General features: G+C 37.5%; 2 protein-coding genes across 2 annotated transcripts; both read right to left on the reverse strand.

The window, feature by feature from the left end:
• Nucleotides 1–13,858: 13,858 nt before the first annotated feature.
• AHG11 (Pentatricopeptide repeat (PPR-like) superfamily protein) lies at nucleotides 13,859–16,161 on the reverse strand. Its single transcript, XM_078995238.1, has one exon. It carries the CDS (start codon nucleotides 15,908–15,910, stop codon nucleotides 14,033–14,035), a length of 1,878 nt encoding a protein of 625 aa, XP_078851364.1. The 5' UTR covers nucleotides 15,911–16,161; the 3' UTR covers nucleotides 13,859–14,032.
• A 17,839-nt stretch (nucleotides 16,162–34,000) lies between these two features.
• On the reverse strand, nucleotides 34,001–35,566 carry LOC145046987 (uncharacterized). The gene is made up of 2 exons (XM_078995242.1): nucleotides 34,841–35,566; nucleotides 34,001–34,720 (listed from the first exon to the last, which is right to left on the reverse strand). The coding sequence occupies exons 1-2, from the start codon at nucleotides 35,259–35,261 to the stop codon at nucleotides 34,203–34,205; spliced, it is 939 nt and encodes a 312-aa protein (XP_078851368.1). The 5' UTR covers nucleotides 35,262–35,566; the 3' UTR covers nucleotides 34,001–34,202.
• Nucleotides 35,567–72,089: the final 36,523 nt, after the last annotated feature.

Consider the following 72,089-nt stretch of genomic DNA (forward strand, 5'->3'; position numbering starts at 1 on the left):
AGCTTGTCGAGTAGGTCTAAGAATGTGAATATAAGGTTTAAATTTTATACCTGAGAGTCGGGGTGTTACAATATTTAAAAAAACATATATTTGTAAAGATTTCAACTATATAGGTGTTTATGAGCAACAGGCGGACATTATCTATATATCTTATAAAGCTAGCATTTTTTCTTGAACCTCATGCATTTGAAACTCCCATGCATTTTTCCTTTCACCACATTCATTTGAAACTCCCATGACTATTCAATTTCTTTCTAATAATAATTATAAGTTGGTTAATAAGGTTAAATAAATATCAAACTTAAAGTGTAACCATATATAAACTAAATTTCAATATTAAAATAATATATTATGAAGTTATGTTTTTTTATTATACTTAATTTATTAGTTTTAATATATTGTTGAATGTAAACAATCATCATTTTAATGATACAATTTTGGAACAATTTGTATAAAATACTTGAATTATTAATTTAAATACGATATTACAGTGTCAACTTAAATATAAATTTTAGTTTAACTTAAACAACCCAAAAAAATATTTTGTAAATAGTTAAAAGTAATAAATTATAGTGTCTTTATAATAAAGATTATAAGTTGGTTAATAAGATTAAACAAATATCAAACCTAAAGCGTAATCTTAAATAAACTAAATTTTAATATTAAAGTAATATATTTACTTCTACTTATAAAGTTATGTCTTTAATTTTTAACATATTATACTTAATTTATTATATTTAAAATATTGTTGTATGCAAACCATTATCAGTTTAAAGCTACGACTTTTGAAGAGCTTGGACAAAATACTTAAATTGTTAATTTAAATATAACATTGTAGTGTCAACTTAAATATAAATTTCAGTTCTACTTAAAACACTAAAGAATATTTTGTATATAGTTAAAATTTATAAATCGTAGTGATAAATGCAAAAACTGAATTGTAATCTCAATTTAACTAAAATATTTCCTAAAGATATTTTTCTAATCGTTAAAATTTTTAAAATAAGTAGCTTAAAATAATTTACAATAATAATAGTTAAAAATAACTCTATATAAATGATTACATTGTTACCTTTAAAATCAAAAAACAATGTTTGATGTTTTAAATAATTATAATGATAGAAATTAAAACATTAAGCAAATAAATTTTAAAAATCAATTAGCAATAACACAACTATAAATAACATTAGACCATGTATTATATTTAATTTTATTCATGTGTAACTCGCGGGTAGCAATCATTCGAACGATTGAGATTATGCAGTTATAATAGATGTATATATTATCATATAATTCAAAATAATCAATATATTATGTTAATTTAGTATACGGATTATTATATCAAATTTAACAACAACATTATTGTTATATTAAAAAAAACATATGTTTTTAAAGACTTCAATTAGATAGGTGTTTCTGCGCAACACGCGGATATTCGCCTAGTATACTTATAAAGGAAGTTTTTTTCTTTTCACCACATTCATTTGAAACCCTCATATATTTTTCCTTTCACCACATTCATTTAAAACTCTCATGACTTTTCAATTTCTTTCTAATAATAATTATAAGTTGTTTAATAAGTTTAAATAAATATCAAACCTAAAGTGTAATCATATAAAAAAATAAATTTTAATATTAAAATAATATATTTACTTCTACTTATAAATTTATGTTTGTTAACTTTTAACATATTATACTTAATTTATTAGTTTTAATATATTGTTGGATGTAAACCATTATCATTTTAAAGATACAATTTTGGAATAATTTGTATAAAATACTTAAATTATTAATTTAAGTATAACATTACAGTGTCAACTTAAATATAAATTTCAGTTTAACCTAAACAACCCAAAAAATATTTTGTAAATATTTAAAAGTGATAAATTGTAGTGTCTTCCTAATAATGATTATAAGTTGGTTAATAAGGTTAAATAAATATCAAACCTAAAGTGTAATTATAAATAAACTAAATTTTAATTATAAAATAATATTTTTACTTCTACTTCTAAAGTTATGTCTTTTACTTTTAAAATATTATATTTAATTTATTAGATTTAAAATGTTGTTGTATGTAAACCATTATCAGTTTAAAACCACAACTTTTGAACAGTTTGGAAAAAATACATAAATTGCTAATTTAAATATAATATTATAGTGTCACCTTAAATTTAATTTTCGTTCCACTGAAAAAACCAATTTTTTTTTCTAAATAGTTAAAAGTGATAAATTGTAGTGAAAAATACAAAAACTAAATTGTAATCTCAATTCGACTAAAATATTTCCTAAAGATATTTTTATAATCGTTAAAAGTTTTCTAATAAGTAGCTTAAAATAGCTTACAATATTAATAATTAAAAATAACTCTATATAAATGATTATATCATTACCTTTAAAATCAAAATACAATGTTTGATGTTTTAAATAATTATAATAACAAAAATTAAAACATTAAGCAAATAAATTTTAAAAAATTAATTAACAATAACAACAACTATAAATAACATTAAACCATATATTATATTTAATTTTATTCATGTGTAACTCGCGGGTAGAAGTCATTTAAATGTTTTTGATTATACACTTATAAAATATGTATATAATATCATATCATTCAAAATAATCAATATATTGTATCAATTTACTATATGAATTATTATATCAAATTTATTAACGACATTATTGTTATATTAAAAAAAACATATATTTGTAAAGATTTCAATTATATAGGTATTTCTGTACAACGTGCGGGCATTCGCCTAGCATACTTATAAAGGAAGTATTTTTCCTTTCACCACATTCATTTGAAACTCTCATTCATTTTTCCTTTCACCACATTTGAAACTCCCATTACTTTTCAATTTCTTTCTAATAATGATAATAATAAGTTTGTAAATAAGGTTAAATAAATATTAAACCTAAAGTTTAATTATATATAAACTAAATTTCAATATTCAAATAATATCTTTACTTCTACTTATAAAGTTATGTTTTTTTTTTATTTACTTTTAACATATTATACTTAATTTATTAGTTTTAATATATTGATGAATGTAAACCATTATCATTTTAAAGATACAATTTTGGAACAATTTGTATAAAATACTTAAATTAGTAATTTAAATATAAAATTAAAGGGTAAACTTAAATATGAATTTTATTTTAACTTAAACAACCAAAAAATATTTTGTAAATAGTTAAAAGTGATATATTGTAGTGTCTTTCTAATAATAATTGTAAGTTGGTTAATAAGGTTAGATAAATATCAAACCTAAAATTTAATCATAAATAAACTAAATTTCAATTTTAAAATAATATTTTTACGTCTACTTATAAAGTTATGTCTTTAAATTTTAACATATTATACTTAATTTATTATATTTAAAATGTTGTTGTATCTAAACCATTATCAGTTTAAAGCTACAATTTTTGAATAGTTTGGACAAAATACTTAATTTGTTAATTTAAATACAACATTACAGTGTCAACTTAAATATAAATTTCAGTTCCACTTAAAAAACCATAGAATATTTTGTAAATAGTTAAAAATGATAAATTGTTGTGATAAATGCTAAAACTAAACTGTAATCTTAATTTAGCTAAAATATTTCCTAAATATATTTTTATAATCATTAAAAGTTTTCAAATAAGTAGCTTAAAATAAGTTACAATAACAATAGTTAAAAATAACTCTATATAAATGATTATATTGTTACCTTTAAAATCAAAAACAATATTTGATGTTTTAAATAATTATAATGATAGAAATTAAAACATTAAGGAAATAAATTTGAAAAAGTTAATTAATAATAACAACAACTATAAATAACATTAAACCATATATCATAATTAATTTTATTCATGTGTAACTCGCAGATAGAAGTCATTCAAATGATTAAGATGATGCAGTTATAATAGATGTAAATATTATCACATAATTCAAAATAATGAATATATTATATCAATTTACTATACGAATTATTATATCAAATTTAACAACAACTTTATTTTTATATATTTTTTTTAAAAAACATACATTTGTAAAGAATTCAAATATATATGTGTTTCTGCTCAATGCGCGAGCATTCACCTAGTGTGTGTGTGTGTGTGTGTATTGGGAATCGTTATCTTATCAATTTTCTTTTAATGTTTAATTTTTTAGTTATTAGAATTATTAATAAAAATGTTAACATTACAAATCCAATTTTCTGATTTTTATTATAAACTTAATAATTTTTTATTATTTTTTTTAAAAATATAGATTTAAATTTTTTTTACAAAATATGACATATTTAAAAAATTGAATTTTTTTTTTGAAAAAAATGTAATTTTTTAAAAAAAATTAAATTTTTTAAAAATTGGTATAAAAAAAACTAGAATATTTAAGAAACAAACTATAGTTTTTTAACCAAAAAGATAACTTTTTATGTGTATATATATATATATATATATATATATATATATATATATATATATATATATATATATATATATATATATATATATATATAGACACACACACACACACACACACACACACATATATATATATATATATATATATATATATATATATATATATATATATATATATATATATATAGATAGATATTTCTTATATTAGAATATTCTTAGGTAATCTTTAAAAAAAAACTCATTTTTATTTACTAATATATAAGCACAATAGTACAAGTATTTTATTTGATACAAAATAAAATATAAAAAAAAAACAAAAAATATTTTCATGTTTTCCTGTTAAAATTTTCATAATTTCTTCAATTTATTATTTTTCACATCTTTAATATTTTCCACAAATTCTTCCAAATCTACAAGATTTAAAAAAAAATTGATTAATGCAAGAACACTCACAAAAATGCATATGTATATATCATGTAAGATTCATATGTAATTATATCATGTAAGATTTACATGTGCTTATATCTTTTAATATTCAAATGTGAAATCCAGAAGAAAATTTTCAAAAATAATTAACAAAGAACAATCACACAAAATGTATATGTGCATATAAACATAATTCATATGTGATTCACTTATGATTTAAATATGAATTACATTTAATTCATATGTGATTAACTTGTGATTTACAAGTGAATCACATGTAACTCATATGTGATATTTACATGTGAATCATATGTAATTCATATGTGATTCACTTGTGATTTATATGTGATTTATATATGAATTATATGTGATATACATGCGAATCATATGTAATTCATATGTGATATTTACATGTGAATCACATGTAATTCTTGTGATTTACATGTAAATCGCAACCCCTTTTATTGAAAGGTATGTTAGGATGGGTGATTACAAAAAGGATTAATTTACTAAAAACTTACATTCATAAAGAAATCATAGAAGTGAACCCGTAGTAAGGAAGTTTCCATTCTTGTTTCAGTTTTGGTGGCTTTCATTTGAACTATTGATGGATTAGTTTCTTACATTTGATAATCGATGTGTTTACTTATAGCCGCCTGCCATATTATACCATTGGCTCTATTGAAGAAAGCCATATTTGTATCTTATATACCCTAGAGTAAACAAAAATTTTGGGGCTCACAAAGCGAAATCCATTGAAAAATCCAAAAAAATGTATACTTTACACTTGTTTTAGTATCTAACAAGTAATAAACACAATCAACTAGACTAAATAGCCAAAACCTAAATGTATACTTTACACTTGTTTTGAGTTTAATTCATCCTCATTTCATTCATTAATCCAACCATGTAACATCCCGTTATTTTCTACTTTGTAAAAGTCAACAAAAGTCAATTCAAGTCAAACCCATCAAATAAAAGTCAAACTTAGTGATTTGTTATTTTAATAAAGTTAAAATTTATATATTTGATACATTTAAACACTTGGTAAAGTATTGTATAAATAAGAAGTGAAAAACCTAGAAGAACCGAGGATTCTCGCATCAACCGAAAACCCTCGGACTGCCCTTCTGTTCGGACCGCAAACCTCTGACCACAAACGGCTTATGACTGCAAACCACTCGAACCGTAAACATGCGAGACTTCGTATAGAAGTCTTATCTTCTCGGGGAAAGCCCTTATCTTCTCGGGAGGTGTTCACAACCGCAAACCCTCGCCTCGGTTTCAGTTCACAGCCGCAAACGAAGCCTCGGTTTGTATTTATAGCTGAGAACTCACATGTATATAAGAGATATGTCCGAAATCTTTCCGCATTCTTACACTTTTGTCAGAAAACTCCAAATTTTCTCTCAACTTCAACCGAAAAATTCCCCCTCTCTCTTATAAGAACATACGAAGCCTCCCCTCTCCTCTCAAGAACACACGAAAATCACTTGTTTCTTCATAAAATCTTACAAGTATTATTCCTTGATCTTGTTATCACTTCAAAAACACCTTCCAATCAACATATATTGGGCCGAAAACACCAAATTACACTAGTTTTCATGAAGAACACGAAAAACAACCATACACTATTCTAAGTATTATTATAAGTCTTTTTACAATAATTAAGTGTTGTTTAACCCTTTAAACTTCATCAGATTATCTAATTTATACTTAATTTTATATTAATATAAATTAAGATTCAGTTTTATTGTGGATTCTAGCTTGAGAAATTTATGCGATTACACCGTATCTACAACTAGAAACTCATAAAAAGTGAGTTCATACCCCTTCATTTTAAATATTATTCACTGTTCGGGGGGGGGGGGGGGGGGATACAACTCTAACACCGTAATATTATGTTTACATTAAATGGTTTCTAAATATTTCTAAAATGACATTAAGTCACTAAACACTTTTATATATTGTCAAACCTCTTTTAAATGTTTTATAAATTCTTTTAACTTATATTTTGCCAAATCATATTTATATATGTATATTTATATAAATAAGATTTCAAGGACTTAGGACTAATAACTCACTTTATTTCCTTTTCCTTTTTTGGATGTGGGCTTAGGGTAAAATTATTTGTCCGAAGGTCGTTTAAATTTTAATTATATATATATATATATATATATATATATATATATATATATATATATATATATATATATATATAGTGTATGTGTGTGTGTATATATATATATGAATATAAAAGTTACTTCAATCAGTTTCATTACCCTTTATAACATGTCAAGCAAAGGGGTACATTCATGAATACTCATACTCGACAGAACATACATATTAATTATAATAGGTATAATTTATGATACAAGAACTCTATTTTACTAGTCAAGTATACAAGGTTAAACTATTTTACTAAGACAAGGATACAATTCAAAGCTAAACACATATGTACAATTTACTCTACATTTCAAGTATACTAAACAAGGAACATACTATCAGTCATTTATTTCCGGATGACTGGGATTTCATTATTATATATATATATATATATATATATATATATATATATATATATATATATATATATATATATATATATATATATGAATATAAAAGTTACTTCAATCAGTTTCATTACCCTTAGTAACATGCCCAACAAAGGGGTACATTCATGAATACTCATACTCAACAGAACATACATATAAATTATAATATGTATAATTTATGATACAAGAACTCTATTTTACTAGTCAAGTATACAAGGTTACAGTATTTTACTAAGACAAGGATACAATTCAAAGCTAAACACATATGTACAAATTACTCTACATTTCAAGTATACTAAACAAGGAACATACTATCAGTCATTTATTTCTGGATGACTGGGATTTCATTATTATACACATAAGCGTCAATATGGTTTTTGTGAGACAATATTCAATTGCTTATTCATCTAGGCAATACTATTAAATTCCTGATATTATAACCAGAATATCAAGACAGAGAGCGAGACAATTGTGTATAGATCTATACGGGATTGACAATCCCATACTCAAACTATTCGCTACAGTTGGGTTGGTATGCATATGAGTGACAAATGTCGTTAACAGTTTTGGCGCCTATAAAGCGTCATTTCGGGCCATCTAGTCACAACATGGTTATAATAACTCACAAAAAGATATGAACAAATACGACTAGTGTATAACTAATTAACCTAAAGAGTACAAATACACAGTAGTGGTTTTACAATGATACAATTTACATTATTACATTACAACTTACAATTATAGTTGGTGGAGCCAAACACACTCACATTTACAGGGTTTTCAAATAGTACAATTACATAATTTGGAAAACATAAACAATACAGTAACCGGTTTTCTTATAGTTATATTGTGAAATAAAACCATGTTATGCTATTTCGTAGTACAACAACACTTACACAAAACGGTTTTATGGTATTAAAACTACTTTTCAGTTACATCAGAAAGTATTGGATTTTCTGGAACAATAAACATACTCTCTATTTCAAGGATCATATAGCAAACTTTTAAACATAAATAATTATGCACTCACTCAACTTAAATGTTGATACTCTCTTTTCAAAACACTTGTATTCTCAGGGAACCAGTAGACAGGTACATCCCCGAGATTTTTTAGGAGACGGAGCAGTGTAGAGTCATATCTTTTATCTTTTGTTGTATATAACTTTTTGGTATCAATATACAATGATTGAACACATATGTAAAAACTTATACTTTATTAATGCAATGGTTGTTGTACTTGATTACTATAATGCATGTGATGTGATACTTAACATGACATCATCCACCCCCGGACGTTTCTGCCACTCCATTTTGGGGGTGTGACAAACCAACAATCAAGTTCCTTTCAACTTATGTAATGTCATCCCCACTGAATACTAGCAAAATGAGTTTTTAAGTCCTTTATGAAGGAATTAATCAATAAATTTATTAAATAAACATACCCTAAGGCTAGGGCTAGTTCCTGATTCCTAGTGGATAAACTATTCGAGTGTGGATAGGTAGAGAGTGTATCTACATTGATACATGAATCTAAGGAATTCTACCCCCTACAATATAGTGTGGATAGTTATGTTTTGTTTAACCTGTCAATATCATATGATCTGATTCTAGTCTTGTTCATTAGTTTTATGAGATTTTTTTGTTTAAATTGTTTTAGGATGTTTGATCAAAGTCGGTTTTAATCCAAAACGGTTGGATAACCGAATCAAATTCCATCATATTGAAAATGGTTTACTTTCTTACGACTTAGACTTCACTAACAAATCAAGAGAGCCTAATTAGCATAATCTCAACTGATTCAATAAACTCAAGTAAAAGCATGATATCGATAAGTGGATGATGACCAACCACATGAGGAAGAACTCGACATTGATTCTTCATCCGTCAACGACAGACTCGATGAGGGAGAGATTAGATCACTGAAGGAACGATAAATTAGTTCGAATCTAGATGGAATTATAGAGGCGTCGAGGTCGTGGATGAAAAATCGATCAGAGACGAGAGATCCATGAAAAAATAGATTAGATCGATCGATTTAGAAGTAGAAAAATCGACAGATCCTAACCCTTGCAACTTATGTAATTGAAATTGATGAAACGATTCTAGAATTATGAGAGGAAATTTCAGAAACATGGAGATCTCAAAAAACATCGAATAGAATGGAGGATTGGAGGCGATTCATCGGAGGTGAGTCTTCAAACGTTGGATCGTTGGTTTGAGAGAAAGCGAGAGATAGATAACGAGAGGAGAGAGAAGGAAGTTTAGTTTATTAGATATTAAATTTATAATATGATTTGATTATATTTTTGTTTCCTATAATACCCTTGGCTGATTTAGTTAACATTTTCAATCTTTCATTATAGTTTTATGTATTAAATTTTAATATGGAGATCTATAAGTAGTTGGTAAAATATTCTTATATATGGTTTGTGGTGCAAAATTGAATTAATAAAACTCCATAAAAATACATGCAAGGCTTAGCATAAACTTTAATAGAGGACCTGAGAAAGATGGTAGAAAGATTTGATTGCATTTTATTAAAACTAAGTAGTTTTTTTTATGGTTTTATATCTAATATTAGGTACATAATAATCACATAGTCCTCAATCCCTATATATATATATATATATATATATATATATATATATATATATATATATATATATATATATATATATATATATGTATGTGCTTGTTTTTTTCAAGAAGGAGAAGAAGCAAATGACTTGGTAACATGTGCATTTTCAATATGGCGATGCATCAAATGCTCTAAACCAGTATGCTGGTGGTACTGCCCATGGATTTTTCCCAAAGTCGTTCGACTCTGTCTACCCTATGGGTAACGTAGCTAAGTTTTGCTCACATTTAGTTCATTTTTGTTTTTTTATATCCAAATACTACTATTGAACTTGTTTGGATTGTTTACATTACATTCTTATGATTGATTGGTGTAGATTTTAGCGGGTTTCCGACGTCACTGACAATTTCAGTCGTCTTCTTTGATGAGTCCTCGGTCAATATGATTTTCTGGTGAATTCTTGGCACCTCAAAACACATACACCCAAACACATACCCACTCCAATAAGTCTGTTCTATACACACACTTGAATGTTTGTTCATCTGGTGTCCATTTTCAGATCTATTCTATATGAACCCGATTTTTCAGATCTGCTAACAAACACAAACACCCACACATTCACTATTTTTCAAAGATGTTCACACATACACCTTCATAACTTCCAGATATGTGTTATGTTGTTGATGTTTAGAATCAGAATCTTGGTTTGTTCTTACACACACAATGCCCATATCTTCTCACAAACCCATTCGAGAATGTATATCTGTATGTGGACATGTTCATAAGTGTGTGTTAAAGAACAAACTCAATTGTTTGTTTGTGTGTGAGTGTGTTCTAATGTGTCAAAAACTCGTTGGAAAAATCATATTGGCAAGAGACGTGCTGGAAAAGACGATTGAAGCTACCAGAAACGCCAAAAATAGGCTAAAACCTATTACAACCGGTCATAAAAACGTTATATGAATGATTCAAACAAGTTCAATAGTATATATGAACAAAAAAACAAAATGAATTAAATTTAAATAAATAATTAACCTAATTTATAAATTCTAGGAGTAAGAAATAGAACTCATAAAAAGTTCAAATTTGTTTTAATAATGGCATTTTTTTTTTATATTTAGCAAAAAAACGACCAAAAACGTTTATGATCTATCGAAAAACTTTTACATAACAAATTATATTATCAAGTACAATAATATAATGCGATTTACATAATTTTTTTATTCCATATTTAAAATAATTTAATGATAGAGATCATACAAGAAACAATTCCACAATCCATAATGACCCATTGCGCTTTTGAAATAGTCCCGAGCTTGTGCGTTTGAGAGTGACTAATGAATGCTACCACTTTTCATATGATTCCCACGCATTCGTGACTACTTTGACTCTAACTTTCAATCTCTGCTAATTATTATTTGATAATATTATCTAGAAATTGAAAGTATTTATTTGGATAGAAGTATTAGTAAAAATAATTGTAAGTTTTTGAAAAAATGATATAAATATAAGCATAATTACATTTCTTACGATTTTTTAAATTTGTATGAACTGTTCATAATTTTTTTTATTAAGATGGTCTTTTACAGTTTTATTTTTTTGTGCAGTTATATAAAAAGATTATTTTACATATTTAAAATTTATATAAATTAAAATAGAGAGCCTAGTCCACCACCAAACTAACCCTCCATCGCCCCACCCCACTCGCTACTTCTCCTTTCTTCTGATTGCCCCTCTCTATTGTCACCACCGGCTTCCTTTTTTCCGATGACCATTTATTTCCTTTCCGGTGACCGTTTCTTCTTTCCATTTGTTTGTTTGTTTTTTGTAGTGGAGATACTTTTAAAATTCACCAGCTGCCTAATTAAAGATAAGTTTGATTATTTGTGTAAAAGATAATTCCTATTAACAAATATACCTCCTTAAATAACATAAAGCATCGTATATTTTGTTGAATCTGGGCATGTTGCTTGGTTAGAGTGCTACCACTGACCTAGTAAGGAATCCAACATCCAACGTTTTTCATGAGGGATTCTCATAATGTTCTATTTTACCTTTTGGAAATCCTAGAATAATACGATTTTATACAAATACAAATGAAGTTTAAAACAACTTTAAAACGAGGCATATTGCATGTAAAAATAATGTGTTCTTAGGGTCTAGAGATAAGTGTCATATATTTCTTTTTTTGCTCATCTCAATTCTAACTTTATCACAACCCATATTTTTGGTACAATTTATATGCATATATCATACAAGTAAAAAAATAAAAATAAAAAATAAAAAGTGAAAGCAACATGTTAGCCAACTCACACAACCTTCACCTAAAGAGGTACCGCAAAGAAAGGAATGGTGTTCCTAGAATTTTAAAATCAACATTTTAATTTTACAATCAATAAAGCAACTGCTTCACTAAAATAGTTATTCACTTTTAGTATCCACATTCGTTGTCTAATTATAAAATCGTAGAACAAGTTTTTATAACGTAAATGTATAAATACCTTTCAGGAAATAAAAGTTGAATAAAATTACGTTCCCTCTTCATCTAAAAACCTAGCTCCAAACATTAACTTTGGATTAATCTTGTTCTTTCTTTTTGTCAAAATATAATAGATATTGTAGACAAGAAGAGGACAGGTGGTCAAATTTCTATAAGTGTATGTTGGTTGGATAATTTTTTTTAAATGTATTATTAATGAATTGGTCATAATTCAAAGTGCTTGACTATATGCACTTTTACTAGTAACGTTGAGCACACTTTCGTGGGTTCATACTTGAACTAGTCCAGATCATCGCGTTTGAGAGTGTGACTACTGACTAATGAACGCGACCCCCTTTTCATACGATTCCACGTATTCATTGACTACTTTGACTCTATGCAATTTTTCCTTTTGTATAAACACATTTTTTATACATATGTACTCATGAAACTACGTAGACCATATTAAAAAACAATTTCCAAGTGAATTCATTACAAAAAAATTTAAAAAAAAAAATCTTTGAAAAATCAAAAAGATGATATTTGTTTAAAAACTTTTACCTAATGTGGCTATTCTGTCTGTTTTAACTTTTAATTACTACAATTAATCAATATAATATTTAACGTTAAAAACAACCTTTTGTGATTCAATTGCTTCATCATTTCATTAACATTAAAAGCAATCTTGTTGTCATTGATTTTCTTACGTACGATAAACTAGTAGTTGAGCAAACACGTACGATTGGAGAGATGGAAGTGGAAGTAGTTGTTAATTAAGGCATTAATGGCATTTGCTTATAAGGTAAGTTGGCTTCCCTTGTTTAGAATGGTGTTGGCGCTTTTAAGTTATATTTTTATCTCCTTTAAAGGAAACAAGATGATATCTTCTTTCTAAATTAGCAACGGTTTAGTACTTTCATGCAACCAAAATAGTATTATTTTTTCTATTATTATTATTTTTAGAGAAGTTGGGCAGATGAGCCATTTCGGGCAAAAAAGGTTTTTTGGAGGGACAAAAAATTTATTGTACTAGCAACATATTGGAAAAGAGAAACACATTGTAAAACAGAAATAGCAATAACTGGAAATTGTGTAACTAACAAACTCTAAATTTGGATTTCTCGTTTTAGTATTGAAAACAGATTATTATAATTTATTTAAATTTTCGACTACAAATCTACAATCAATGAATCAAAGATCATAAGTCGATACCATGTGATGTGAAGCCATAAGCTCCATTACAATTTTCTTTTATATCGTACAAAATAGCCACTAACGTAAAGATTATGTTTTTTTTTTACATAATATGATGTTAGAAACATTTCAATTAAATTGGGTTTTTCTTTTATTCTGGTTAGTTATCAGTCTTACTGGATTTATCATCAATTTCCAGAGTCATCGGTTTGGGTAAGTAATGTGTTTTTCTAATATATGTATAGGAATAACCGAGTAAAGGTGATGCTCTAAGATGCAACAACTACCCATGTATAAAGTTACTTAGGTGCTATTTCTTTTTTCTAAACAAAAATTCATAAAAAAAATGTAAGGATTTTTCTTAATGTTAGTAAACCTTAGCAATCACATGTCCATGTTAGTAGAATATTCTTTTTTCATATGAAGCAATAACATCTCCAACATTGAATTTATACTCACCCATTCAGGATGCAACCTATCTCCTCCTCCCGATGCAAACCCCCAAACTTCACCACCACCCTCAATCACACTACTAAACCCAACTTCTTTCCTTGTGTTTTTACTTCTCATCATCTCCTTCACTTCCTCAACATCAACCCATCTCTTCTCACTAGCATACAAATTCCTCAATGTAATATAATTCCCATCATTCCAATACTCCTTCCCATGTGTTTTCCTCAAAATCCTCTCACCCCTTTCAGCATCCTTCACATAACCACAAGCAGACAAAAACGAACTCAATATAATCTCATTAACTTCAAATGGCATATCATCCATTAACTTCTCAGCTTCATCTAAACACCCTGCTCTCCCCAAAAGATCAATCACACAACCAAAATGCTCGATTGTTTGAGCAACTCCAAATTCTTCCATTCTTTTGAACCATTTCATTCCCTCTTCCACCATGCCACTATGGTTACAAGCTGATAAAACACAAATCATGGTTACCTCATTCGGCTTCACTCCATTTTTACACATTTCAAGAAACACATCCAATGCTTCTTTACCAAACCCATTAACAGCAAACCCATGGATCAATGCATTCCATGTGGCAGTTTCTTTAACATTCCATGACTCAAACACTTCTCTTGCTTTTGTAAACTCCCCACATTTTGCGTACATATCGATTAAAGCAGTGCAAATGTTACTTCCTTTTTTCATCTTCTTCCTCATCACAAACTCATGAACACGCTTACCCAAATCCAAAGCTCCCAGATCTGCAATTGCAGGAAGAACACTCACAATTGTGATGTTATCTGGTTCAAGTGAGGGTTCTGATTGTAATTCTTGAAATAATTTCAAAGCCTTGTTTGGTTGTTTATTTTGGTGATACCCTTTAATCATTGCATTCCAAGAAACTAGATTTTTGTGAGGCATGGTGTTGAAAAGTGTCCTAGCTGTATCTACATCACCATGATTACAAAACCCATCAATCATACTAGTCCATGAGACAACGTCTTTTTCCAACATCTCATTGAACAAATTACTAGCTTGTGTCATGTCTCCTACCTTGACATAGGCATTAATCATTGCATTGAATGCGGGTGTGTCCTTCTTAGGCATTTGGTTGAAAAAAATCCTTGCATTATCTATCTCACCACACTTTGCATACCCACCGACTAATGTAGTCCAAGAAACTTGACTTCTTTCAGGCATTTCATCGAACAGTTTCTGTGCACAGTTCATCTGTCCTAGTTTTGCGTACATGTCAACTAATGATGTAGCTACAAACATGTTATGTACAAAACCTTCTTTAACAACATGGTTGTGAACTTGTTGGCTTCTCTGGGCATCCGAAGTTAAAGTGCACAGCTTTGCCAATGTCAAGAACGTATAACCATCAGGTTTAAAAGTACCGTTTCTCCTTAACTCCATGTACAATCTAAAACATTCATCATACTGGTGAATACCGAGATGAGCTCTCATCATGGTGTTGCTGATAAAGGTGTCGTGTTCATCAGGCATATGATCGAACAGTTTGCGGGCATGTCGTATGAGATTGGTTGCATCTTCAGATGAGGTGGTAAATCGTTTAGCAGCTATAGAGGAACAGGTGGCCATGAATTTGGTAAGAATGTTTTTGTTCTTGTAAAGAGAGTTTCTAAGCATGAACGCGTGGATTTGGAGGAGGCGAGCTTTGGTGGTGGTGGTGTATTCGAGGAGATGGATACATGTTCGTTCCTTTGAGCTCCAAAGACCTCCTAATTTGTTCTTATCATCACCCGTCATCAACTTCAGTGAACGATCTTCGCAAACTAGCATTACAGTTCAGATTTGATTAAATGCATAAACACATTTTCACTGTGTTATTTTTTGTCCTTGGGCAGACACATCCACCTGTACAAAAACCATGTCACATTGATTTCTCCCACCAAGAGTCAAGAACACCAACCTACGGGAATGCGAAATCATCATCAATTAGAACTTTGGAAGCAAAGTTTTTGTTTTTTGCATTTAAATGAAAAACAAAAAAAATAAAATCGTTGAGGCATTTCATTTCATATGCATATCTAACATCAAAGATGTTTAAAAGAGAAATCATATATGGGATTTTGGATTTTAAAAAGTCAAATAAAATTTAATAAAAACAAGCAATACCTACCTGAATCGGGCCAAGGCCCATGTTGACCTCCCATTGGGCTGGGCTGGCTGTTGTGATACACTCCAATCAACGTTCTTCCAACATTATTTTTCAAGAACTTACTCATTAATAATTTTTCTGTTTGATAATATGTAATGTAATATGTTACCAGGCATCTATCTCCATGTACTGTGTAAAAATGATGTTTCTCAACAACCAATGATCCGAATGCAAAAGACCAAAACCGGTCTAACTCTTCCAAAACCCAAAAAACAATCGGTTCAACCCATTTTTGTTTAGAATCAGTTGACATGTATGTTGAATATAGAACTCATCAAGTACTTGAACATAGAAGATGTTCAAAAAGTTCCTCATGTCGGTCTATTGGAGTCGACAAATGACTTGTTTGTAGCAACTTCTTAGAATTTTCCCTTTCAATTTCATTATCTTTTGATATGTTTGGTTTACTGGCATATTGATATGACTCAATATTATATTTAATACAAGTTATCAACGAATAATGATCAGTTTAAGATATTTATGATTAAATATAACTGAAAGTTTGAAACTATACTAGTATTTCTATCAAGTATTTCTATGAGTATTGAATGCTTTTTGTTATCTAGAATCATATTTAACAATATCAAATGAGCACTTATATTTAATTCGGCAATAATTTCATAAAAAAAAGGTAGAATAATACGTTGGCAAAACATTTTTCTTTTTAGTTTTCATAAATACTATAAAAGTTATATATGTTTTCGACATCTTATAACTTTTACTTGATCAAAGAATCAATCTTGTGAAATCTCTTGCTGATATGGAAAGAATTGATAATATGGATTTTGCACAAAAAATCAAAATTAAGTGGGGAGCCGATGAAAACACTTATTTTTTCCATTCGATGCTTAAACGAAAAAGATGAAAACTAGATGTTTCGAGGGTAATGGTTGATGTGGTTGGCTGCCCCGTAACATGTAAAAAAGACGTTTTTGGATTTTTATACAGACAAATTCAAGAGTTTTGTAGGCGCTAAGTTAGTGCAGCCAAATCCGAATATGAAGAAGCTTGAGCCGAATCAAAGGGAGGGGTTATCCTCAAGATTTACTATGGAGGATAAAAGATGTGTTATGGTCGTGTGGTAATGGTCGGGCGTCGGGACCGAACGGGCTCACTTTTCAGTTCATTAAACGTTTTTGGGAGCTAATAAAAAAAGATGTGTGTAGTTTGTTGACGAATTTTATTCATCTTCGGTCATCCATTTTGGTTGTAATTCATCTTTTTTCACACTTATACCGAAAAAAGATAACCCTATCTATATTAAAGATTATATACCGATTAATCTAATGGGTGTGCAATACAAAATTATTGCAAAACTTTTAGCTAATCGGTTAAGGGTGGTGATTGATGGCATTATTAGACCGGAACAGTCTGCGTTTGTTAAAGGTAGACAAATATTGGATGACCCTCTCATGGTAAATGAAATTATAGACTGGTATAAGAAAAAAAAAGTTGATGATTTTTAAAGTAGATCTAGAAAAGGCGTATGATTCAGTGAGTTGGGAGTACCTTTTAAATTTTTTGGAGTTTATGGGATTTGATAATAAGTGGATTGGTTGGATAAGTGCGTGTTTGAATTCTTCTCGTGCTTTGGTGTTGGTTAATGGTAGCCCTACTATGGAGTTTAATCTTCAAAGAGGTCTTCGAAAAGGTGACCCTTTATCCTTTTTCTTATTTATCATAGCTATGGAAGGGTTACATGTTGCCATCGAAGACGTGGTTGTGCATGGCTTCTTTCGTGGTGCCCTAGTTGGAGAAGATGGGTTAGTTTTGTCTCATATTTTTATGCAGATGATGCTCTTTTTTTCGGAGAATAGGATGAGGAAAATATCAATAACTTGGTTAGAATTCTAAACTGCTTTTATCTGGTGTCTGGGTTTAAGATTAACTTACAAAAGTCTAATCCTTTTGGGATTGGAGTGTCTATTGCTAAAGTGGAAAACCTTATGGTTGGTATTGGTTTCTCTGTAGAAAAATTACCTTTTTTGTACCTTGGGTTGCCTATAGGTTCAAAAATGGGGAGGGTGGAAGGATGGAAAATGGTGGTTGAAATTTTTAAAAAAAGACTTGAAAATTGGAAAGTTAAAATGCTTCGATTGGCGGCCGATTGATTTTGATTAAATCGGTGCTTGGGAGTTTGAGTATTTACTTTATGTCGTTGTTTAAAGTTCCAGATACGATGTGTAATACCTTGGAAATGTTACAAGCTCGATTCTTTTGGGGAGGGGATGAGATAGAAAGGAAAATACGTTGGATTAAATGGGATACAACTCTAACATCTTTGGACAAAGGGGGATATGAGATTGGGAGCTTGAAAGCTTTCAATCTATCGTTGCTTCAAAAATGGAAGTGGCGATTTCTAATAGATAATGGAGCCATATGGGTTAAGGTGATTAAAAGTATACATGGGCCGTTTGGGGGGTTTGGTTGTTTTGATGAAAAACCGAGAGTGGGAGGAGTTTGGTCAAGTTTAGTGTGGTTGTTTGATAAGCTAAATACTAAACATGTCTTACCCCATGCTTTTATGCGAAAAAAAGATTAATGGTGGTGTCTTGACTTGGTTTTGGAAAGATATTTGGGTTCGAGATACAAAGCTTATGGACCAGTTTCCTAGGTTGTATGTTTTGGTAGTTAATAAAGATTGTGTTATCGCTGATAGATGTCAAGATGGTAATTGGGAGTGGTCTTGGATTAGACAAATAAATGGTGGTCATACAACTGATCAGTTGTTGTTGTGTGGCTTACTTAAAAATGCTAATATCGGTAATGGTAGTGATTCTTGGAGTTGGGATCTTGATACTGAGGGAAAATTCATGGTCAAGAGTGCTCGGATTCATATTGATGAGGTTATTACTCACCCGAGGAATATACCAACTCGATGAAATAGATATGCTCCTATAAAGGTTAATGTTTTGATTTGGCGTGTCCTTTTAAATAAAATCCCCACTAGGTTGAATCTTAGTTAAAGAGGTATTGAGGTTCATTCTTTGTTATGCCCTACTTGTCATCAATGTGTGAAGATACAAATCATGTGTTTCTCTTATGTGAGGTTGCTGCCAGGATTTGGTCTCGCATTGAATTATGGCTTAATGTTACTTTACCTATGTTGATCACTGTTGCTGAGTTATTGGCATGAACAGATACAGTGAATATTGCGGTTGCGAAGAGGAAGTTTTTGGAGGTGATTATATTGACCGCTATTTGGATGCTTTGGACTTATCGAAATAATCAAATATTTCAATCGTCCAAAATTAAAAGTAGCATTTTTGAAAAAATTGCAATGTATTCTTTTGATTGGTTTTCGAATAGGAATTCTAAAAGTAGACTCAATTGGACAATGTGGTTACAGAACCCATTGTTTTGTAATGTTTTGTAATTTTTCTCCCTCTATTTTCTTGCTGGTTTTTTTAAATAAAGTTCATCTTTTAGTTGTTCAAAAAAAAAAATACAATAGTTTATCTACAGTTTTTAAAACATTGGAAAAGACCATGTTCAATTCTGACAGTAACATATTTTTATTGGTGTATTTCTAGCAGCAATTCTAAATTTAGTATTGGATGGGGTGATTAGCTAATTAAGAATCTTAATGGAAATTGTATTAACTCGGTTTTTGTTTTTAACTAGTTTCTAGATACTCATTTTATAATATATTGATGTTAAAAAAATATTTATAGAACTAAATCTCTTACCTCTCATCTTTAACTTGAATCGATTGATTCAGTTCAATTAAATCCAAAATCTTGACTTGGTTTTCAACCAAAGTTTGAGTTCGTTAATTTGGTTAATTTGGTTGGTGTAGGACGATTTATGTAAACAAAACATCATCAACCACAATTTATTGTGAGGCTATCCTATAATGTTGGACAATATCAATATCCAATAACATAGATTTGAGTTTTAGGAAAATTGGTCTCATGAATTCAAATTAAATTCCAGATTCTTCCAAATTAATAATGATAACTCGAATTGGGATAATTGCTATTTGCCTGAGCCTCCTTCTGGTGTGCTCGCTCTTCATCAACAAAGTCGACGGGGCTTTTGAACTCAAAGATGATTATTTAGCCAAGGCTGAAAACATGACAGACGGCAAGAGAACAAAGGGTCGTAAATTAAGGATCCGCAAGTTGACAATGAAACAAGTAAATTTGCATTGAAGAAGACATTGTTCAAATTTTAAATCTTGGGCAAGAGATTGGACAAAATCTATATAATTAGGCTTCTCCAAACCAACGATGTGTTTCATTGTATATGTAAATACTTAGATTATTTAAGATCTAAAAGGAAGTGTATTGATGTAAATATTTTGTTTGTTAAATGATCAGGAGAGAAATATAGATTAATGGTTTTTTGAAGGAGAACATTCGACTCATATTTTGTTTATTGAATACTGAGATAATGAATTATAAAAGTAAGAGACTTGGTTATATATACACATTTAGTCATGTAAGATTTCTTTTTGCATGCTCTTACCTTAAGGGCGTGTTTGGGACAGAGATTTTGGAAGCGATTGAGAGATTCTAGCTTTTACCTTTTGACAAAACGTTTTAGTTTAAACAAAAAGCTCCATTTGGTAGTACAAGCATTTAACTTTTAGTTTAAATAAAACGCTCCAAATCTAAAACTTACTTCGTGTAGCTTTTAATAAAACGCTACTGAGCTTTTGAAATCAATTTCCATAATTACCTTAAAAAATATATTTATATATTTATTTATTTTTAATCCATTGTCCTTTTATGTAATTTATATATTTCAAAAGCTTCCAGCTACTTTTATCAAACACTCGTATAACAAATAAAACTTACAACTTCCCGCTATCCGCTTCCAGCTAACAGTTACTTTTGCCAAACATGTCCTTAAACTTGTTTATATTTGTCGCTGATTGTTAGCGAGTGATATAACGATGAATTTGCGACAACACAAATTACTTATGGAACCTTTGGATTTCGTCGCTAATTACAGTCAATAATCGGTCGCTGATTAGCTCATGGAATCCATCGATTTTATTGTTGATTTGTTGCTGGTGACTTTTATATAAATAGTTTTTCCTATCAAAATTTACAAAATGAAATTCCATTTTTATACTAAACTAAATTTAAATTCAACTACTAAATTAAATATTAATATTCAACTATCAAAATAAAGATTCATATTTCGATTTCAAAGAATCGAAACATTACAAAAATCAAGTGTCTATGTCTAAATCGATTTCAAACTATCTGAACCAAATCACGAAAATTAAGTGTCAAAAGTCTAATTAGTTGTGTAGAATACTTCCTTAGGTGAGTTTTAGGATGCCCTTATACATCTTGGTCGTTTCTTGATTTGGGGCCTCAATTTCTTCACGTACGAATTCTGCCCTAAACTTGTCATTTACTTCCCCATGAATACGATAAAAAATAACCTACAAAGCAACAATAATTATGTTTACCTCAATGAACGAAACTACCAAGTTCAAGAAATCGAAAAAAAATAAAACTCTTTTGTACAAAACAACCAGGTCATAGAAATCGAAGGAAACTAGGGCTTACCTGAGTGAATCTCTGGTGTTAGGGGTTGCGCATCTAACCTTGTATTTTAGTCTCATGATGTTACTGGTGGAGCTGGTTAGATTGGGGACGAGAGTAGTCGATGACTGAGAATGCTTTTGGGATGATGGCCTTAATTTAAGAGAGAGAATAATATGTCAATTTGAGAGGGAACAAGGTACTTTTGTGTGGAATAGGGAGGAATGAAGAGCTAAGGATGGAAATGAATACCAGCGGCCGTTATTAGGGCTTTATTTTGGAGAATCTATTAGGAAGAGATTAATCCCTCTTTAATTTTTCGCACATCATTCACTATTCCCTCACCTACTCTTAATTAGTTTTCGATAAATGTAAGTTCTGTCGTTATTCCCTCTTTAATTTGCCGCCTTATTAGTTATGGATTATTTCGTCGCTGAACTCCAGTTTCTAGTAATGATATACATGACATGTGTTTCGTTTGGGTTTTGTGTGTATTCATGTTCAAATGATTCAAGAACTTCAGCTTCATATTTTTGTGGGTTTTGATCTTAATGTAACATCCAAATGTTGAGATACTTCTAAACTTAACCCTGTAATTTTGATTATGTTGGATTTTGGCCCCTAAGTTCTCGAAAGAGTGCAAAAGGGCCCTAGTGGCATTTTCGTAAATTTGGTCTTGGGGGAGTATGCCATGCATATGCAGGTACACTGAGCATACTAGGGTGCACCCTAGTACGTTAGGTGTACATATAGTACGCATGGCATACTGTGTAACACTCCAATTCAGATATTCCTTTGCTTAACCTCAAGTATTTCATTTTTGGCAAAAATGGTCATTCCGTATGCTGGGCATACATTTGGGTACGCTTAGCGTATGCGTGTGTGAGCATCGAATGGCTAAGGCTCGTACGCTGGGTGTACGAGCAGGTACGCGGGAAGTACGTGGCAGATGGCTAAAAACCTAGTTTTTTGACTTGTACCCTATTTAAACAACCTTATATCATTTGGACCAAACCCTAATCAGCCTCCATAGCCTCATTTCGTCCTTAAACCGTATTTTTGCAAGAACTTGTGAGTTTTGAGCTTAAAGATGTATTTGGTGACTTTTCTAAAGTGTGTTCAAGAAGAGGAAGGCAGTGACCAATCTTTGGATGTTAGTGAGCTTCTAGATCCTATATCTAGTTCATCTTGAGGAACTTCTGGAGGTAAAAAGTTGAAACCTTGCCATCTCTTTTGCTAGTTTGAGTTAGGGTTTTGTTATGAAGTCCATTTTTGGTTCTTAGACCCTCTTTTGTGAGTTGTGCAACTCCAGAGACTAGGATTGTTAGATTTAAGCTCCTTGAGCATGCTTGATGCATAAAGTTGCCATCTTGAAGGTTGTATTAAGACCATGCATTAGTCTAAGGTCTCAAATGTGGTCTTAATGGGAGAAATGAAGTATTGGGGACCCATGTGGCATGCAAGGGCATAAAGTTGCCAACTTTATGCCCTAAGACATCTTAATAGACTCATATCTGAAGTTGGATGTTGAAATCTTAAGCATTAAGCACTTAATAGACTTTTGTGAATGTGCTAGGTGTATGCTGGGCATAAGGTTGCATATGCAACGCATACGGTCAAAAGGTCGAGTACGCTAAGTATACTGATGTGGTACATTAGGCATACGCACCACAAGAGAGTTGGGCTTCGTTGGGCTTGCAAGCTTATTGGGCCCTATTTAGCCTTGGGCCTGGTCTCATTCAAAGTTTTTGAACTTTTGTTCTAGTTGGGGCATTAATGTCATGATTGTGCCTTATTAGCCCATATGCCCATTGTAGTTTGGACTTTGATCTTGGGCCCATTAACGTAGGTTAGATATTTGGGCTTTAATGGTGGGTATTAATTAAGATGTTGGGCCTTTGTCTAAGTTATGACTCAATTCTAATTAGGGTGTTTTGTATATTTGTTCAGTTTGAGATTTTAGGTTAGTATTCGAGCAGCTTATGTGTTCAGTAGATTGGGGTTAGTCTTCTCACTATACCAATGGGTCGAAGGCACCAATGTCGGCCCATTACTTGATGTGAAATCTCTATAATTAATTATGCAATGGTTTGTTATTTGGTGTGTATTGATTTATTTGAAGACCATGGGGGAGCCCATGGCAACTAGTAAGATCATGAGGGGGAGCCCATGGTACTTAGGTGTAAGACCATGGGGGTAGCCCATGGCAACCCGATTAAAGATCATGGAGGGAGTCCATGTCAGTTTTCTTGTAACACCCTATTTCTGGATTATTTTATGATATAGGGTCCTTGGGCCTTAATCCGAGTATGAGAAGATTTTGAGGTGTTGAAAGAGAAAGGTTATTCCCTTTTGGGATGTGGGTGAGGCAGGTTGTGTGATAAAAGAGTCGGTTTGTGCTTTAGAACCCGAATGTATTGTTAAGGCGCTGGTTCGGGCTTTTCATGAATTTTGGATCTGAGTTCGAGTGGGATTCAGGAGTAATAAAGTTGATAGAAGTGTAGGGCTTCTCGTTAGCTTTCCGTAGATATAAGGATCGTCGGAAATGGACTTATAACGAAGAAGTTATGGCCTTCAGAAGTTTTATGGTTTCAGGCTTAGCCGAGTACGTTGGGCATAATTTAGAGTACACTGAGCGTACTCAGTACGTTGGGCGTAATTTAAGAGTACGCTGTGCGTATTGACCTGGGAGGGTCGTGAATTTTCTTCAGAGTACGTTGGGCGTACGCCAAACAGACCTGAACGCTATTTTAGGGTCTTAGACCCTATTTAAGGTCCTTAACTCATAACCTAACCCTAATACCTTCAGCCTCCATCCCTCTAAACCTTAGAAATCGACCCTAAGCCTCCATTTGAGTGATTCTTGATCATTTGGTGATTTAGTGAGTTTTTGGTGCTTATTGTGGAAGAAGGAGTTTCTTTAGGAAGCATTACTTGGCTTGGAGCTTGTGGATCCAAGCCCTAATCATGTTGATCTAGCTCCAGAAAGCATAAAGTTTGAATCTTGGTGGTTTTCTCATATGGATCTAGTGGGGTGATGACTTGTTGTGTTTGGCTTTTGAAGAAGAAGGAGCTTTGAAAGAGAATGGCTTGAGCACCTAGCTTTTGAATCTATGTTCTTCTCTTGTTGGGGCATCCTACAGAGGTATCAAGTTTTAAACTTGCTTATTATTGTGCTAGTTTTTGTTTTGGGTCCATTTTAGGTTTTTTTGGTCCCAAAGCTTGAAGATTTATGAGTGGCTAAGCTCCACAAACTAATATATGTCCCTTTAAGTGTTTTTAGTGGAAAGGATTCATAAAAATGAGTCTTTGGATGTTGGAATCAAACCATGCATGAGATATGAAAATTTTGAGTAGTAGTGAGTGAGAGTTTTGTGTTTGGGACTTGATCAGCCATGCAAAGGCTTAAAGTCACGAGCTTTATTGAGTATGAGCCCTTATGGAATCCAGATCTAAGAGTATAACTATGGTCTTAACTGATTAAGACCAAAAGAGTTGAAAAAGTAAATCTGGGCGTACGCTGAGCGTAAATCTAGTACGCCCCGCGTACTAGGTTGGTGTCCCCGATCAGGATTCGTGTGCGATGGAGTACGCTGAGCGTACCAAGGGAGGTACGCCCCACGTAACCCCACTATGGACTTTTTGGGCTAAGTCTTATATTGGGCCTTAAGTGTTGGGCCTGGAGTTTGGGCTTGTTGTGCTTGAGATTTGGACCAGAGGAATATGTATATGTGCCTTGGGCCCTTGAGTTGGGCTTGCCTCTTGGACTTGAGAGTTGGGCCCCGGTAGAGTCCATTTATTATTGGGCCTTGATGGGCCCAATGGGTTTTTGGGTTATTTATGGACTAGTTAGTTGACTACCTTTAGACCTAGAGAATGAGGGTTGGGACTTAGATCCTTATTTGAGATCATTGTAGATATGGCTCAGAGGTAGAGGCTAATGCGCAACGACGACATTTGTAGGAGCCGTTCGTCATTCGAGGTGAGTCTTGTCACTATACGTTACCTAGAGTGGTATTTATGTGGACCGGAGGGTCTTATGTGCAATGTATGATATTATGTGAATTTATGTGCTATGTGATATTTGTATGTTATATGATTGTATAGACCGGACCGGAGGGTCCAACGATACAGATCGGACCAGAGGGTCCAACGATTCAGATCGGGCCAGAAGGCCCAACGAGCTATGACCGGGCTAGAGGGTCCAACGAGCTATGGGACTGGAGGGTCCCGCTAAGACACATCGACCGGAAGGTCGAACTGTAGCCTTGAGTGGCGTATGTGTTGTATGCGGTATTTTGGGGAACTCACTAAGCTTTGTACTTACCATGTTATGTGTTATGCGTTTCAGGTTTCTCTCAGGATCGCGGGAAGGCACTGGCTTGATTGTACACACCAGTGAAAGAGTTATGCTTTCAAGGATCCTGGATTTGTAATCAAACAAACATGGAGTTGTGTTTGTAAATTAAATAAATGAGGTTTTTATAAATGTGTCATGAGAATTATATGATTTTAAATGAAATTTTTGTTTTGAAAATTTACGTTGTTACATTTATGTGTATATGTGCATGGCATTATATGATTATGTGATTTGTGTATTTTAGGAAACTCACTAAGCGTGTGCTTACAGTTTTGTTGGGTGTTTCAGGTACTTTTGGTTCTAAGGGCAAGGGCCCAGCTTGATGGTGCAACGTGCACTCTCCAGTATTTCTGCACTAGTTGTTTTGGATACTCTAATCTTTTGGAGTGTATCTCATATTTAAACCCCATTATAACCTCCTTTCCCCTCACCTCATCAGCCTACATCCTCTTAGATCGTTTTGCAACCCTAATTCACCTTGTAAAGCCATTCCAAGCTAAATAGTGTGTGTGTGTTTTGTGCCTTGAAGAAGAGGGAAGGAAGTGGAGCTCATCTTGGAGGAGTAAAACAGTTTGGATCTAGGATTTCTACGTTATTTGAAACCTTTTGAAGGTATAAATCTTGCAACTTTACCTTTCCATCATATAGATCTAGAAGTAGATGTTTTAATGATGCTTTTGGTCCCAAAATGTTAGATATTGAGCATGACATGTTCTTGACCCATTAACCTGTCCTTTCAGACCCTAGGAGGGGTCTCAAGTCATAAAAATTAAGTCCCAATGGTTGGTTTTGTCTCATGCATGTTATAGAGAGTTATAAAGCATTAAGATGTTGGGTTTTTATGGATTAAGCACTTATTAAGCATGCAAGGTCATAAAGTTGAAAACTTTATGACTCCTAATGACATTTTGACCTTGGATCGGCATTTGGACGTATTAAGTCGTTATAAAAGCATTTTATGGGAAGAAAATGAAGTTTGGGAATTACGAATTGCGTACCTGGGAGTACGCCCAATATACGCAGTTAACAACTTGACATTGGTCAACGAATGAGTACGCCCAGTGTACCTCAAGAGTACGCCCCATGTACGCTCACTGGGTTAACCCGGTTTGGGTTGACTCAGTTGACTTATGGATTTTTGGCCAGTTTAACCTTGGAATCTGATTCTTGTTGACCCTGTTGACTTTTGACCAAGTTTGACTTAGGTCGAACTTGAGGGTTTGGGTTGGTGATTGAGATTTTATATGGTTTTGATGTTAGTGGATCCATAGGAGCAAGCATTATAGTAGGGATTGGATCACGGTATTTTCGGGTTTCTTCATTTTGGGTGAGTTTTGCCTCATTATTTCGTGGGTCGAAGGCACCAATGTCGGCCCATTAGTTTTCGATTACCTATTGGTAGAGGTATGTCATAGGGATTGTGTATAGTCACGTAGGATTGACTAACGACTCTTGATCTAGTCCCTCTTACCTGTTCCTTGTTTAGATGTGGTTCTAGGGTAGGATCATCTGTCTGGGTGGCTATCTCACCTCTAATTATACACAATCATGCATTTCTTAAATTATCACTATTTGGTATGTAATTGTGCTGTAGTGATCAGTTAGATCTGTATTTCAGTATCGAGTATGTCGATAGGATGTGGTGATCTGCTAGACTTGTATTTTGGTAGTGAGTATATTGTTATGTTGCACTGATTTGTTAGATCAGTATCTTGGTATATAGGATGTTGCTATGCTACAATGTACTGTTGTACTTGCATGTTATCTATACTTACTGGTTATCATTTGGTGGAGTGCGCTAGGGATTGTTTGGTTATGACTCTAGAGTAGGATCATCTTAGGGTGGCTATCTCACCTCTGGCTACTTATCGTTACGCATTTTACGGATGGTTAGCTGGTAGTGGGACTGTATGTTGTGAGAGGGCTAGTAGGCCGGAGTGAGATGTATGATTGTTGTTTGCTTGTTTTATGTGCCTGATTGATCCTTGTTTGTTATATGTCGACATATGGTTGTGGTGGGTTGAGACGGTCCTGCTTTGTGTTATAGGCCAAGATACTCTGTATGGTCCGACTGTAAGCTGAAGGTACGAAGACTCAGGAGGTGTAGTTAGGTTTAGGCGGTAGGCCAACAAACCCTGGTGTAACATCCCGATGTTCAGGTACTTCTAAATTCACCCGTATAATTCTATTTCATGTCAATTGGTCAAGTGGTAGCACCCTTTGGTATAATTGAAGATTAGACATGGTGTGTTGGAGGCAACAACACGACGTATCTGGATATGAGAAGGCGCGGGTTTCATTTTGGGCAACACAACGTGTTTCCTCTTGGAACATGGCGTGTTCACGGCTAGAAAGAAACCCTAATCTTCTGGGTTTTTCTACCTATTTAAAGGAATTTAAAGGCTAGGGTTTGTTCACACTCACCCCCCATCAGCTCCTTAATCCCTTAAGGAAACCCTAATCATTTTCTCTCCCATTTGTGAAGCTAGTTTGGTGTTTTGAATCTAAATAAGGAAGAAAGTGGAAGAAGGAAGCAAAGATCCAGCAAACAAGCCCTTCAGGAGACAGGTCGCAAGTCTAACCTTATCTCCCTCGGGACATCTGCTGGTGCGGAATGCATTGGAGACATCTGCCAACCATCTGGTACTAGCAATGGGTTCTCGAGCTCCCTCGTAATCGGGAGCTTCACATGCCCTAAACTCTCTGAACGTAAGCGTGCGCGACCCCATCATGGTCGCCACCTCAGTGCGAAATGCAGCTAACCTCTCATCCATAAGCTCCAAAACACCCTCCTTGATCGAACTGAAGATCACATAAGTCTGCTACGAGTAATCTATTAGGAGATAAACTCTCTCGTCTGCTCATCCAAGTGCTTAACTCCGGAGTCTGAATCTGATCCCTCCCCGGCACCCGAATTGCCGACTGCTGGTTTGGGGCGCAAAACCACCATTCTGAAAAACACAAAATGAAAAATGCCAGAATACTAATATAACTCGAGGGATCTTGCACACTACAAGTTCCCTGGTCTTATCTCAGCCTTCCTTGATTCGAGTACGGATCCTCTGCTTTCAGTAGTACGGGCCCATACTACCTTCCACATCTATCCGTACTTTCCTCAAGAACTGTCTTAACTCTACCAAGTCCCTTCTACTGCTATTGCTCTATGTTACTCTCATCCTAGGCTTGCCCTAGGGTAATCACCAACCCCCTCTCTGCCATCAGCTACATAAGATGTCCCTGCTTTCTTCCCCTAACTAGCTCGTGAATACTATTACATATTACTCAAACTAGATAATTCTTCGAATGAGAGATCCTACCCTATAATGGTTGGACTCAAACAAGAGCTACGAAATAGAGCTAGACCTAACCTTCTAAAATTATTTAATCCTCGCAATATGTAACATAACATATTCATCTACTAGTTAGTAACATATAGCTAAGACTCCTAAAAGCACAAAGAAAGCAACATTCGAGCATAGCGTACACATAAACAAGCATCTACTACTCCAGCTATCATACTGAAAATTCTGTACTAGCATGCAGTTCTCATAAAGCTAAAACACATATAGCAGGCACATAAGGCATCCTTCCTAGATCCTTAGTCCTAATCTAGCATCCTGCTCTAATAAAGTTGATAATTATAACATAGAATAAACTTGTATAGGTAATTTGGGAGTACTTACTTGAGCTCGATTGATTTCATGCACCACACCTTTTTCTCTTTTCAAAGTTCTTTTCTTTCTAAAAGTTCTTTTTTTCTTTTTTCTAAAACTCTTTTCTTTTGCAAAAATTGATTTTCCTTTTGAAAATTTCTATACCAATTCCTTAGTTTGAGTTCAGACACACCCAAAAGCATGCCTGGATCCCTCAAACCAAGGCTCTGATACCAACTTGTAACATCCCAAAAATCCAAGCCAAAAATTTCGTTTTCAAAATCATTTATCAAACATAAATCTCATTGCCATAGGATAAAATTGTAAAACAAGTATCTCAAAACTCATAATATCTGATAACAAATAACAATCTCATAATAAAATCAGAGTAAACTCCCAGGCTGATCAATGGTGGTGTATGCAATGCCATCATCTCTAACCCTTCCCTTTACTAGCTGAAGTGCCTGAAACCAAAACTGGAACTGTAAGCACGAAGCTTAATGAGCTCCCCCAAACTACCACATACTATACAAGCATAAAATGCAAATAACATAACCCTGGGACTCTTCCCAACTGCATCGGGACGAATCACGACATTGGCTTACTCGACATCGGATTCCTGTCCGGTATCGGGCTCACCCTGGCATCGGGCTCACCCCGACACATACGCAACATAATATATATCATTAAAACAATAACAAAATCATATAATCTGCATCAGGATTGCCCCGACATCAGATTGAAGTCCGTAACAATAACACAAAACATATAAACTAACATATATCGGGCTTGCCCCGGAATACATGATACATGACATAATGACTAACACACATTGGGCTTTCCCCGACATCGGACCGGAGTCCAGAACACATAACACATAAACATCCATGAATCACGAGGACATCAAGCATACATAACTACTTCTCGGGACTGCCCCGACATCGGACCGAAGTCCGGAATAACTAAGCATATAAACTATATCGAGCTAACCCCGACATATTCTACTACTTAAACAGGTCCGCATTGGTGCGTTAGACCCGTTCCTACTGGAGGAAAACTCACCTCATAAAGTTGATTGTAAAATCTCGTGGCAAGGAATATCTGGTAACCGCCTCGACGTCCCTCCGATTATCAAAACACAATAATACATAGTCAATATCCGTAACTCCTTCCTAGATTAAAATGACAATTTTACCCTTAATCAAAGTCAACGCTCTTGTCAAGGTCCAGTCAAGGTCAATCCCAGTCAAGTCAACTTGTGGTCCTCTCAGTCAACTCGTCGAGTTCTCCTACCGACTCGTCGAGTTCTGCCTGAAATGATCATCGGGACATTTCGACTCTACTCGTCGAGTCCTTTAGCTTCCTGGTTCGAATCTTGTTTAACTCATTGAGTTACCTACTTCCTCTCACCGATTCAACTTTCAACTCACTAATAGGGGAAATTTGGGTTCGCGACCCGACTTGTCGAGTCCTTTACATGTCATCATCATACAGTTGATCTTAAACGATTTTAATGCATCCAAATCATAGATATGGACTTCTAGAGCTTGCATAACATGTAAAGTTGTCAACTTTACGTGCATGCATTGAGATATGAAGCTAAAACATCAAAATAGGCTAGAAATGGAGATCTAAGGTTTGGGATAGGGCCTTGGCTGAATAGAGCTGGCTACCTTGAGCTCCTAGAGCTCAAAGGTGTCCAAATCTGAAGTCCATAACCCCATGAGAGTTCTAATGTCGGGGTTATCCTTGAAATGACCCAAAAGTGACAAAAAAAAAGCATAGATGAAGATCTAATAAGAGAATGATCAAGTTTGAGACTTGATTACCAGAAGGTGTAGCAAAAGAGGTGTGGCTTCTAGATCTTTTTCTTCTCCTTTGAACCTTCTACATTCTTCTTCTTCTACAAGCTCCAAAATGCACAAATTTACTTCAAATTGGCAAGGAATCACTCAAGCTCACTAATAGAGGCTTAGGGTTTCGAAGAAGGCGCTCTAGAGGTGATGGAGGCCGGGGTGGGGGCTATAATGATGTTTAAATAGGGTACAAACCCTAAAGATTAGGGTTTCATCCAGCCTAGTTGAATCACCGAGTCGGGAATATTGACTCGTCAAGTCGCCTTCAAATCTCCACGTGCTGTCCCGCATCTACCTGACGAGTTAGGGCTACTGACTCGTCGAGTAACCCTTATAAAATGGAAAGTAAAATAATTAAAATTACATACCAGGAACGGGGCGTTACATCGTTTAAGTCAGAAGTCTTTATAAAACAAACCATTGAGAAAGACCAAGTAATACGTATGTTATGCGTGGTGCAACTAGAAGTGGTTATAAGTGTTTTTTTTTAAAACAAACAACCCTTACTTGAAGTCTAAATATGATAAACTTGAATGCAAAATGAAAATGATATTGAGAGTAAAGAAATAAATAAAGTTTGAAATGCTATGAGGATGAAGGAAACTTATGATATGTTTGGATGTTGCTAAATTTTTTGATATCATCTTCACCCATAATATAAAGCGTTCAATAGTCATACAAACACTAAAAAACAATGGGAGTCCTAACCTAAAACACTCATGTACACCCCCACCCCCACCCTCACCACGACTACAATGTTAAACAAGTCTTATGGTTTAGTGGTTACCGCAAGTGGGAGGTAGGGGAGAGGGTGGTTACAGATCATGTGAGGTAGGGGAGAGATAGTTTACCGAAAATTGGACGTAAGTTGTTACCAATCGTGGGAGGTGGAGGAAGGGGGAAAACATGACTTTGATAATGGTACAATACAATACAATTTGAAACAATAACTTTGATAATGGTACAAGTACAGTACAAGTTGAAACCATAAATGAATGTTATAGTAACAATAAATATCGATAGTAGGAATTGTAGAGGATGGATATTGATCATGCTAGGTGAGTAGGGTTGTAAACGAGTTAACATTCGACGAATCGTTCGTGAACAGTTCATAGAGAAGTTTGTTTTTTGTTTATTTATTTAATAAATGAAAAAACATGAACAAAAATTCTCGTTCGTTCAATTAAACGAACGAACATGAACGATGATCTTATTTGTTAATTTATGTTTGTTTATGTTTATTTAAATTCATTTATGTTCAATTTTGTTTAATTACATTATTATATTATATGCTCGTTTATGTTCATATATGTTAAGTTGAGTTTGTTTATCTTTGTTCGTTTATTTCATTTAGCATTTCATTAACATGTATGAACGAACATGAACAAGATAATATGTTAAATGAACAAACATTAACAAAAAAAACTCATTCATTTATTTGTTCGTGTTCGTTCGTTTATTCAGCTAACTTAAACGAACAAATATCAACAAGCTGTTGTTCGTGTTCTTTCGGTTCACTTACAACTTTGAGGTTAGGAAAATCACTCTATACTAAAATGAGAGATGTGGGAAGTGAATGGTTACCGGGAGTTGTGTATATTGGGAGGAGGGTATCATCAATTTCTTTTTAATGGTGTGTACAATGTTTATTTAATTGTACCACTTATAATTTAAAATTTAATTAATATATCTTATATAATAGTATAATATATATGTACTATAATGCATACAATTCTAGAGGATATGCTACACGTAATCTTATCACTTTTTTTAAAATCACACTAATATCTTCAGTGGATCCGCTATTAAACACCGTGTACTCAAGACACGAAACATGTGATTACCACCTTATAGAGAAATAATACATGGATTTAGCATAGGCTGATAATTATATTACCAACTATTTATACTTATCTTAAACATAAATATAAATAAAGAAAACAATTAGATATAGAAGATTATAGAAGATGATATACGGTAATATGATCTTAGAGATATTAGAGGTGGCCTATAGGCTACAGCCCTACACAGCCTGGCGACTGCATTTTACCACGTATCAACGGCTATTGGACCCCTGATTGGGTCACGTGTAATAAATCGCCCTTTCGCTCTCTAGTCTCTTCCTTATTTTCACATGCATTAAACAAGCTACAAAGTACAAACCACATCAACACAACACAACAATTTATCTGTCTTTCAGATATGTTTTGTCACAACTCTTCTAATGTGATGCAATTTTTATGTATTATATATGCATTTGCTAGTATACGCTAAGATAATATATTATTAAAAACCTTTTATTGAAATTGAAAAATATTAACAAAAACCAACAAGTAAATTCCATGGAAAAAAGTCTAAATATAAAAAAAGAACGCAAAACGGATAAAAAGTTACAAGATAAACATGAAAATGTCACATTGTCACGTCAACGACAATAAAAAAATATAAAATAAAACATTATCCAAATTTGTCTACAATTATGACTCTGTCCATTATCTATGATTATTTACGATTACGCCCTCGGATTTACATCGTAATTACTATGACATGCCATTGAGCATCAACATCTTCAGATTACCAACAACATGCATTTTCTCAACCTCCTTCCTGCAATAACCACTACCAACAATGGCCGTCGCCGGTGAATACTCAAAACCTAGAAAACTCTGCCCGTTAAACTCGCCGTCGCCGTACGCCGCTACCGTTGTTGACCTCGTCGAAATGGCGTTCGTTGTTCGTTTATAGGATCCGAACCATTTCGACTGCATGTACCCGTTTTTCCTCCATGGTGAAATCATCATGTCTCTCGTTTTCAAAGAAGCTCTCATCGCAGCGCACATTAGTCTTATCATCTTCTTTAGTTCGTTCGGTTTGATTACTGTGATTTTAGGTATTATTTCCAGCAGAGATTGGTAGGTTTTAGTCGGTCGCGCGATTGTGAATTCGGATCCGAGTGATAATTCGACAATGTAACGGTTGCCGGAAAACAGAACGTCAATGTATTCATATTCTCCGGCGGGATGGCGTCCGGTTTTCTCCCATCTGGACTTACATAGACCTGTAACAGTAGATAATAATTAAAGATCAAAACTAACGAAAAATGGTACAATTCGATTGTTATTCAATTCGTAACTGCAAATTTAAAAAGAATGTATGAACTATATGAAGTGATTCTCACCAGTATCAAACCCTCGCTGTCGAAGTAGAGTCATCAGATGCCTCTTAAAACCCTCGGATGAAGTAATTTTCAAATTCCGGCAAACTGTTTCTACCTCGGAACGAATCGCACGCTTTGCTAGGTCATCTTCGTCATCACCGATCAGATCGATCAGCATTTCCTTCGTCTCCGAATCTGTACCATAAAAACCCTCCACCTCCTGATACTCCGTCTCCTCCATACGATCTCTAACCTTAATTTCACAGCACGATTTACCTCGATCATCGGTTTCTGCCTCGAAGAACGAGTCAACTAGATCTGAAAGGTCCGTCACGGAGTTCTGATCGGAATGCTCACTTCCGCTGCTCTGGCACAACCGTGCCCTAGCAACGTCGTCGAATGCAGCTGTTATCCTTTTAAACCTCATCGGAATCTTTGCCATTTTCAATCTTTACAACTTACAAGTAGAAGCTCTTTAAATTTCTTGTTATCGTGTAACACCAAAGACGGAGGTGCACGTACATATATGTAGCAGAGGGAAGGAGGAAGACGACGAAATGTGAGGAGGAAACTTGGGAATGTGTATTAACGGCGTTAAAATGTGGTTGTGAATGGGGTCTTGTTTTGTTTTGTGGTTCAGGATAAATGATTAGGTATTTGGTTAACGGAAGTGAGAAGAGATGAGACGGCGATTTTGGAGAGTACAAGTGTCAGCAGTGTGGAAGGATTGCTAACACCTCGTGCTATTCACGGTGTATCACGTGGCAGTGATGCCCCCTACACACGGTGGTGGTGCTTTATCCTATTCTCCGCTTCTATCCGCCACCGAAATATTTTGTCATTGGTAAATATTGGATACAATTATTATATGATTTATAGATTTATAGATTATAAAAGATGATAAAGATTTTATATATATATATATATATATATATATATATATATATATATATATATATATATATATATATATTTTAAGTGCATTGAATAAATTGAGAATAAACTTTGGCATATTCGATTCAATATTATCTGTTTTTTTAGCTCGTTTTCTTGACAAGGTGATCATCATGAGACGTGTAGGTTTCGTTTGTTACCGAGATAAGATATTAGACTATATTTACTCAGAAAATATCAAATTCATTTTTTCTTTCAATTACATACATAGTGGTGTGGTGTGCCACCCTCGTAAGTGTCAACTTGGTTCGGAGACCGGAACACATTAGCGCAATAGTTGCTCTAAGTCGACATGGCTCGGCCGAAAAACTAAAACGTCCTGCAGTTAACACAGGATCATGTGTCGTCTTTTCTCATTTGAAAAAACACATCCTACCTTATAAGAAAGAAGTGCTAAAACTATAAATATCATCATCGTCAACAAACAATTTGGCTCTCTCATACTCACTTTCAACACTCTTTTGAGTTTATATCGACTAACTTGGACATGAGTAGGTAATTCCTAGTTGTCAAAAACATCAAATAATTTTCAACTTGAAGAATTCATATTTTTAATGAACCAAAACATTATTAACAAACTTTTACAAATGAAAACCCGTTACAGTAACACTCAACTCTTAAATGATTACAAGAATCATAAAAAGAAATCCTAAAATATAGAACAATGTAAAACCCTAAACGAGAGCAACTAGACAGTTTCTCTGGAGCTAAATGTGAGAGTTATGAGCCAAATGAAGCGAACGAACATATTAAATACACCGAGTCACAAATATGATACATTGATCAGATAGATTCGCAAGCCACACCAACCTGCTTAACTACTTACAAAACAAACCCTACACAATACAAAGATTGACAAATTAAATATATCCAAAAGACAAATAACATCAACAAGAAACAAATGTTAAGTTTGCCATTTAAAAAATAGTTATATTTTTAACACTTCCACTCAAACTTAACATGCAATAAAATTATTTTTCAGAAAAAACATCTAAAAGACCAAGTCTATTAGACAAAAAATCGTGTTGTAGAAAAACCAACGAGTTAGTTAAAATGTCTGGCATTTTGATTACAAGAATCAACTTTAACAACATTCAAAATACCGTTTTCATTTTTCTTTCTAACAAAGTAAACATCAACTTCAAAATGTTTTGTTTTTTCATGAGATACAAGATTAAGAGCTAACTTAATAGCTGACTCATTGTCACGAAAAACATATATAAGAATTAAACTTTTAAAACCAATATCATTTAAAATGTTCAAAACCCACAAAATTTCATAAGTGATATCCCTAAAGCACGATATTTAGATTCAATAGATGATCCAGATGATCTGGACACAATGCTTTGTTTCTTACTTTTCTAAGAAACAAGAGATCCACCATAATAAACCAAATACTCAGTCACAGATCTCCTAGTATTGAGACATTTAGCCCAATCAACATCCGCATAATCAACAATATCAAAAGTATTTGTCTTTGACATAAAGACACATTTTCCAAGAAAACATTTCAAATATTGTAAAACTCTGAAAGCAATGTTCAGATGAGATTTTCGTGGCTTATGCATATGTCGACTCAATAACTGAACATCATATATATATATATATATATATATATATATATATATATATATATATATATATATATTAGAGGTGGTAAAAATTGACACGATACGAAACCCGACACGAAATAAACGGGTTTGGGTAAGATATTTCAATCCGTTTAAACAAACGGGTTGACACGACACGACACGAAAGTTAAATGGGTAAGATTAGGGTTGAGAATTTCAACTCGAATATGACTCGAAAATGACCCGTTTATTTATATACATGTTTTTTGAATTATTTAAATAATCTAGAAAGATACAAAACCAAAACCATAAGCAAAATAAAACCTTTGAATTGAATTGTTTTATAATGTTGAAATGACTTAGCCATCTAGATCAAGACTTCATTTCAGTTTTTCCATTCTCTCCCAAACTATCAAGTCTCTTTCACCAGTCTTACATCCTCACAACCTTGTCATCCGCCTCCCCGATTCCTACTCTTTTAATTTTGTCATCTGAACTTGCTATGACTTATTCTGCATCCAAACTATAGCACCTGGTTCCTGGTATGTATTCTTGATTATTAACTCTCCTTATGTATTTCATTTTAACCTTGGACTCGGAGAGTTGAAGGACTAACTCACCGAGTAGAAGCAGGTCTAGTCACGGGGTTATCTCTGGCTACTCGGCGAGTAGGGTCGTGGGACTCGGCGAGTAGACCCTATCTGGACTGAAACCTTAACCCGGGTGTTTGCACCCTATTTAAACGATCTAACCCAGCCTCCATTTCCCCTAGCACTCCCAGAGGTCTATAGAACGAAACCCTAGCCCTTTGTATCCTTGTGGGTGATCTTTTAGCATTTTGAAGGTGGTTTGGAGCTTGGGAGAAGAAGGAGAAGGTTGAGGAGTGCAAGAAGAGAAGAAGATCCGGAATCTAATATGTGAGGGGCTTCTATTCAGGTAGAAAAGTTCCTACCTTGATCTTTAGTTCATTGAATCCCCTTCTTGTCCCTAAAAAGAGGTTTTAAGCCTTAAGAACCTAAATCTCTATCTGTTTATGGTTAATGTTCTGCAAGGACTTCGGATTTGGACCTTTAGGACATCCTAGTAGCATAAAGTCTCTGTGGTTGAGGTGATTGAGGTCCCTATTGAGTGTAAGACCTCTTAAAGAGCTTGGAATTGCATGTTTGAACTCATTGGGCCATGCATGCACGTAAAGTTTGCAACTTTACGTGGTAAACATGCCCTAGGACCATAGATCTGTGGTTTTGAAGCATTGCATGTCTCAGATCTGGCCTATTTGGGAAATGGGTCGAGGAACTCGGCGAGTCCCAAAGTGGTACTCGACGAGTTCTATGAATATGGTCTTAGACTCGGCGAGTTGGACGAACAACTCGGCGAGTCCTATGAAGATTGCCTGGAGCTCGCCGAGTTGTTCTTCAAACTTGGCTAGTCGGTACTCGAGTCGGCCCCATAGTCCCGAGTGGTGAGTCAAGGGTGACTCAGTGAGTGGGTAGAGGGACTTGGCGAGTGGGACCGGATTAGTAAGGGAAGGACTCGGCGAGTTGCTCGCGGACTCGGCGAGTCCAGTCAACTGGAAGTTGACTTTGACTTGGATTTCGACCTGGTCGAGGGTAAAAGGGTCATTTTACCCTAAGAACATCTAGCAATGTTTGACTGATCGTTTTGTGGGAATTATAGCCGGAGGACGTCCGGAGTAGCAGCAGTAGACAGTCAGTTTCCGATCAGTTCAGCAGCTACTTTGAGATGAGTTACCTTCCAGTAGCAGTGGGTCTAAGGCCGCAATGTCGGCCCACCAGTAGGAAATGTGTGATTAAATGATTGTCTTTGTGATATTCATCTAGGGTTGCTACTACCTGTGTTATGTTTATGTGTTAGTGACAGTAGGGGGAGATAGTCCCCCAGAATACCGGTCGATAGGGCCGAAGGGGCGGTCATGCCCAGCCATGCTAGATAGACTATGTGATATATGTGTTATGTGGTAGTAGTAGGGGTGAAATAGTCCCCAGTATCCGGTCGAGAGGACCGAAGGGGAGGCCAGCACCCAGATATGCTAGGTAGTATCCGGTCGAGAGGACCGAAGGGGAGGCCAGCACCTAGATATGCTAGGCAGTATCTGGTCGAGAGGACCGAAGGGGAGGCCAACACCCAGATATGCTAGGCAGTATCCGGTTGAGAGGACCGAAGGGGTAGGTCAGGCACCCAAATATGCCTGACAATTTATGTATGTTATGTGATTATATGGTATGTGGTACAGTGGGGGAACTCACTAAGCTTCGTGCTTACGGTTTTTAGTTTTGGTTTCAGGTACCTCTTCAGCTAAGGGAAAGGAGCCGGTGTGGTAGCAGCATATCACACACACACACACTCTTGTTTCCACAGTTATGAGTTTATTCTGGGATTGATACTCTGATATTTGGGTTGTTTACATGTTGTGGATTTCAAATTTGGGTTTAGATGTGAAATGGTTTAATTAAACAATGTTTTAATTATTAGTGTTTTCTAAGTAAAGTTTTAAAAAAGAAATTTCTGGAAGTGAAAATTGGGTCGTTACAAGTTGGTATCAGAGCCCTGGTTTGAGGGATTCGGACACACCTTCGGGGTGTTTGAACTTAAATCGAGGGATTAAAAGATTTTGGAAAGAGAAAATGTTTTCTAAAAGGCTAAGTAAAGGGGTTTTAAGAAAGAACAAAGTGTGTGATGTGCGCGACCGGCCGAGCTCAAGTAAGTATTCCCCAATGTACCCATACAAGTTTATTTATGTTTATCAGTTTCTGTAGAACAGCATGCTAGAATAGGAATAAGGATCTAGGAGTGATGCCTTATGTGCCTGCTTTATGTGCTTCAGTATATGAAAGAGTTGCATGCTAGAGTTGAGTAGACAGCAGTAGGGTAGCCTGTTTAGGTTATTCCTGATAGTACGAGTTTAGCATTGTATGCTAGTTCATTTCTCTCTACGAGGATAGAGTTGCTTGAGATTGTTTTCCTTATTTCCAAATGTTGTTTGCTTTGTGCTATGTGGGCTTTGAAGTGATGGGAGTTAACTGTTAGGTGAATACGTTAAAGTCACATGTGATCAGGGTTGAATAATCTCAGAGTGTTGGATTTGACTCTAGTGCGTAGCTCTTGTTTGAGTCATAACCGTTGTAGAGATGATTCCCTTACTCGAAGGATTATCTGAGCCTCATCACATGTGATTGTATTTAGGTAACAGTTAATTGGCATCACCAAGAGGCCTTCAGCAGCTGATGACTGGGTTGGGTAGAGTCAGAGGTTTCCTAGGGTAAGCCTAGGATAAAGAGTAGCAGTGATCAGCAGTAGTGGAAGGGACCTGGTTGAGTCGAGGCGGTCTTTGGGGAAGGTATGGATAGATGTGGAAGGTAGTATGGGCCCGTACTACTGAAACCAAAGGATCCGTACCCGAACCGATGAAGGCTAAGATAAGACCAGGGAACTTGTAGTGGGTGGGATCCCTCCAGGGGTATCAGTATTGCTAACAGTTGTTATTTCTTTGTATTTCAGAATGGCGGTACTACGCCCGAGGCCAGCAGTTGGCAGTTCAGGAGAGGGATCGGGTTCGGCATCAGGTTCCGAGCCAGGTGATGAGAGGCTGTGCGAGTTCATCGCGTCTGAGATCACCAGAGGTATCCTTGAGTCGACCCCCATTATCTTCGGGTCGATCTAGGAGGGGATATTGGAGATGATGGAGGATCGCCTCCGGGCATTCAGGAGTGACATGGCATCTGGTCAGTTGGGATCTCGCACACTGTCCTTCAAGGACTTTCGGGGCAGTGGTGCACCAGACTTTCATGGGGCGAAGGACCCCATAGCTGCCAGACGATGGATTGCAGACATCGAGTCTGCACAGTTGACTAGGTTCTGCCCCGAGGGGTCGAAGGTGAGGTATGCAGCAGGGTGCTTACGAGACCAAGCTCGAGACTGGTGGGAGTCATTGGGTGACTCGTTGGGAGCCTCAACGATCGAGGCTATGACTTGGTCAGATTTTGCGACCAGATTCAGGGCAGAGTTTGCGCCAGCTGTCGAGCTTCAGCAGCTAGCCAGGGAGTTTTTGGACATGAGACAGACGACGGAGACTATGGTGGAGATTACCACCAAGTTCCGGGAGAGGGCACTATTGGTGCCCCAATATGCGGGCGACGAGGACATGAGGAGGACCCGCTATCATGATATGCTCTAGGCTGATATCCGGGAGCACGTTAGTTTTTCATCTTGCCCTACCTTGGACTCCATGATTGCTAGTGTAACGACCCAAAATTTAAGACAAAAAATTTCTTTTAATAAAACATTACTTTAAGCAAAGTCATCATTCCAAAACATAATCTGAGTATAAGTTTTCAAAACACATGTTCATTATCAGAGTAAACATTCCCAAGTTGTCTAATCTATGGTGTATGCCATGCGATCACCCCGAGCTCTTCCCTCCGCTACCGGAAGTACCTGAAACCAAAACTGAAAACCGTAAGCACGAAGCTTAGTGAGTTCCCCAACCTACCACATACAATCCATAACCACATATTGCACATATTGGGCCACGCCCGCTATCTTGGGCCTCGCTCCCTACCTCGGGCCTCGCCCGCTACAACGGCCCTGCCGCTCCAGGCCCCGCCTGGCTTCGAGCCCTGCTCGGATACACATCTGTTTTACTTAGGCCTCGCCTGTTACAGAGCCTCGCCCGCCAACAAATAATAACACATAAACATATCACAACACATAACTAAACACATACAACTGGTTCTGTCCTAAGGCCTCGCCTATCCTGGGCCTCACCCATGTCCTGCTACTGATGAGTCATGGAACCCCGTCCATGCTCCTAATGGTAGTGAGATACGGGCCCAGCCCACTCTCACTCTTTTTCTAGCTTGGGCCTCGCCCCTGTTCTGCTACTCATGAGATATGGAACCCCATCCACACTCTGCTATTGGTGAGATACGGGACCTCGCCCACACTTACCTCCCTACCAGGAACATACATGTATCACACAGAAAACAAGTATAAACTATCATATAAACAAATCCTTGGGCACACGCCCGCTATTACTGGACCTCGTCCTGAATATCATACTAGCATACTGTGCCTAGGGCTAACCCCCGGGTCTTCTACTCACAACTACATGGGCCGGCATTGTGGCCTTAGACCCATTCACACAAAAGGGAAACTCACCTGCACTGGCTGAACTTGCTGATGATCTCACTAGCTACTGCCCGGCAACTCACTGAACTCCTGCTCCTCTTGCTCCCCGAACTACCAATATCAAAGCAACACTGAGCCTAACTGACCCCCGAAAGACAACCAAATCAACTCTAGTCAAAGTCAACCTTCCAGGTCAACCCTACTCGCCAAGTCACCCTACTGACTCGCCGAGTTCAAATGTTCAGATTCCTTCCATTCGCGTCTCGACTCGCCGAGTTAGTCCATGACTCGCCGAGTCTACCGATTTCTGAGTCCTGACCTGTCCAATTCACCGAGTCTCCACCCGACTCACTAATTTGAGTCTTAACTCAAAGGGTTTGGGTTTCGCAACCTGACTCGCCGAGTCCAAGAACAGACTCGCCGAGTACAAGGCAATCTTCATCTGACTTGACGAGTTGTTCATCCCACTCGTCGAGTTGCTCCTCACCTTCATGCTACTCGCCGAGTCCATTCAAATCCCTTTACATGCAGAGGGCTTTTGAGTCATGCAGGGGTTCCAACTCGTAGATCCATACTCCCAAAGCTCAATCCTCACGTAAAGTTGCAAACTTTACGTATAACTAAAGAGATCTAGGCTCAAAACACTCTAGGGCTAGGTTTTGGTACAAAAGGGCTTCACCAACTCCTCATCTTTTGATGCTTTATGACATATTAGACCATCCCAATACTAGATCTGAAGTGGCAACAACATATCTAGGCCCCAAACTCGAATTGGGTCTCAAACAACCATAAAACCCCCAAATCTTATAACAAAAGTAGATCTAGATGTAAAGGAGGGAAGATAGCAGCTTGTTACCTCCAAGATGAACACAACTGAAGTATATCTCGGATCTACACCTCCTCCTTTGAAGCAACCTTCTTGATCTTCAAGTTCCTTTCCAAAGTTTCCTTCCTCCAAGCTATTTCTCTCAAATGATGGAAGCTCATACGAAATCAAGGGTTTACTGGTTCTCTAGGATAATATGGGGGTTGAGGGAGGGACATAACACCCTTTAAATAGGATGCAACTCCTGGGATTAGGGTTTTCCTGGTTCAGACCAAACTCACCGAGTCACCTTGGCCTACTCGCCGAGTCAGTCACTTACTCCTTGACCCGGATCCCGCTCGGACTCGCCGAGTTCCTCCTTGGACTCGCCGAGTCGCCCCTTAAAAGTAGGGTTTTCTTTCCTTTCTTGGCCTTCCAAACTTTGGGTGTTACAACTCTCCCCCACTTAAACTAAACTTCATCCTCGAAGTTTGCTATGCTCCACTGCCTGCGATCTGCCTCCGATACCCCACCAATTATTCTAACACCAGCTGCCTACCATCGATGGCCTTCCGTTCAGTCATTCAGACTAACGTCAACCCTTGCGGATAATAATCTCAGGTCAACCCTGACCCAGAACATCCTGGAAGCAAACCCTACCTAACCGACAGTCCTTCTGATACTCTCCGAATACTGCACTGACCCCATAGGGGTTCACCCCTTCTTTCCTTGCGCGATTTCCTTGCCTTCCCAAGGCAATGCTCCATAACCATATATCCCCTCTGCCACTGTGAAGACCCTGTCCTCACCCAATCTATTACTCCCGCTACTCCCAGTACGGGTCATTGTCGCCAGTATCCACTGGGCATTCCTTCTACTATCATTTGGTGTCGAGCACCCCCGCGATCAACTAACTGAATTCCACCAAATGTTGCATACTCGCACTGCTACTGATTGGAAAATCTATTATTCCTTATCACGCTTCGGGATGAACTGAGACCACCCTGGTCCGTACCATCCTATCAATATCTGGATTACCGGCCCCCACCGATTGCTGAGCCAACACAATTACTAATCGCTCCCAGCGACTTTCGAAGAGACTTCGACCACCTGAAAATTGCTCAATCTATCCTGCCATACAAGCACTACAATTCCCACGGATCCCCGATCCCCTATCCAGACACTAAGATCCCTACTAGGTCCCACCTGCTGCTAAAACTCACGTGCCTCGCCCACGGGTCTCACCCAACCATACTATTGAGCAACCCTGCTCTCAGGTCTCACCTATACTACTATTCTCATACGGACCTCAAGATCTTCATTCCGACTCACACGAGTCCTACAGACGACCCTTCAACCTGAATCCGAACCACATACTCACCATCACCATTTACACGCACGGACTGATGGGGAGTTTCTCAAACTCCCAACCCTGAACTACCCAATGCATCAAATGTTGAACTACCTCTTTTCCTTCTCAGAAATCATGTACTCGCTCTGGATTACGTGCTCTTATCCTGGTACATTCGGAGGATTCTCCCCCACTCCGATCCTGCTTACACCTCGCTGCTCAATGAATAGAAATCCCAATCCTTGCTACCATTCCATAATCAATCTGTTGAGGAATCCCACGCTTATCATAGCTAGGAATCTAACCAGTCCATTTCTAAAACTTATACGGCTCCGAACTAGCGAGACATACCGAGTCCCTCCAAGGCATGCTACAGTTACTGCACCCTAAGTAACCTTCTTCGATAGAACCCATCCCTTAACTACTAACCAAATATCCAAGGTATGCAGATGACATATAACTCGATCACAATCAAACCGCTCAAAATGAAATGCTCATACCGGTAATGATGCAGAAACCATAACAATATAACATCATGCACAAACAAAAGAACTGAAAACGGAAATCGCATACCTGCAACGTCCGGCACTGCTCGCGTCTCCAAGGTAGCCATCTGAAAAGCCCTGCCTCCTACCGCAAGCGCCTCTGCACGGCCCTGACGGCCGTCTGTGATCCTCAAGGTTGCAGGGGCAGGTGTCATCACCCGTCCTGCTGAAAACAAACTAGGGCACTGGGCCTTCTTGTGGCCCCGCTGATTGCAGTGAACACATATCAAGTCTGATCTCTGAGTGATGGTAACAGTACAATCCCAGCTAAAATGACCAGTCCGACCGCACCTGAAGCAGCCAGACTCACCACCACTACCACTCCTGCACGCACCCCCGTGCGCCCTACCACACTTTCCGCATCGACTGCGGTCCTGATAATCCCTCGATCTCGAATCCGATCCCTTGGGCCTTTTGCCCGAACTCGCGGCTACCTGAACCTCATCCGGCTTCCTCTTCCGGATCTGCTCCAAATCAATTTCCCTCTCCCTGGCCCGAGAAATCATATCTTCCAGCGTCTTACAACCGGACCTGCTCACGAACTCCCTGATGTCAGCCCTCAGCATCTCGTGATATCGGGCCTTCTTCATTTCCTCATCCGCAACATACTGCGGTACGAGAAGAGCCCTCTCCCCGAACTTGGCGGTGATCTCCGCCACAGTCTCAGTAGTCTGCGTCAAATCCTTAAACTCCCGGGCTAGTTGCTGCACCTCAATAATCGGCGAAAACTCCGCCCTGAACCTAGCTGAGAAATCGCTCCAAGTCATCGCATCCAACGCGACATCATCACCGAAAGCATGACCAATCTCTTCCCACCAATCCCTCGCTCTGTCTTTCAGAGGACAGGACGTGAGTCTGACCTTGTCCTCCTCAGGACACCGGCTCGTACGGAACGCGTTGGCAACATCATCCAACCATCTGCTGCTAGTGATGGGGTCCCTAGCCCCATGATAATCTGGTGCCCCGCAAGCCCTAAACTCCCGAAATGTCAAGGTACACGCTCCCATCAATGCCATCATCTCAGTACGGTTGGCTCCCAGCCTCTCATCCAAAATCTCCAATATACCCTCCTTGATCGTGCCAAAGATCACAGGAGTCTGAGCTAGAATACTGCACGTAACCTCATCTGATATCAACTCTCTCATCCACTCCTCGAGCTGCTCGGCCATTGAACCCGAGCCTGATCCCTCTCTGGCGCCTGATCCGCCCACTGGTCTCTCTCGCAATGTCACCATACTGAAACGTATAACATAACCATTATCAGAATACTCCTCACTGCTGCGAGACCAAACATACTCACTACCAGGTTCCTGGTCTTGTCTCGGCCTTTCCCGAATCGAGTACGGATCCTCTGCTTTCAGTAGTACGGGCCCATACTACCTTCCACATCTATTCGTACTTTCCTCGAGAACTGCTTCGACTCTACCAGGTCCCTTTTCTACTACTACTGCTCCCATCACTACCTCATCCTAGGCTTACCCTAGGGAAACCTCTGACTCAACTCAAACCAGCCCTCAGCTGCTGAAGGTCTCCTTGTGATGCCAATTAGCCATCACCTGGATACCATCACATGTGACGAGGCTCAGATAATCCTTTGTCACACCCCCAAACCAAGGATGGCGGAAACGTCTGGGGTGGAGGACTTCATGTACAGTATCACAACAACGTGTATAATAGTGCTCAAAGTAAAAACAACCACCATAAATATAATTGCAAAAGTTACACCAAAGTATATGTTTACATGTTTCAAAAGCAATTACATTATGATGACAAAATAAATTGTTGACGGTTTAGCGTCCCATCCTCAAAGCGATGAAGTTTTCCTGTTTCACTGATTTCCTGAGAATACAAGTAGTTTTAAAAAGAGTGTCAACACAAAGGTTGGTGAGTTCATAAGAGTTTTGTTTGAAGTAGAAACCGTTTTTCCTTGTAAAATCGATTTAGTTTGATTTCCAGAAAATCCAATATTTTCTTAGTTAAGTATGAATAGAAATAATCCTACATGATGCTGTAATGAACCCTAGAGTAATCCGTAGAGTTCCTCTATAATCGTCCAACATATAAAGTTATATAAGGCTTAACTTAGATAAAACGTTGAATATAGTGGGTCTGCCCTAGGTCCACAACCCAACGAGGAACAGGAGATGAGGCGGGCACCACCAATTCTAGGCCAATCAAGACTAAATTCTTATATGACTCAACATATACGCTCAGCGACTATAGTTGAAGTCTAACAATTTTAGAGGAAGTGTAGTTTTAATATCATAATAGCTTTGTATAGAGACCCGGCACTTTGTATTTGTACCCATAGAGATAAAAGGTGATTTTAAATCGACATAAAACTCATTTAGGTTTTAAAAATAAAATCCCGTAAACTTATGGATTGTTCCCTATGTGAGCCGTTATAATCATACTATGACTATGTGAACCTGCCACGACGTTCTCAGTGTCGCGAAAAATGAAATGACATTTGTCACCCGTAGACCTGCAGGTCCAACTGTAGCTAGCAGCAAGGTGTGGGGTGTCAATCCCAATATAGATCTATATACAAGTATCACGTTCTCCCTCAAGGAGATTCTGATTATAACTACCAGGAATTATATCCCGCACTCGGACGTACGGGGAGATAGAGAGATAGGGATCGAAAAATAGAGAAACTCACAATATAGGATAACAAGTTTACGTTAATTGTGTGTGAATATAAATATTTCTTGTATGAATGTACCTTTCTTGTACGAGTGCGTAGAGTGATGTATCATAAACTATACCTATTATAGTTTATCTAAAATGTATGTACTATGTATGAACCCTTTTTATGGAAATGTAACTAGTGTCGTGAATTTATCAAAACATAGATTAACTTTCGTGAAATGTGTGCGAATAGAAATCTTTCTTGTATGAATGTACCCTTTTTGTACGAGTGCGTAGAGTGATATATCATAAACTATACCTATTATAGTTTATCTAAAATGTTTGTAATATGTATGAATTCTTTTATGAACATGTATTAGTATTGTGAATTTATCAAACTATACCTCTTATAGTCTAATAATACGTGTTCCAAAATGAATGAATAATATTTAATATTTAATATGAATGTCTTAATTCCAGTTCATAATGATAAACTAACATGGAAACACATTCAAATATTAGAACTTATGATTATACACTTTGCTCAACATAATACAAAGTGTTATGATATTTACATGCTGTTGGCTAACTTTAGCCATTCTGCCCTGTATTTGGAAAAATCATAGAAAAATCATACGAAGTCGAAAACTAGATCCGTAAATTTTGAGAGTTCACAAAATGTGTCTAGTTTGCTCATAAATTTTATCTCAATTTATAATGACCTCTAACTTGGGTGAAAAAGTCCAAAATCACAGACTGGTCCGGATTGTTGTTTGAAATGATAGGCAGTTTTGTAAAAATCACCATAAATTGTAGAAAAATCGTATGGAGATGTGCAAGTAGCCATTTTAAAGCTAAAAACTCGAACTATTTGCACCTTGTACAGTTTTGAAAACAAAAATGTTTAAGATGCCCAAGACAGTCCGTGAATGGAGTTGAACTTTTCTGATGAAGGCTGTTAGAAAAATCTAGTTATATTCTTAGTGTTTTAACTTGTATTCCCCCCCTGAAAACTTGAGAAATCATGAAAATGTAGGGGTATGAACTCACCTTGAGTGATTTCAGTAGATGATTGTTGAAGAATGGAAGTGTTTAATTCAAGAACACTTGGAGATGCCTTGAAGGTTTTCGAGAATCTAACATCATAGTTAGGGAGTTTGTGTAAGCAACCAAAGATTTGAGTAGAATGAAGTGAAATAATAATAGGGAGGATGAATTTTTACTTACTAAGTGTGGAAGAACACTTGAATCCAGCCTTGGATCTCGAAAATTTGTGTAGAAGAGTTTGAGAGAAAAAGTGATGTTTGTTACTTAGTGGAATGAGAGAAATGAGAGAAAATGAGGAGTGTGGTTGATTGTTCCAGCTCAAAAACGTGGGAGTGGGTGAAATTTGAGTGTAAGGGAACATTGAAGTGACATAGGTAAGGTGGGGAGGTATGGCTGGTCATAGAGTGGGTGTGGGGTGGTTGATTGTGATCATACGTCTTTGGACTCAAAAGTCAAGAACAATGTCTTATAATAGTCTATATCCCATTTTTAGTTTAATTTTCTAAATATATGTGTGGTTGTCTATGTGTGTGTATCTCTTTAAAAATTCTGCAATTTCATCATTTTATGACCCCCATTTGCGAAGTTGAGTATTTATTTCCAAAAATGCGAAACTCCAGGGACAATATTTGAAATCTTCTGTTTTCTTCCCCAATTCGCATTCTACTGTGAAATACTTCGCATCTTCATTCTTACACCCTTCGCATCCCTTCGCATTAATCACCTTCGCATTTTCATTCTTACACCCTTCGCATCCCTTCGCATTAATCACCTTCGCATTTTCATTCTTACACCCTTCGCATCGCTTCGCATTAATCACCTTCGCATTTTCATTCTTACACCCTTCGCATCCCTTCGCATTAATCACCTTCGCATTTTCATTCTTACACCCTTCGCATCCCTTCGCATTAATCACCTTCGCATTTTCATTCTTACACCCTTCGCATCCCTTCGCATTTTAACCTTCGCATTTTCATTCTTACACCCTTCGCATCCCTTCGCATTTTAACCTAATTAATCAAATGCGATTCACAAAATTTTTCATTCCAGATGCGAACATAGTTTAGTTCTTGAACTCTAAACTTGCGAAATCAAAATTTTCATATGTTGAACCCATATGCGAATATTAACCCAATTGACTTCAAATTGATTCATAGATGCGAACACTCGATTGTTTTACTTTCGCAAAATGAGCATCAACAACTCCACAATCGAGTTTTTAAATTCTTGCAACCAACAATTTCATAGTCCTTGACTTCGCGTTTTTCTTCACGAATCATCCCTCAATCATCAATCCAAATGCGAATCAAAAACTCATATGTTCTTGCTTTATCGATTCATCGACCTAATACACAAGGTTTAATAGAGTTGACCGGCTTGACTTGATGACTTGACTTGACTCAAGATTGACGATTGTCACAAATTGACCCGAATATGACGGTTGTCACATCATCCCCCCGTTAAAGGGAATTTCGTCCCGAAATTTGCACTTCGAATGGGGATCCAGGAATTTAGAGGAAAGATGGGGATGACTTTTCGTAGTACAAGAATTTGATTATGGCGAGGAATAACTCGCCCGATGTCACATGATTACTACTATGCATGCTTTAATCGATGCTAGATTTATCATATAAAGAAATTTGGGATTTAAATGTCGATGTTAGAAACACGTACTGATATTTGCGGGCAGTTCCGGAGTGGTTTCTCCCTCGGTGATTGCAAACACCCTCCCGCCACCACCAGCATCTCTTGTTCTTGGGCATTCCCTTTTAAAGTGTCCCGTTTCTCCACACTCGTAACAGGTTGGGCTTGCTCCAGAGTCGGGTACCTGGTTGATGGGTCGTGCTGGTGCCTTACAGAAACGAGCAGTGTGCCCCTCTCTGTCGCAGTTGTTGCAATGCAACTTTCGGCAAGCCCCAGTGTGATGGAAGTTACACTTGTTGCATTTTGGAAGTGTTCCTGCGTATGGTTTCATGGGAGTTGGTGTGGTGAGGGTTGTGGCAGCATGAACAGCAAGGATCTGTTGCTTCTTAGCGAGGCCTTGGGTTGATTGATCTTTCTTGTTGTCCCAAAACTTTCTTTCGTTGTTCCCTCCTCTTGCTTGGGTAAGGGTGGTTGTCATAGTGTCATGGTGGGCATGATGGTCAATGAGTTTGCAAAAAGGAAAACTGATCAGATGGTAAGTTCCTACTAGTAAAGACAAGTCAGTTGTTATAGAATTTGATTTTTCCTGCATTTTTCTTCGATTTAAGAATTCCTTATATATAGTTCATAAAGGAAGTCCATATGAATGAACTTCACGAGTTAGTGGGTTTTGTGGTCTCTCTTAGATTTTTCACGAGTGTGCTCAAGGCGATTGGTGCGGATCGTATGTATTCTTGTATTTGCATCAACCTCTGCGATACTATGGAGAGTTGTTCTACCCTGAATCTCGTTTCGGGCAACTCTATAGACTAGGATCGGAAAAAAAAAAATTTATCTGCTGAGTTTCCTTCGTTTATGTTGTAGAAGCTTCGTTCTCTATTAAACGACATATGTTGGTTTTGTTCTTTGCTCCAGGTTTCCAAGCACTCTACCCAAGGAGGCGTCGGGCCTTGAAAGCCGGCCAAGGGTTGGGATTCGGAACAAGAGTCATCGGGGTTAAGTTCTCCACTTCAGGGTCGGAGTCAGAACCATCAGCATAGCCTTCAGCTTGGTGACCATCTACAGGGGTTGGGTAATCATTCTCTGGCTCCTCTCCGAGCCATTTGGTATTGTAGTGGTTAGGGTAGTACGGGTCGTCGTGTGGGTGGAATCCAGCCGTGATATCTTCGCGAGAAATGGGGATATAAGAAATGATTAAGCAAACGTACTAATTTGCTAATTATACGATGATCTTTATCAGGTACTTCAACAAATTGTTTAGTGCATACTAATTATATGTATTCGGGACAGGATAGACCTTCGAATAAGCGACCCTAACTCTAAATCCCCAATCCAACGAGAACAGGAAGTAGAGCAAAGATCCACAGATTCTAAGTCTATGACGTCCTGGATACATAAAATTTTAATGTATCCACTAAGCAACTATTGACCTATTGATAAAGATCTATTTAGTTCTTGCAGATGTAATTTTTAATAATGCCAAAATACCCCTATGGTATTTCATTGTGGTAGTGTTGGTAAGTTTTTAGACTTGTTGCCACATCACAACCATTCTTGGGCATATGCTAATCACTCCTCGGACCAGCATAGTTGATCAGGCTATGCTATTCCCAAGACTGATCATACATCCCCAGGCTTAACTGTGATATCCAACAATCATTACTTTTGTTTTGCCCTAAAATGATGCTGACCTTAGTATGTATGCATGCATGTATACTTTTAACAAAAGTTATTTATTCTTAAAGGTATAGTGGTTTTGAAATCTTAAAATCAGAGACCTTAGTCCCAATGCATTTATAGTTTGTATATCTTATGTGGTTCGATATACTTAGTTCACTATAAACAATGCTCTGATACCAATCTGTCACACCCCCAAACCAAGGATGGCGGAAACGTCTGGGGGTGGAGGACTTCATGTACAGTATCACAACAACGTGTATAATAGTGCTCAAAGTAAAAACAACCACCATAAATATAATTGCAAAAGTTACACCAAAGTATATGTTTACATGTTTCAAAAGCAATTACATTATGATGACAAAATAAATTGTTGACGGTTTAGCGTCCCATCCTCAAAGCGATGAAGTTTTCCTGTTTCACTGATTTCCTGAGAATACAAGTAGTTTTAAAAAGAGTGTCAACACAAAGGTTGGTGAGTTCATAAGAGTTTTGTTTGAAGTAGAAACCGTTTTTCCTTGTAAAATCGATTTAGTTTGATTTCCAGAAAATCCAATATTTTCTTAGTTAAGTATGAATAGAAATAATCCTACATGATGCTGTAATGAACCCTAGAGTAATCCGTAGAGTTCCTCTATAATCGTCCAACATATAAAGTTATATAAGGCTTAACTTAGATAAAACGTTGAATATAGTGGGTCTGCCCTAGGTCCACAACCCAACGAGGAACAGGAGATGAGGCGGGCACCACCAATTCTAGGCCAATCAAGACTAAATTCTTATATGACTCAACATATACGCTCAGCGACTATAGTTGAAGTCTAACAATTTTAGAGGAAGTGTAGTTTTAATATCATAATAGCTTTGTATAGAGACCCGGCACTTTGTATTTGTACCCATAGAGATAAAAGGTGATTTTAAATCGACATAAAACTCATTTAGGTTTTAAAAATAAAATCCCGTAAACTTATGGATTGTTCCCTATGTGAGCCGTTATAATCATACTATGACTATGTGAACCTGCCACGACGTTCTCAGTGTCGCGAAAAATGAAATGACATTTGTCACCCGTAGACCTGCAGGTCCAACTGTAGCTAGCAGCAAGGTGTGGGGTGTCAATCCCAATATAGATCTATATACAAGTATCACGTTCTCCCTCAAGGAGATTCTGATTATAACTACCAGGAATTATATCCCGCACTCGGACGTACGGGGAGATAGAGAGATAGGGATCGAAAAATAGAGAAACTCACAATATAGGATAACAAGTTTACGTTAATTGTGTGTGAATATAAATATTTCTTGTATGAATGTACCTTTCTTGTACGAGTGCGTAGAGTGATGTATCATAAACTATACCTATTATAGTTTATCTAAAATGTATGTACTATGTATGAACCCTTTTTATGGAAATGTAACTAGTGTCGTGAATTTATCAAAACATAGATTAACTTTCGTGAAATGTGTGCGAATAGAAATCTTTCTTGTATGAATGTACCCTTTTTGTACGAGTGCGTAGAGTGATATATCATAAACTATACCTATTATAGTTTATCTAAAATGTTTGTAATATGTATGAATTCTTTTATGAACATGTATTAGTATTGTGAATTTATCAAACTATACCTCTTATAGTCTAATAATACGTGTTCCAAAATGAATGAATAATATTTAATATTTAATATGAATGTCTTAATTCCAGTTCATAATGATAAACTAACATGGAAACACATTCAAATATTAGAACTTATGATTATACACTTTGCTCAACATAATACAAAGTGTTATGATATTTACATGCTGTTGGCTAACTTTAGCCATTCTGCCCTGTATTTGGAAAAATCATAGAAAAATCATACGAAGTCGAAAACTAGATCCGTAAATTTTGAGAGTTCACAAAATGTGTCTAGTTTGCTCATAAATTTTATCTCAATTTATAATGACCTCTAACTTGGGTGAAAAAGTCCAAAATCACAGACTGGTCCGGATTGTTGTTTGAAATGATAGGCAGTTTTGTAAAAATCACCATAAATTGTAGAAAAATCGTATGGAGATGTGCAAGTAGCCATTTTAAAGCTAAAAACTCGAACTATTTTCACCTTGTACAGTTTTGAAAACAAAAATGTTTAAGATGCCCAAGACAGTCCGTGAATGGAGTTGAACTTTTCTGATGAAGGCTGTTAGAAAAATCTAGTTATATTCTTAGTGTTTTAACTTGTATTCCCCCCCTGAAAACTTGAGAAATCATGAAAATGTAGGGGTATGAACTCACCTTGAGTGATTTCAGTAGATGATTTTTGAAGAATGGAAGTGTTTAATTCAAGAACACTTGGAGATGCCTTGAAGGTTTTCGAGAATCTAACATCATAGTTAGGGAGTTTGTGTAAGCAACCAAAGATTTGAGTAGAATGAAGTGAAATAATAATAGGGAGGATGAATTTTTACTTACTAAGTGTGGAAGAAAACTTGAATCCAGCCTTGGATCTCGAAAATTTGTGTAGAAGAGTTTGAGAGAAAAAGTGATGTTTGTTACTTAGTGGAATGAGAGAAATGAGAGAAAATGAGGAGTGTGGTTGATTGTTCCAGCTCAAAAACGTGGGAGTGGGTGAAATTTGAGTGTAAGGGAACATTGAAGTGACATAGGTAAGGTGGGGAGGTATGGCTGGTCATAGAGTGGGTGTGGGGTGGTTGATTGTGATCATACGTCTTTGGACTCAAAAGTCAAGAACAATGTCTTATAATAGTCTATATCCCATTTTTAGTTTAATTTTCTAAATATATGTGTGGTTGTCTATGTGTGTGTATCTCTTTAAAAATTCTGCAATTTCATCATTTTATGACCCCCATTTGCGAAGTTGATTATTTATTTCCAAAAATGCGAAACTCCAGGGACAATATTTGAAATCTTCTGTTTTCTTCCCCAATTCGCATTCTACTGTGAAATACTTCGCATCTTCATTCTTACACCCTTCGCATCCCTTCGCATTAATCACCTTCGCATTTTCATTCTTACACCCTTCGCATCCCTTCGCATTAATCACCTTCGCATTTTCATTCTTACACCCTTCGCATCCCTTCGCATTAATCACCTTCACATTTTCATTCTTACACCCTTCGCATCCCTTCGCATTAATCACCTTCGCATTTTCATTCTTACACCCTTCGCATCCCTTCGCATTAATCACCTTCGCATTTTCATTCTTACACCCTTCGCATCCCTTCGCATTTTAACCTTCGCATTTTCATTCTTACACCCTTCGCATCCCTTCGCATTTTAACCTAATTAATCAAATGCGATTCACAAAATTTTTCATTCCAGATGCGAACACAGTTTAGTTCTTGAACTCTAAACTTGCGAAATCAAAATTTTCATATGTTGAACCCATATGCGAATATTAACCCAATTGACTTCAAATTGATTCATAGATGCGAACACTCGATTGTTTTACTTTCGCAAAATGAGCATCAACAACTCCACAATCGAGTTTTTAAATTCTTGCAACCAACAATTTCATAGTCCTTGACTTCGCGTTTTTCTTCACGAATCATCCCTCAATCATCAATCCAAATGCGAATCAAAAACTCATATGTTCTTGCTTTATCGATTCATCGACCTAATACACAAGGTTTAATAGAGTTGACCGGCTTGACTTGATGACTTGACTTGACTCAAGATTGACGATTGTCACAAATTGACCCGAATATGACGGTTGTCACATCCTTCAAGTAGAGGACTCGTTCCTACAACGGTTGTACTGAAACAAGAGCTGCGTAATAGGACCAAATCCAACACTCTGAGATTATTCAACCCTGATCACATGTGACGTACCGTATCCACCTAATGGCTAACTCCCATCACTCAAAATCCCACAATGCACAAAGCAAGCAACATTCAGACAAAGGGAAAATCTAACCATAACATACTCAAGAAATCATATCCACATAGCAAGAATCTGAACTAGCATGCAACACAAGTCATAAACTCATGCATAACCTAAACAGGATATCCTACTACTATCTATTCGGCACTATCATGCAGATCAAAAGCACATATAATAGGCACATAAGGCATCATCCCTAGATCCTCCGTCCTAATCTAGCATGTTGTTCTATTAACTGATAATCAAAACGTAGACTTGTATAGGTATTTTGGGGTACTTACTTGAGCTCGGTTGATTGCATGCACCACACCTATTTTCTCTTTTCAAAGTTATTTTCTTTCTGAATTCTTTTTGCTTTTCTAAAACCGTTTTCTTTCCCAAAACTCTCTTTTTACAAAACTGTCTTTTCGTTTTGAAAACTTGCATACCAATCCCTCAGTTTGAGTTCAGACACACCCGAGGGCATGTCCGAATCCCTCAAACCAAGGCACTCATACCAACTTGTAACGACCCAAAATTTAAGACTAAAAATTTCTTTTAATAAAACATTACTTTAAGCAAAGTCATCATTCCAAAACATAATTTGAGTATAAGTTTTCAAAACACATGTTCATTATCAGAGTAAACATTCCCAGGTTGTCTAATCTATAGTGTGTGCCATGCGATCACCCCGAGCTCTTCCCTCCGCTACCGGAAGTACCTGAAACCAAAACTGAAAACCGTAAGAACGAAGCTTAGTGAGTTCCCCACCCTACCACATACCATGCATAACCACATACTGCACATATTGGGCCACGCCCGCTATGTTGGGCCTCGTCCCCTACCTCGGGCCTCGCCCGCTACAACGGCCCCGCCGCTCCAGGCCCTGCCTGGCTTCGAGCCCCGCTCGGATACATATCTGTTTTACTTAGGCCTCGCCTGTCAGAGGGCCTCTCCCGCAAACAAATAATAACACATAAACATATCACAACACATAACTAAACACATACAACTGGTTTTGTCCTAAGGCCTCGCCTATCCTGGGCCTCACCCATGTCCTGCTACTGACGAGTCATGGAACCCCATCCACGCTCCTAATGGTAGTGAGATACGGCCCCAGCCCACTCTCACTCCTTTTCTAGCTTGGGCCTCACCCCTGTTCTGCTACTCATGAGATATGGAACCCCATACACACTCTACTATTGGTGAGATACGGGACCTCGCCCACACTCACCTCCCTACCAGGCACATACATGTATCACATAGACAACAAGTATAAACTATCATATAAACAAATCCTTGGGCACCCGCCCGCTATTACTGGACCTCGTCCTGAATATCATACTAGCATATTGTGCCTAGGGCTAACCCCCGGGTCTTCTACTCATAACTACATGGGCCGGTATTGTGGCCTTAGACCCATTCACACAAAAGGGAAACTCACCTGCACTGGCTGAACTTGCTGATGATCTCACTAGCTGCTGCCCGGCAACTCACTGAACTCCCGCTCCTCTTGCTCCCCGAACTACCAATATCAAAGCAACACTAAGCCTAACTGACCCCCGAAAGACAACCAAATCAACTCTAGTCAAAGTCAACCTTCCAGGTCAACCCTACTCGCCAAGTCACCCTACTGACTCGCCGAGTTCAAATGTTCAGATTCCTTCCATTCGCGTCTCGACTCGCCGAGTCAGTCCATGACTCGCCAAGTCTACCGATTTCTGAGTCCTGACCTGTCCAACTCACCGAGTCTCCACCCGACTCAGTGATTCGAGTCTTAACTCAAAGGGTTTGGGGTTTCGCAACCTGACTCGTCGAGTACAAGGTAATCTTCATCTGACTCAACGAGCTGTTCATCCCACTCGTCGAGTTGCTGCTCACCTTCATGCTACTCTTCGAGTCCACTCAAAGGACTCGCCGAGTCCATTCAAATCCCTTTACATGCAGAGGGCTTTTAAGTCATGCAGGGGTTCCAACTCGTAGATCCATACTCCCAAAGCTCAATCCTCACGTAAAGTTGCAAACTTTACGTATAAATAAAGAGATCTAGGCTCAAAAGACTCTAGGGCTAGGTTTTGGGACAAAAGGGCTTCACCAACTCCTCATCTTTTGATGCTTTATGACATATTAGACCATCCCAATACTAGATCTGAAGTGGCAACAACATATCTAGGCCCCAAACTCGAATTGGGTCTCAAACAACCATAAAACCCCCAAATCTTATAACAAAAGTAGATCTAGATGTAAAGGAGGGAAGATAGCAGCTTGTTACCTCCAAGATGAACACAACTGAAGTAGATCTTGGATCTAAACCTCCTCATTTGAAGCAACCTTCTTGATCTTCAAGTTCCTTTCCAAAGTTTCCTTCCTCCAAGCTATTTCTCTCAAATGATGGAAGCTCACATGAAATCAAGGGGTTACTGGTTCTCTAGGATGATATGGGGGCTGAGGGAGGGACATAACTGTTGGATTAATGTCTAAGTCCATAACTATAATTGGTAAGACTTGACCCGACCCGGCATGGTCCATTTGGGTTGCATGGCATCATGCACTTGGATAGACTATAATGAGAGAAATAAGACACTTACGGTTATTAATATATTATAAGTTCTAGTATATTAATAATAAGAATAATGAGATTATTTAATTAGTATTGATCAAGAATTAATCTAGTATTAATTAAGTGATCAAAAGAAGACTAATTAAATATATGGGTTGATTGTGTAAATCATTCATTCTTATATATGTGGGCTTGTGATCCAAGATTCCTTATGTTGGACTAAGTCCATGGGGTGACCCATGGATACTCCATGGAGGTTAAAACCCATGGAGCATAAGGAATGGGTAAAGTCATGAGTTACATGGTGTAACCCTAATAGCCACCATATAAAAGAAACCCATGGCTCAAGAAATCGTGACTATGACTAACACTAACACTATGTGTGTGTATGAGGGCTAACTGATTTCATGAAGTGTTCTAGTTTCTCTCAAGTTATTCCAAGTGTATTTGGTGTTGTGTGAACCATTTGAGGTGTCACACTTGGGGCACTAAGCACTCAAGCTTCATGAAGACAAGCACTATCAAAGAGGTATGTATTCTATCTTGTTATATCCATTATTTTGTATGCTAGATTAGGATAATACCTTGGATGTTCATATTTGCATGTATAATAGAGAAAACATAGATCCAAGGTATTTAGGGTTGCATGTACACTTAGGAGTGTTAGAATGCTCATAACCCAACAGTGGTATCAGAGCCTAGGCTTGTTTTCTTGTTATACCTGCAATAGAAGCTGAAAAATCGAGTTTTGATGCTGTCAGCCCAGCTGACTCGCCGAGTCCATGAAGGGACTCGACGAGTCCAAGGCAAAATGCATCCAACTCGCCGAGTTGTGTTCATGCACTCGACGAGTTGGACCCCAGACAGCATATCTTCGAGGTTTTTGGCTAGAAATGGACTAGGAACATTACCCTAAGTTGTTTTGAACTTATAAACTTGTTTTTAAATATGGTAATGTTCATGCTAATCCATTTTCAAGATAATTGTCAATAGATTCATGTTTTGTATTAGTTTAAAGGTTAGACTAATTACATGAAAAAGTTTGATTTGAATTATCTTGTTCTTATGAGTTGCTTAGATTAATAGAAAAGTTGAGTGAAAAAGTTGTTTTCAATCCAAATTAATCTAAGAGTTGAGTATAAAATGTGTTTGTGTAACTTATCCTTAAGTTACATGAAGAGTCACATTAAAGACTCATAAAACTCATAAAGTTGGCAAAGGTTACAAAAAGATGAAGAGTCTTGTCCTTAAGTTATGGAGGTTCAAGAGTCACTTCATTAATAAATAAATAAATAAAATATGTAACCTTAATTAATTCCATAAGTTATAAAATAAAGAAAAAGATTAATTCTTTATTAGTTTAAAGTCTTCCATAATTTGTCCACAAGTTATGGAACTTGAAGAGTTTTTGGATTAAAACTACTTTAAATACATAAGTTATGGAATTAATTAGTTTTGAATAGTTTCAAAACTTGCCCTCAAGTTTTGGAATTTGTAAAGTTTTCTCTTATGAATACTTTAATTCCAAGTTAGCCCTTAGAATTTTAAAAGTTAAAATTCAACCCTTATACTTTATAATATTATAAGTTAATAATATTTATATGTATAAGAGTAAAGTCGGTCTTACCGCTAGTACGCCTCATTCACGAAGCCGGTCTATAAGGTGGGTATAAGGTTGTTGCCTATAAAATGGCAACTTAATGGGTGTTCACTCTCACCCACCGCTTGCTTGACTGGTGGAGGGTCGTTAGCCGAACGGGTTTGACATGACTTTAATTCTCCCTTCATTAAAAGTATTAATGATAAATACTAAGTAACTAAACTCTTTAAAAATACCCAATCTTAGTTACTTAGGAAAATGTGAATAAGGTGTTAATCCATGAAATTACACTTTGCACTTTGTTTAAGTCAGTTAGTGGAGCGTGTGTGGTTAACCGGCACACTAACTCGTATTTAACAAGGTAGGCAAAGGGTAACTTAATGTTTATCATAGTATCGATGGAGCGTGTGTGGTTAACCGGCACATCGATTGAGGGATAAACACTTAAGGGTACCCAGTAATTTGCATGGTTACTTCACACCTTGTTTTGTGATCCTCGGCATCCCAGTCACAAAACCTGAAGGGCACACTCGAGATTGAAACATGCCATTGAACAGTTCAATGAATCTCAAAAGATCTAGGAGTTTCAAAACCAATTAAAACCTAATAATACATTTCGTTTATCTTGGTGGAAATTGGTGAATCGTCATTCACCTACCTTCAAATTGTTTTATAGCTTGGATTACGGCATACCTCTTCTAAGTTATAAAATAGTTTGTTGGGTCCTAGCCTTAATATTTTCATATTGGGTGTCATATTAAGGACTCAAAGATCAACTATCTTGAATATCTCCCATAACATGTCTGGTTTAGACATTTATGATCTTCCCAAATCTCTTGAAACAAGATTTCCTAAATGAAGATGATGTCCCATGGATATCATACTTCTCTCTCCTCTTCCAATTATTCTCCCTAACCCACAAGTTCTTGAAAAATTTAAGATCACTCAAGCCCTAATGGCAAGGCAAGGTCTAGGTGTGATCACATCTTGGAGATGTAGTCACATATTGACAAGCCGGGAGAGCTGGGTGTCAAAGTCTTGAGAAAGTTGGTGGTTCAATCACTTTCTAAGTCACATAGTGAGTTCCTTTGGGACACCTATGAAATAGACTATGACAAGACCCTTAATGATCTCATTTATTGTTAAGATCAACTTCCTAAAACTTTATGGACATTGACAATGGTGACACTGGAAATACAGAAAAAAGCATTCTCTTCCCAATGGAAAGGGATCGGCCATAGTCAACTCGGTTGAACAAATGGTAAAGAGAAAAAAAACTAAGTCTGTAATAGGCCTGTGTACCATTATCAAAGGGTCCATATGTTTATATTGCCAAAGTAAGGGTCATTAGTTGCGAAGCTGCCTAATTTACCTAAGGATGTTAAAGTCAATAAGATTGACTCTACTTCAGGTAAAAGTCCACAAATCTAACTCTGTTAAGTTTCTATTCTGAGATTCTTGATACATGTTGTGACTGGGTCACATGGTAATGTTTTAAGAATCAAAGAAAAGTAAAGGAACTTAAAGAAAGAATATGCTGAATCTGATCGCATAGATGGATTTCTATCGCGTAGTTTGAAAAATCGGATTCTTGAGATACTTCTTAGGAGTTATGAGATATTGCTTAGGAATAGATAACAACAAGTTTTCATATGGATTGTAAGGATAAGTTTTTCCGCATAGTTTTAAAATAAAAGGAAAAATTTTGATTTTATTTATTTTAAAATATCCTTACAATGGCATTTGAGGAAAAATTGTTGCTTATATGATTCCATTAATAGCAAGAGTGGAAATATGAAATTGATTCTTTCATTTGTGGTAATGTCTAAATTTACCAAACAAGGAAAGATTCTCATCATCCAAAGTCTCAATTGGATCGGGACTTGGAATCATGCAAATTCTATAGCATGATGAATGAGAACTTTCAAGTATTGGAAAATTAAGACTAATTACTTATTCACATGGATGTGTGAGTCAAGTAATGGACTAAGGGATCGAGTACATAGGCATGTGCACTGATTAAGTCCACCACAAAAGATATAAGGCTATTCGTCATAGTTTACTAAAGCTCAGTAAATATGATTATACTTACAAGCTTAAGTGTAACTCTGAGACATTGGAAAAGGTTCCAATGTAAGGCAGAGCGAATAAGAAGAATCAAATTAGGCAGAAGGATAAAAGTTTCTCAAATCTGAAAAGATGGGAGAGTACTTTAGTATCAGTTTTGTGATCATCTTAATGATTAAGAAACCATATCAAAAATTATTTCTCTAAGGAAGTCTTAGTTCATTCTTATGACTAAGAAGAAGGGATCTTGAATTGTTGAAATGGTTAAATCAAGAAGATGAGTCATACTTCGTTCCAATACAAGTCTTAGAGTCGTACTACAAGATTGTAATTTGAGTGACATATCTTTAAGAAGGTTTAAAACACTTATCAAATGTAAGAGTAAAAGTTTTTTTTACTCTTGTACATTTGAAATTGGTAAGTTGTGATGTTTTGGATAAAACAAAGACCAACTTCGGCCAATTGTGTGAAGTGTTTGTCTTGATTAGAATCCACACTATCTCTTGGATGTTTGACAAGGGAGTCTTATAGGTCAAGAGGACAGTGGGAGTCTTAAAGGTCTTGAAAGTCTCAAGAACTAATCAAGAATGAAACCTGAAGTTCTTCACTAGCACACGACTTAAGGTTTATAACCTATCGTGTTGACATACTCTGTGCCCATTCTAGTTAAAGTTGGCTTTGCATATGAGTTCTTAGAGTTCTCAATGTGTTGCACAACAACTTGGAAGCAATGGTAGGCCCTTGAGCTGCCAGGTGGCAAGAAATTAAGATTGAGTTCAATCCATATGGTTTTGGATTTGTCATTATCCTTGTCTTGTGATTATGGTTTTGACAAATTCATATGGGTAGGAACTCATACACCAATAAATCTAAGTGTCATAAGGTTTCTCTCCGATTCATGAAAATGATGGTGAGGAAACACTTCCACTAAGTAGATTTTACCTAGATAGCAATTGGGATATTTGCATTCTCAAAGTTGTTAGTGGAGCGTGTGTGGTTTACTGGCACACTAACTTGGACTTGTGAGAAATGGCAAAGGTCAAAACGATCAAGACTATGATTACGGCATCCCTTTTCATAGTTCTTAAAATTGTTTTGACACACCCATGAGCTATCTAAGGAAAGGTGTATGTTTTTGATAAAGTTTTATCAAAACAATCTAGTATCAGAAATCTGAACTTTGGTAAGAAAGTCAATAAAGTATTGATTTCTAGAAGTCGAGCTTTCTGAGTATATGTCAAAGCTAGTGGGAGCATAAGTGTTATGCTAATAATCATCATGTTAGTGGGAGCATGATAATTACAATAAGTATTGCAAGCTAGCAATGTTAATTATAGAAAACAAAAGGTTTCAATTGGGAAAAGTTGTTTTGCTATAATTAAGGGAGAGGAAATTATACTTCATCTCAAATCTATAAGCTTAGATCGTGAGGTTTTAATCATTTAGTCAAGGAAGTATATATGAATTTCATGTTGGAATGGATCAACATAAGGAAATTCTGTATATGGGTCCATTATTTGCATTCTTAAATTCGATTATGATTACGGCATCCCTTTTCATAATCTGAATTATGAGAACTTGGCAAATAGAAATGGAAATGTTATAGCAAAAGACTGGTTTAGTCTTTATGTGAGACATCATGAATCGTGTCCCATATGCTTCGGATATAGGATCGATTACATGTGCTATATTTATCCTTTCTAAAATTTTCCAAATGCCTAGGGCATTAAGAAGGGAAAAGGTTTAGAACTGGATATGACTAAAAGGATTAAACAATTGTCGAGGACAATCTAAGGTTTACCAAAAATTGGTTGCTCAAGGACAATTGGAAGTATAGTGATAATTCTGGAAGGACCATATTGACATAATCTGTAAGGAGGCAACTCTTGTTCAGAAATGATAGTCAAAATGGATCTGGAAATGTTTCAAAGTCAGAGATTTCAATCTGTTTAAGATTAGGAAACTTAATGCAAAAAGGATGTTTCCAAGGAGTTGATCTCCTTTGGAATACTCTGTAATGATTGTTGCCAAGTCTTTCTGACTTTGTGCATAATCATTACAAGAGGATCGATGCATATAAGTTTAGAATCTAACAGATTTCAGTAAATGACATGAATTTGGAATTCTTGCATTTGCAGTAAGGATTGTGAAAAAAGAATTATTGAAGTTATGTTCAATTGATCCAGTTCACAAAGTAAAGATCATAGACAAACATAGTATGCATACTTGGTGTATGGCATGACTATTGTTTAGAAAACATAGTGTACATGCTTGGAGCATGGGACAACTATTGTTTTAAATTCAAGAATAATGTTGATAGCTGAAACAATATACAATGAATAATGTGTAATCATATGGTGATAAATAAAAGGAGTTTTATTTATATTCATAAGTTCTGAGACCATATTGGATTCAAATTATTATTGTGTTTCACTTTGCATGTTCTGACTTCCTGAATAAACTAGGTTATTCTTCCAGAATGACTAAGTTATTCAAACCATCCACAGTCGGTCATATGTTGGAAGTAGATATGAATTAAGACTGTCATGGGTTGGCTTGTAGAGGTCTAAGTTGTTGGACAAAGGGCTACAACACTCATGAGTGCTCATAAGTTCTGAGTATTAGATTCAACCCGCGCTCATTGGAATCACTTCATGGATTTTATCACGAGTGATCATGAGACGATAATATCTTATATTCTTCAAACCTAGAGATATGAGTTGTTATTATGAGTTGGTTGTACATTGATTGCACGAAACTGCATTTGGTAACTCGGTGCTATAAAACGTGTCTTTGTGTATGATTCAACAAGTAGTAGAACAAGCCATATGAGTCGAAGTTTATCCATTCCTTTTACCTTCGGGATAAAAGCGATATCTGTGGGCCCCTCGATGATTTGATGATGACAAATGGAAGTGCTCGGCCGGGCCAGGACTGATTTGATTTGTTCAATTAGTCAGTCGTCATAAATCGGAAATCGGGAAACAACAAATGGACAGAGAGAATGATTATAATCCATGTCTCAGTCTATATGATATCTAGAATGGAGGAATATATGATCCCTTATCTAATGGACAAGTCGTTGACAAAGATCAGAGTTCATCTACAAGGTCAGAGTTCGACAGAAGCTTTTGAGAGCTACGATTGCTAGTTGGTTCCTGAAGTCATACGCAATAATAGTTTTAGACTTATCCAAGTGGGAGACTGTTGGATTAATGTCTAAGTCCATAACTATAATTGGTAAGACTTGACCCGACCCGGCATGGTCCATTTGGGTTGCATGGCATCATGCACTTGGATAGACTATAATGAGAGAAATAAGACACTTACGGTTATTAATATATTATAAGTTCTAGTATATTAATAATAAGAATAATGAGATTATTTAATTAGTATTGATCAAGAATTAATCTAGTATTAATTAAGTGATCAAAAGAAGACTAATTAAATATATGGGTTGATTGTGTAAATCATTCATTCTTATATATGTGGGCTTGTGATCCAAGATTCCTTATGTTGGACTAAGTCCATGGGGTGACCCATGGATACTCCATGGAGGTTAAAACCCATGGAGCATAAGGAATGGGTAAAGTCATGAGTTACATGGTGTAACCCTAATAGCCACCATATAAAAGAAACCCATGGCTCAAGAAATCGTGACTATGACTAACACTAACACTATGTGTGTGTATGAGGGCTAACTGATTTCATGAAGTGTTCTAGTTTCTCTCAAGTTATTCCAAGTGTATTTGGTGTTGTGTGAACCATTTGAGGTGTCACACTTGGGGCACTAAGCACTCAAGCTTCATGAAGACAAGCACTATCAAAGAGGTATGTATTCTATCTTGTTATATCCATTATTTTGTATGCTAGATTAGGATAATACCTTGGATGTTCATATTTGAATGTATAATAGAGAAAACATAGATCCAAGGTATTTAGGGTTGCATGTACACTTAGGAGTGTTAGAATGCTCATAACCCAACAATAACACCCTTTAAATAGGATGCAACTCCCGGGATTAGGGTTTTCCTCGTTCAGACCAGACTCGCCGAGTCACCTTGGCCGACTCGGCGAGTCGGTCACTTACTCCTCGACTCGGATCCCGCTCGGACTTGCCGAGTCGCCCCTTAAAATTAGGGTTTTCTTTCCTTTCTTGGCCTTCTAAACTTTGGGTGTTACATCCAGGGCGAGGGAGAGGGAGATAGATTTGGAGCACATCCGGAAACGAAAGGCGGAAGAGGGACAGTCAGGAGGGGCTTCGGGGAAGAAGCCCAAGGGATCAGATGAGGGGCCGAAAGGCCAATAGGTACGGGGCCGTTGCAGGAAATGCGGCAAGACGCACGAGGTGGCGTGCAAGTCGGGATCATCAGGATGCTACAAGTGCGGCAAGTCTGGGCACTACAGCAGGGATTGAACTGCTCCGGCAGCGGTTATTCAGACGTCTGAGTTGCTGTGTTTCCACTGCAACTAGAGGGGCCACAAGAAGGCCAATTGCCCCCAGTTGACAGTTCCAGTGCCGGTAAAGGCGCCATCCCCAGCAACCCTACGGATTACGGATGGCCGGCAGGGCAAGGCAGAGGCTCCAGTAGTGAGGAGCCGGGCATTTCATCTGACCGCAGAGGAGGCACGCACTGCACCTGATGTGGTGATGGGTATGATTCTTTCCTTCTCATTATTTATATGATGTTATGATGATATGTGCCCGGTTTATATATATATATATATATATATATATATATATGTGTGTGTGTGTGTGTGTGTGTGTTAGGATCGTTCCATCTGAACGGTATCCCAGTCCAAGTGTTGTTCGACTCGGGTGCTACCCGATCGTTTGTTTCCCTTGCGCTTAGCAAGAAGTTCACCGAGTCTTCGGGCATGTTGGATTTCCCTTTAGAGGTAGAGATTGCTGATGATCGATCGGTGCGAGCATCAGTAGTGTTCAAGGATTGTGTTTTGAGGTTATTTGAGGAGAGTTATCTGGTAGACTTGGTTCCCATTCCGTTGCGTGGGAACAAGGTGATTATAGGCATGGATTGGTTGAGCCCCAATGGGGCGGTGATAGATTGTGCGCAGCAGCTAGTGTGGGTCAGGACCCCAAGTGAGGGAGAGTTAGTGATTCATGGAGAGAGGCCACAGTGTGGAACCTTAGTCTGTTCCGTAGCGAGGGCTAGATGATACATTTAGTAGGGATGCGCAGGTTATCTCGCGTATGTGATGGATACGCACGAGGCGGGTAAGGTGACGATGAGCGAGGTTCCGGTGGTGGGAGATTTCGCAGATGTTTTCCCAGAGGAGCTTCCTGGGATACCTCCGGAACGACAGGTGGAGTTCAGGATTGACCTAGTTCCTGGTGCGGCTCCGATAGCCAAGGCACCCTATCGGTTGGCTCCTCCCAAGATGTAGGAGTTGTCTACGCAGCTGCAGGAGCTGCTAGACAAGGGATTTATTCGTCCGAGCAGTTCACCCTGGGGAGCCCCGATTCTGTTCGTGAAAAAGAAGGATGGGTCGCATCGGATGTGTATAGATTACCGGGAGCTGAACAAAGTAACGGTGAAGAACTGATACCCACTCCCGAGGATTGATGATCTCTTGACCAGCTCCAGGGAGCGTCTTGGTTTTCCAAGATGGATTTGCGTTCGGGTTATCATCAGATGAGGGTCAGAGAGGAGGATGCGCAAAAGACCGCGTTTCGAACGCGCTATGGCCATTATGAGTTCGTGGTGATTCCGTTTGGGCTTACCAATGCTCTTCCCGCGTTCATGGACTCATGAACCGCGTATGCAGACCGATGTTGGATCGGTCTGTGATAGTTTTCATTGACGACATCTTGGTTTATTCCAAGACACAGGAGGAGCATGAGGAGCATCTGAGAGAGGTTTTAGAGACCCTGAAGAGGGAGAGCTTGTATGCCAAGTTCTCCAAGTGTGATTTTTGGTTGCGCGAGGTGCAATTTCTCGGACACCTTGTCAACCAGAACGGGATTCTAGTCGACCCGTCCAAGGTCAAGGCCTTGATGAGATGGGAGGTTCCTAAGTCTCCATCCGAGATTCGGAGTTCCCTAGGATTAGCAGGCTACTATCATAGATTCATTTAGGATTTCTCCAAGATAGTCGTGCCCCTGATGCGGCTGACAAGGAAAGTCGTGGTCTTTCGGTGGGGACCCGAGCAACAGGCTACGTTTCAGACGCTGAGACAGAGATTGTGCGAGGCGCCAATCTTAGCCCTGCCCGAGGGCGTAGAGGGTTTTGTGGTATATTGTGATGCGTCGATCTCAGGACTGGGCGCAGTATTGATGCAGAGGGGACATGTCATTGCTTATGCCTCGAGGCAGCTGAAGCTTCACGAGGCGAACTACCTGACGCATGATTTGGAGTTGGGGGTGGTGGTTTTCACTCTCAAGATTTGGCAGCATTACCTCTACGGGGTTCGTGGTACCATCTACACGGACCACAAGAGTTTGAGGTACCTCATGGATCAGCCGAATTTGAACATGAGGCAGCATCGGTGGTTGGACGTGGTGAAGGATTATGATTGTGAGATTCTTTACCACCCGGGGAAGGCCAATGTGGTGGCTGATGCGCTTAGCCGCAAGGCGGCACCGATCAGGGATGTTTGCATGAGGATGACTGTGGTGACTCCTCTGTTGGACTAGATTCGGGAGGCTCAACAGGAGGCTATCAAGGAGGAGCATCGGAAGAGCGAGCGTGTGGTGGGTCAAGTTTCCTCCTTCGATTATGATAGCTGATGACTATTGACACTACACCGAAGGGTGTGGGTGCCGTATCATGGAGGCGTGTGCCAGATCTTGATGGTGGAGGCGCATAAATCCCGATTCTCTATTCATCCAGGGGCGACGAAGATGTATAGGGATCTTCGTCTAGATTATTGGTGGCCCTGCATGAAGCGGGATGTGGCTTGGTATGTAGAGCGGTGCTTGACCTGCAGGAAGGTCAAGGCCGAACATCAGAGACTACATGGAAAGATGCAGCCGTTGGACATCCCGTTGTGGAAATGGGAAGATATCACGATGGATTTTATCACGAAGCTTCCCAGGACCGCGCGTGGAGTAGATTCGGTTTGGGTCATCGTGGATCGATTGACCAAGAGTGCCCATTTTATTCCGATTCAGGAGAGCATTTCGGCCGAGAAATTGGCCGACATCTATATTGGGGAGATTGTGGCGCGGCACGGGGTGCCAGTATCTGTTATCTCGGACAGGGATGTGCGTTTTACTTCCAGGTTTTGGAAGAGGTTTCATGACGAGTTGGGTACTCACTTGCATTTTAGCACCGCCTTTCACCCGCAGACAGATGGTCAGAGCGAGCGGACCATCCAGACTCTGGAGGATATGTTGCGGGCATGCGTGCTAGACTTCGATGGTAGCTGGGATACTTATCTTCCCTTGGCTGAGTTCTCGTACAAAAATAGCTACCACACGAGTATCGACTGCCCTCCATTCGAGATGTTGTACGAACGGACGTGTAGGACCCCGATATGCTGGGGAGAGGTTGGTCAGAGAGTTATGGGGAGCACCAAAGTGGTGCTCAAGACTACTGAGAGGATTCAGCAGGTTCGGAGCACGCTACAGACTGCACAGAGTCGGCATAAAAGTTACACCGACAAGCGTCGATCGGACCTAGAGTTCCAGGTCGGGGATATGGTTCTCCTGAAGGTGTCGCCTTGGAAATGCGTCATTCGATTCAGGAAGCGGGGTAAGTTGGGCCTGAGATTCATTGGTCCGTTCAGGGTTGTAGCCTGGGTGGGCAAGGTGGCATATAGGCTGGATCTGCCAGCCGAGCTCAGCCAGATCCACAACACCTTCCATGTCTCCCAGCTACGGAAGTGTCTCGTGGATGATTCAGTAGTGGTACCATTAGAGGATATACAGGTTGATGATAGCCTGAATTAAATTGAGCGCTCAGTCACAATCCTCGACCGGAAGTCGAAGGATCTGAGGAATAAGAGGGTGGAGTTAGTGAAGGTGCAGTGGCAACACCGAAAGGGGTCCGAGTGGACTTGGGAGCTTGTGGAAGAAATGATGGAGCATTAACCCGAGCTGTTTCAGGATCGAGCAGAAGACTTCGAGGATGAAGTCTAAAATAAGTGGGGGAGATTTGTAGCACTTGGTTCCTGGTATGTATTCTTGATTATTAACTCTCCTTATGTATTGCATTTTAACCTTGGACTCGGCGAGTTGAAGGACTAACTCGCCGAGTAGAAGCAGGTCTAGTCACGGGGTCATCTCTGGCTACTCGGCGAGTACGGTCGTGGGACTCGGCGAGTAGACCCTGTCTAGACTGAAACCTTAACCCGGGTGTTTGCACCCTATTTAAATGATCTAACCCAGCCTCCATTTCTCCTAGCACTCCCAAAGGTCTGTAGAACGAAACCCTAGCCCTTTGTGTCCTTGTGGGTGATCATTTAGCATTTTGAAGGTGGTTTGGAGCTTGGGAGAAGAAGGAGAAGGTTGAGGAGTGCAAGAAGAGAAGAAGAACCGGAATGTACTCTGTGAGGGGCTTCTATTCAGGTAGAAAAGTTCCTACCTTGATCTTTAGTTCATTGAACCCCCTTCTTGTCCCTAAAAAGAGGTTTTAAGCCCTAAGAACCTAAGTCTCTATGTGTTTATGGTTAATGTTCTGCAAGGACTTCGGATTTGGACCTTTAGGACATCCTAGTAGCATAAAGTCTTTGTGGTTGAGGTGGTTGAGGTCCCTATTGAGTGTAAGACCTCTTAAAGAGCTTGGAATTGCATGTTTGAACTCATTGGGCCATGCATGCACGTAAAGTTTGCAACTTTACGTGGTAAACATGCCCTAGGACCATAGATCTGTGGTTTTGAAGCATTGCATGTCTCAGATCTGGCCTATTTGAGAAATGGGTCGAGGAACTCGGCGAGTCCAAAAGTGGTACTCGATGAGTTCTATGAAGATGGTCTTAGACTCTGCGAGTTGGATGAACAACTCAGTGAGTCCTATGAAGATTGCCTGGAGCTCGCCGAGTTGTTCTTCAAACTCGGCGAGTCGGTACTCGAGTCGGCCCCATAGTCCCGAGTGGTGAGTCAAAGGTGACTCAGTGAGTGGGGAGAGGGACTTGGCGAGTGGGACCAGATTAGTAAGGGAAGGACTCGGAGAGTTGATCGCGGACTCGTCGAGTCCAGTCAACTGGAAGTTGACTTTGACTTGGATTTCGACCTGGTCGAGGGTAAAAGGGTCATTTTACCCGAAGAACATCTAGCAGTGTTTGACTGATCGTTTTGTGGGAATTATAGCCAGAGGACGTCCGGAGCAGCAACAGCAGTAGACAGTCAGTTTTTGAATAGTTCAGCAGCTACTTTGAGGTGAGTTACCTTCCAGTAGCGGTGGGTCTAAGGCCACAATGCCAGCCCACCAGTAGGAGATGTGTGATTAGATGATTGTCTTTGTGATATTCATCTAGGGTTGCTACTACCTGTGTTACGTTTATGTGATAGTGACAGTATAAGGAGATAGTCCCCCAGAATACCGGTCGATAGGGTCGAAGGGGCAGTCATGCCCAGCCATGCTAGATAGACTATGTGATATATGTGTTATGCGGTAGTAGTAGGGGGTGAAATAGTCCCCAGTATCCAGTCGAGAGGACCGAAGGGGAGGCCAGCACCCAGATATGCTAGGCAGTATCCAGTTGAGAGGACCGAAGGGGAGGCCAGCACCTAGATATGCTAGGTAGTATTCGGTCGAGAGGACCGAAGGGGAGGCCAACACCCAGATATGCTAGGCAGTATCCGGTCGAGAGGACTGAAGGGGTAGGTCGGGCACCCAGATATTCCTG

The sequence above is a fragment of the Lactuca saligna genome, chromosome 5, assembly GCF_052625555.1.
Source record: "Lactuca saligna cultivar CGN05327 chromosome 5, ASM5262555v1, whole genome shotgun sequence".
NCBI lineage: Eukaryota > Viridiplantae > Streptophyta > Magnoliopsida > Asterales > Asteraceae > Lactuca > Lactuca saligna.

What these genes read in the sequence shown, in the direction of transcription:
- AHG11 (XM_078995238.1), bottom strand. Translation starts at nt 15,910, where the DNA reads ATGCTAGTTTGCGAAGATCGTTCACTGAAGTTGATGACGGGTGATGAT.
- LOC145046987 (XM_078995242.1), bottom strand. Translation starts at nt 35,261, where the DNA reads ATGGCAAAGATTCCGATGAGGTTTAAAAGGATAACAGCTGCATTCGAC. An exon ending in ACAGCGAGGGTTTGATACTG is followed by an intron (nt 34,721 to 34,840) that starts GTGAGAATCACT and finishes CTACTGTTACAG; the next exon opens with GTCTATGTAAGTCCAGATGG.